Consider the following 72089-nt stretch of genomic DNA (forward strand, 5'->3'; position numbering starts at 1 on the left):
ATAGGTTGCTTACAGCCTTGCTAAGTTGCTGAGGCTAGCTTTGAACCTGTGATCCTCCTGTCTCAGCCTCCTGTGCCTCTGGAATTATAATTGTGTGCCATCATGCACAGATGGTCTTGATTATTTCAACTTCTGTGTCCATAATTATTAAATCGAGGTTGTACTTGCTCTTTATGAGGAAATGAGATGATGAAAACACTTTGTAAACTGGAAAGGACTAGGCAATTGTAATGTGTTTAAAGATACCTTTATCATCAGTGTATGTGTGTGGTTTTCACATTCATCTTTAAAAGTGAGCCTACACCACATTATGATATATATATATCATAATGTGGTGTAGGCTCACTTTTAAAGATATAAACACACACACACACACACACAAATCTGTGTCAAGATATATATACACACACACACACACACACACACACACACACATCTATATATAAATATTTTCTGCAGTAGTCAGAATAAATGCCTGAAGTGATGTTTGGGATCCAAAGGGAAGGAAGAACAAACCGAGAAGCAGGCATGAATGGGAGAGACAGAGGGGCCAACAGATCTTTAGGAATGGGGAAGAAAATAGGCTTTATCAAAGGAATCAAAGGAGGAGAAAATTGGATAGTACAGTGTGGCAAAAATCAAGACTGAGAGAATTTTTAGAAGATGAAAACTCTTGGTGTCAAATGCTATAAACAGTTTGAGTAACAAGAACAACTTTTTTTTTTTTTTTTTAAATAAAATAAAAGACCTTATTGAGACAGGGTCTCACTGTGTTGCCTGGAATGACCTTGAACTCCTGGGCTCAAGTCATGCTCTTTCAGGGCTGGGGATGTGGCTCAAGTGGTAGCGCGCTTGCCTGGCATGCGTGCTGCCTGGGTTCGATCCTCAGCACCACATACAAACAACAACAACAAGAAGTCATCCTCTTGCCTCAGCCTCCAAAGTAGCTGGGACTACAGGTGTGTCCCACCATGCACGGCGATGACTAAAACTTCATGGGAGGCTGGGGGTATGGCTCATGGGTAGAACACTTTCCTAGCATGTGTAAGGCTCAGGATTTGGTCCCCAGCACCACAAAAACAACAACAAAAACAACTTTATTGAATTTGGCTTGAAGGACATTTTGGTAAATTTGAGTAAATGGTTTCAGTGCAGGGTTGAGAGAGCACTCAAGAGTTTGTATATTTTGGAGGGGTGACTGGGACTGTGTCAAGATACCTGGAAAGAGGAGTGGCTATGGGGCTGGGGATGTGGTTTAAGTGGTAGCGCGCTCGCCTGGCATGTGTGTGGCCCGGTTCGATCCTCAGCACCACATACCAACAAAGATGTTGTGTCCGCCGAGAACTAAAAAATAAATATTAAAAAAAAATTCTCTCTCTCTCTCTCTCTCTCTCTCTCTCTCTCTCTCTCTCTCTCTCCTCTCTCACTCTCTCTTTAAAAAAAAAAAAAAAAAAAGAGGAGTGGCTACAGGTATCACCACAGCTGTTAAGTACTTAACAGCAAGAGGACAATAGCGTGGTAATTTTTTTTTCTAATTCCCAAAAGGATTTGAGTCAGCAAATGGGGTGGGGAAGGGAGTGCAGGAGGAAGTTGAATGGGGACAGAAGATTGGCTGAGAGTGTTTGGAGGGTGTAGAAAGTGGAGGTGGAGGGAGGGGAGACTTTTTAGGATTTGTAACAGAAGGTGATATCTACTGTCTAAGGGAGGGAGTAGCCTTATAGATTAGAGATATCTCCAGAGGCTAGAAGGAAATGCAAGATGCTAAGTATAGGATCCTGATATTTGTGAATGAGGGAAGGCTCATAAAGACTCTTTGGAGGATCTCAGAGTATTGGTCCAGGAGAAGAGAGGCAGAACAGGAGGGTTTGAGAAGCTCTGAAACTGTTGTGGAACAAAGTGCTAGATATTTAACAATTGTTTCTTCTGGTATAAAAAACATACAAAAATTGGTAAATACTAGTGTTTGTTTTACCCAAATAAGAACTATTTGCTTCACCCAAATGCAAAAAATATATAGCAACTAGGTACTTAATAAATGCTGCTTGAATTAAGTTATATTTATTAGATGTGAGTTAGGCATTGACTTAATTTATGAATACAGCTATGTAGCTCTGTAGGAGTGTGTTTCTTTTAAAGGTATGATAGTTTGCATTCTGTTTTTTCTACACACAAACCCAGAACTAATTGTGCCACTAGCTTTTACCCAAGGCTCCACTTTTCAGAGGCCAGAGCATTGGGCTAACATGCTTTCCTATGCCCTTTTCCTCTCTGGGAAGAAGGCTGGAGGTTGGGTGGTCTGCATAGACTTAGGTTGCTTCCAAAATCTGCATCACTCAATCATTCAGGGCTGAACTTTGCTCAGGCACAGATTACTTCTTATTAACATGTATTTGAAAGACAAACTGAGAAACTTGAGTGAAGGTCCTGGCTTTCTTACTGGCCTGCAATCAGTGGTTGCCTCAGCCCTGGACAACAAAAATTAGGCTTTCATACAGGTGTGCCACATACCTGAACTTGGAATATGGCATCCTTTTCTCTCCCAACTCATTCATTCTTCTACTTACCTTCAATGCTCAGTTCAAGCACTATTTCCCAGAAATCTTTTACAATCCCAACCTGATACTCTCTAGGCTATTCAGACAACAAAAATACCCTTTACTGTAGCTGGTTAATTTGTCTCTCTTCCCTAGTAGACTGAGTACTTAATGAAGGCAGATCTCAGTCTATCTGCCTTGTTATTCCTAACATTTAGTTCATAAACAGCACCTGATATTTCTAAGTGAATAAAGCGTTATCAATCATGAAAGTTTTAAAGTTTAAGCAGTTGGCTATTGAACCTAGAAACTCTCAACGTTTAAACAGCAATCCATTTATTGTGTCAGTTTGCATGCTAACTAACAGTGCATGGCATTCCTGATGGAGAATGGAACGTTCCCAGTCCATTTGCCAGTAAGAAAATCAGGACATTTAAGAATGTATCTCTAGGAGATATAACCACACACATATTGATCTCAAACTGCCTATCAATTGCAGAACCCACTAGATCAGCGTGCTTTTCTTGATCTTGACCAACATACACTGTCTGTCCCAATAGCCGCTAAAGAGGTGGTCAGAAAAATTTTTATGACGAACTGTTGTTTTTAGGTTAAGCAGTGTATGGGTATGTTGGCCTACGTGAGTGTGTCTTCATGCCCGTGCATGGGTGGAGGAAGTAGGAGGAGGTGATCTATGCATCACTTCTAGAGAGACGTCTTTCCAGACCTCCTTGACATTGATCTCTTATTCTCTCTCTGATCTCCTTATTCTCCTCCTTTGCACAGATCACTGCTTTGCTTTCATTCCTGTGAATGCCTGTTTTCTTTGCTAGAACTAGATTGTAAATTGCACAAGGTAAGGAACTGAATGCATTTCCATTCAGCCCTGTAATCCTTCTGTCCAGAAAGATGTCTGAGGTATAACAAGTATTCCACAAATTCTTTTCTCTCATAAGCGCTTCTGGGAGGGTCTATAGGGACCGACCACCAGAGGGCTGGCCTCCACTAGCTCCCGCAGCCGGATTCAAGGCCAGGGCAGGCCCATGCCTAGGAGGGGCGGGACGCGGGGCGTAGCGCTGCGCGTTGCGTGTACCGGGTGCGGTCGCGTAGACCATTCTTCTGCTCGCGGGGGCGCGGTCTGGGGGGAGACTGGTGGGCGAGGGAGCGAAGGTAGCAACCCGGCCAATGGGCGCCAGCCGGGCGGGGCTCGCAGCGACTGCTCGGGCGCGCGCAGGGCTGGGCGTGCCATGGGTGACGCGCAGGGCCGGACAGGCCAATGGGCTCCGGGTGGCTAGCGGGCGGGCCTGGAGGCCTGGGTTTTAGGACGCTGGCAAGCAGCCGGCGGGACAGACTGACGTGTGGTTGCATCGCAGGAGGCGCATGGCGGGGATGGCGCTGGCACGGGCCTGGAAGCAGATGTCCTGGTTCTACTACCAGTACCTGCTAGTCACGGCGCTTTACATGCTGGAGCCCTGGGAGCGGACTGTGTTCAGTATCCTGCCGGGGCTGCTGGAGCGGGTGCCGGGGTGGGGCGCGGGCCTCATCCTCCCGGGCCCAGGGCTTGGAGTTGGGGGCGGAGAGGCTGGATCCGCTGGGGACTCGTTTCCTCGCCGCGGGCTCGGGGTGGTGGTGGCTTGGAGTTCGGGGACGGTGCTCGTGCGGGTAAGGAAGGCCAGAACTCTTGAGATCCGGGGTCTCTCATGAAGTCATTAGACTCTAGGTAGAATCGTCTTTATTTCTGGAGGAAATCCCCGAGGGCCATGTCTAATCCGGTATGTCCTCGCCTCTACTTCAGCCGCGCCTGCCTTGATTCAGTCCCCAGTTCTTGTGGGAGGCAGAGACTTGTAAGTGGAGCTTGTCGCGCCCGGCTTGGACGCATTTGACCTTTAACTGTCCCTGATTTAGCTGGCTTTGGACCCATTAACAATTCTAATTAGTTTACCACTTTTTAACCAGGTTGTGAAATGGTGCCTTTGGCACTCCAATACAATTTTTGGAAAGAGTTTTAAAGTTATTGTACCTTTATGGTCTTCAAGATGGCAGTTTTAAAAGTGTTGTATTTATTACTTCTCTGCACCTTAGGTAGAAGTCGTGCCCGAAAAGGAATTTGTTTAGAAAAGGATTTTGTAGTTTGAAACTGTTTTGGTGGATAGGAAATAAATTCTTATTAAGGACTATTAAGCGAAGCAACTGTGCTAAGTAAGCACTTTGGATGTCTTACCTCATCTAATTTTCACAACCCTGGTGAGTAACTCAAGGTTGTGAAGGTAGGTTCTTTGAAGTCTGTGCTGTTTTTGTCTCCAGTTGTAAATGCTGACATCCCTTGGTGATATTATTCTTGCAAAGTAAATACTAATAATGAGATCTGATTTTTTTTTCTCAACTCAGGGGCTAGTATGAATTAAATATTTTAAGTTACAGGTTTATTTCATTCAGGCTCTTTCCTTTCCATTGTGTTTTAGTTGGAGTAGCATACTTCAGAACAACTTTGAAAATACATTCTTTCATTCCAATGATTAGCTGAGGCAATTTAATTCCAAGTCCTGTAAAATGTTTTGGTATTGAAATAGTATACCATTGTAGTCAAATTTGTCTTTTGTTTCAGCACTTTTGAAGAATTTTAGCTGCTTACAGGACGGTTTGTTTACTTATTACTGTTGGCATTTCTTTCTAAACCTGGAACTTCATAAACAGGATGCATATTTTGAGTTTAGACTTTGAATATAAAATCTCCTCTGATTTCTAGCACCATTTATTTCTAGCTGCAGTTTGATCTCTATCTTTAGGTTTGATCTCTCTCTTTAGGTTTGATCTCTATCTGTAGGTCAGGGCTTATGAGATCATGCTTGTAAAGTGTATGTTTATTCAAATGCACATTTAATTGAAATATCTCAGTAGAAGCAGGTATCTTGACTCACTTAAAATCATCTTACAGTTTAAAATTTAAGCCATGTTGGGATAAATCAAAATTCTTTAAATTCGAGGTAGAATGTAGAATCAAGTTATAGAGTCTCGTATAGATTTTATATGTAAAATCTTTTGTTGGCATACAGATAAATGCTACAGTATCAATGGTGTTGTTTTTTTCTGATTATGTTCTAGTAGTAATAGTGTCCCTATTACTTACCTGTGCTGTTTTGGAGATGCAGAAATAAATTATGAAGGGACATGTAGTGCTTCTGTAGATTTTTGCCTTTGATGTTTTTGACTTCTCGTTGATTTATGGGGTCAAATGATTAATTTTTAAAAGAGTAGAACTGTAGTCAGCTGGCATCTAGTACTGTAAAATGTTAGGATTTTAAAGCTCAGGTTCAAAACATTTATTTCAAAGATCATATTATTGAAGTTAACTTAGCCTAGAAATGCAATCCTTTGATATAAGCCAATCTTAAATTACTGTCAGCTGTTGTATTTATTGTATTCCATGTCAACTTCTAGAGTTATTTTAGTGGGGTATTTCATTGTTTTGTAGCTTGGAACAGCAATTTGAGATTGAATCCTCATTCTAGCTCAGAGGAAGGAACTGAATGAGAAAGCTGGATTGTTTCCCCACTTTCCAAAGACTTAACTGTGAAGTGGTTTGAATTTCATAAGTTCACTAATAATTAATAAGAACTATTTTGGGGCCAGTTACATGGTTTTGGAAAAAGGGATACTTTCTATAACTTTAAAAAAATTATTTTGGGGACTGGGGTGTAGATCAGTAACAGAGTCTATGCTTAGCATGTGTGAGGCCTTGGGTTTAATTCCCAGCACCAAAAACAAAACAAAAAATTATATGGAACATGATCATGACTACTGTAAACCTAAAATTTAATGTAGGAGAAATTTGATTCTGTCTCAGAAGGTTTTGGTCTGTGAGTTAGAAGTCCTGGACAATGGAAACTAATTTCTTAAAGAAGTTAAATGTATTTGTTTACATTTTAACTCTATAAATCCTTTAATAATTTGAAGTTGCTATTTTAGGTAAAACTGATAGTCTACTATAATTATTTCTGCGTACTTTCTAGAGGCATCATGGAACATCTGCTTGGATGTTTAGAAATTATTTATATCTCTGTTTTTTCCTAAATCAAAGAGTTAGAAGTTAGTTAAAAGCTGTTATAAGTTGAAAGTCAACCCCAATCAAATGTGTTTGAATTTATTTATAAAATTGTGATAAAAAAGAAGTTTAGGGGCTGGAGTTGTAGCTCAGAGGTAGAGCGCTCACTAAGCACGTTGAGGTGCTGGGTTCGATCCTCAGCACTACATAAAAATAAATAAATAAAATAAAGCTATTCTGTCCAACTTACTAAAAAAATATTTTTAAAAAAGTTTAAATGTTAAAAAAAAAGAAAAAACAAAAACTTCAAAATGTAATATTTATTTATTGTGTAGCTGAGGCTCAAATCCCGGACCTCACATATATTAGGCAAGCCCTCTACTATTGTGTTGTACCCCCAGCCCTAAAAATAGGTTTTTAGAAATGTATCTATTGTATCAAGTCAGACACACTGTAAGTAGTTCTTAAAACAGTAAGATTTGTAAGTGAATTTTAAAAATCCTTCCATGATAGGGACTGTAACCTAAAGTTTTATTTTCTGTCTTCTGATACTACATTTAAAATGAAAAGTTAATAAACTTTTGGCTTGTCAAAAATATTTTAACTTTTTAATGTGCAATAGTTTTTTATTTTATGAAGAAGCGGGCCCTCCTGCATTAAGACAGAAGATACCAATAAAAAAAATCTCAGTGCCTCTAATAGGGAGGTTGAGGCAAGTTCAAGGTTGGCTGAGGCAACTTAGCTAGACCTTGTTTCAAAATTTAAAAAAGAAAAAGAAATAAAGAAAGAAAAGATCTGGGAACTTGGCTTGGTGGTAAAGCTCTCCTGGCTTCAATCAAAAACACACAGCCACTTTTACATATAGCAGTGACTAGTGTAGGAGTCCTACCATAGTTCCAGAGCTACTGATCTTTCAGGAGGGAAAATTTTTAACTTTGAAACTATTAAATGTTTCAAGCCTCCCTTCCTTCCTGGCAGCCAAAGACAGGAAAGGAAAAGACCAGGTTTTGTAACAAAGACAAGTTTTTCTAACTGGTAAGAATAGAAGCCTCCTCCACATACCCCCATGTAGAGCCTCATGGAAAGAATAACATTGTAACCATGCCTGTTGAGAGAGAGGTGGACAAATTAAAAATAGCTTGTCAATATAATTTCAATCTTAAGTATGTTATTTTAACCTTGTTAAAAAATAAAGTCACATTAATCTGTAATTTATTACTGGGTTCTATTTGTCATTTCTCTGCTACTGTTTGTTTTCATGGCTTGTTTTTTCTTTTCTTTCTTTTTGTGGTGCTGGTGATTAAACTCAGGGCTTGTTTATGCAATGCAAGTGCACCACTGAGCTACAGTCCCTGCCCTTCTGTGATATTTTGTATTTCTATTTATTTTAAGCAAAACATGGTCAGCTTCTTTTTGGTTTATTGTTGGGAACTAGATTTCCCCTGAAAGACAGTCCTTGTTTCTTCAAAAGATTAAAAAAAGGGGCTGGGGATGTGGCTCAAGCGGTAGCGCGCTCGCCTGGCATGCGTGCGACCCGGGTTCGATCCTCAGCACCACATACCAACAAGGATGTTGTGTCTGCCGAGAAGTAAAAAATAAATATTAAAAATTCTCTCTCTCTCTCACTCGCTCTTTAAAAAAAAAAAAAAAAAAAAAAAAAAAAAAAAAAAAGTCAGGTAATGGCCTCCTTGCTGGCTTGTTAAAAAAAAAAAAAAAAAAAAAGATTAAAAAAAATCACAATGTTGAGTATTTACTTGAAAATCATTTGTTATTTATTTTGTGCTAGGAATTGAACCCAGGGCCTCATGCATGCTAGGTATTTTATTAGTTAGCTTTTTTGGAGCTGTTACTAAAAAGACTTGACAAGAAAATTTAAAAGAGGAAATGTTTATTTTGGGGATCACAGTTTCAGAGGTCTGATTTCATAGATAACTAGCTCTATTCATCTGGGCTCGAGGTAAGCAGAACATTATAGCAGAAGGGTGTGGTGGAAACGCAAGTTTGGACATGGCCACCCAGAAGCAGAGAGAGCTCTCTTTATCAACACCAAGTAAACCCTAAAGGTATGCCCCCAGGGACCCACCTCCTCCAGCCACACCCTCGCCTTCTATTACCACTCAGTTGATTCCTATCTGGGGATTAATTCACTGATTATGTTAAGGCTCTCGTAACCCAATCATATGACCTCCAAACCTTATATTGTCTCACTCAAGAACTTTTTGGGGACAGCTGATTTCTAAACCATACACTAGATAAGTGCTTTACCACTGAGCTTTTATTTTTAGTTGTAGTTGGACACAATACTTTTATTTTATTTATTTATTTTTATGTGGTGCTGAGGATCGGACCCAGCGCCTTGTACATGCTAGATGATTGCTCTGCTGTTGAGCCACAATCCCAGCCCCCCATCCCCATTCCTTTTTAAACTTTTATTTTGAGACAGGGTCTCACTAAAATGTCTGGAGTGATCTTGAACTTTTAGTTCTCCTGGCTGAGCCTCCTGAGTAACTGGGATTGCAGATCTGAGCCACTGCACTTGTCTGAAAAACATTTGTTTATATTATTGGTTTGTCATTTTAAAGTAATCGCAAAAGTATCTGGGAGTGAGGAAGAGACCTGATCCCCTCCCCACCCCTATCCCCCAGTCCTGAGGATTGAACCCAGAACATTGAGTATGCAACCACCAAGAGACCTGATTTTGAACCACTTTTAGAGTATCTTTGGAACTTGGCTGATTAACAGAATTCGGTTCTCAGAATTCAAATTTTAAAAAACCTAGAAACTACCATGGATTGGAAAAACTTCTTTGATGTATCAAAGCTGTTAACAAAATTTGCATTGCTCTGTTTCTCATTAATAAAATAGGTATGTTTGCTGGACTCTGTATTCTACAAGTATTATGTGCCTTCTCTTTGCCAGATGCTATTCTCAATCCTAGAACTGTGAATAAAACATATTTTCTTCTACTGCTTCTAAAAAAGTAAATAAGTCTGTTAGTTGTTGTAATTATTATGGATAAAAATAAACCAGAAAGTGATGGGAAGTAAGGAAAAGGGAGTGTTTTTTAATTTTAGCTAGAATGGTTAGGAGGGGACATTTGGAAATATTTAATCAGGGAGAGAAATTCAGAGGAATGCTGAAGCATTCCAGGTAGAGGGCACAGTTAGTGCAAATGCCCCAAGGCATGAACAAGTCTGGCCTGTTTCAGGAATAGCAAGAATAATGTGGCTGGAGCCTGGTGAAGAGCTGTGTGTGTGTGTGTGTGTGTGTGTGTGTGTGAGAGAGAGAGAGAGAGAGAATATAACTGAACAAGGTCCTGTTAGCTGCCACCTAATAGAGTCAAGGAATCAAGTGTGAGGAAGAAGGAAAGAACTTTATCAGCAATAATCCAGCATTTTGAAAGATAGTTGGCTCTTGCCTTCCAATGATCCTTTACCCCTTAGGGAGATTCTCCTTAGGGAGAATCTTTTTTTATAATTTTTCAAGGGAAGATATGCGGGTACCAGACAGGTGGGTACCTCAGTTGTTCAGCGTTTCAAAAGTAGCTTCTTCTGGAGGGTAGGCTGTGTACTTCTTATCTTGTTCACTATATCGATGGGAGTTGCAGTACAGTAGATCCAAAGAAGGAATCAGTGATCAGACTTTCTGTGTTTTTGATTAAAGTGGCCTTTGTCTGGTTTTGTTGTTGCCATTTGTGGACATTTGCCCTTCCCAGGTGTGACCTGTAACTTGGGACTAGGGAGTGTTTGGGGAGGGAGGACTTTATGCATTTCTAATTGGCTTTAGTGTGCAGTTAATCGGTAAGAGATCGGGCAAGAAGAAGACAAGAGAAACTTCTGAGAATTGGGTCTTGATGAGGTGGAAGACTAATGTATGCATTCAGGTACTTAATCTGGAGAAGATTTAAAGTATGCTGGAGAATGTGTCTAGATTATATGCATATAGTGTGCCATTTTGTATAAGGAATTTGAACATTCTCAGACTTTGGTATCTGAGGAGGTCCTGGAACCAGTTCCCTACACATAGGGAGGGATGACTGTAATTTTTTTTCTATGAGACTCAAAGCTGTTTTCATCTTAAGTGGGGAAAAAAATACAACCAATAGATAGTTTTTCCTCCTTCATTTTTTGGTTTACTATCCAGAGTTCTGTGGTATGTTTCCAGGAAGATACATGTTCTTAGATATGCGTTCTTAGAGTGACCCTTCTGTATTGTTGGCTAAGGGACCTAGGCAGCAGGTGCTTTGTGATGCAGGGCAGGAAGAGCATGATGCACTGGGAGTGCACAGAGAACTTGCAGTGAGGTGTGTGTGTGTGTGTGTGTGTGTGTGTGTGTGTGTTTTGCAGATAGGGAAGAAAGTGCAGACTGGCTGTAGAGGTGCTTTGGGATAGCAAGAACTTCAGTCTGCATAGCTGGAGCACACATTCTTTAAGGCAGAATAGATAGGAAATAAGGTTGAAAAAGTAATTTGGGCCATTCATCAATTTAACAAATACAGTTGGCCCTTTGTATCTATGGGTCCTATAACCATGGATTCAGCCAACTGCAGATTGAAGAGGTAGCTGGTGACAGTCTTCTTTCTGCCTCAGTCTGAGCCACCCTGGGTTGGCTAATGACACCAGCTTTTTGTGCATCTCTCCTGAGTCACTTTGTGAATACATGGAAAATATATATTTATTTTTGGTACCAGGAATTGAACCCAGGAGCACTTAACCACTGAGCCATATCCCAACCTTTTTATATTTTATTTAAGACAGGGTCTCACTAGATTGCTTAGGGCCTGGCTAAGTTGCTGAGACTGGCTTTGAATTCATGTTCCTCCTGCCTCAGCCTCCCAAGCTACTGGGATTACAGGCTTGTGTGCCCAGCTGTAAAATATATACTTAATAGATGTTTTGGTGTATATGGTTTGGTGAAATCAGTTTTTATAAGCCAAAAAAGAGATGTTTGAAGAATACATTTTGCTGTGCTATCATTGGAAGTACTGATAATGATTGGCATAATTTCCTACAATTAAATTAGTATCTCTGCCTATTTTCTGTTTATATGCTATTTGTAAATAGACTCAGCAAACGAAACTGATGAAGAAAACCCCACATTTGGCTGGTGGGCACTTTTCAGTCACAATATGATGTTTCTGTCTGTGTCAAAGCTTCCCTTGAGCTAGTCAATAACGGGAATTATTAAAACCTCAATTCACCAGAGACTTTTGCTAGAACTTCTCTCTTATTGAACTCCTATTTTGAAGAAAACATATATATATATATGGAATTATCTGAGACTTTAATAGAGTTCCAGTAAAAATCAGTGTGTGATAATTAGGCTGAATTCTCAGTATCATAGAAAGTTCCTTCTAGAAAAAAATATTCTTGGGGCTGGGGATGTGGCTCAAGCGGTAGCGCGCTCGCCTGGCATGCGTGCGACCCGGGTTCGATCCTCAGCACCACATACCAACAAAGATGTTGTGTCCGCCGAGAAGTAAAAAATAAATATTAAAAATTCTCTCTCTCTCTCTCCTCTCTCACTCTCTCTTAAAAAAAAATAAAAAATAAAGTTCATCTGGCAAATAAAAAAAAAAAAAAAAAAAGAAAAAAATATTCTTAGTAAACTTAATGCCTTTTAGACTTTTATCAAGATATTTTTAATCAAAATGTGATTTCAGAATAACCTTAAAATAATCTGAACATTTTGTATTACCTTCAAACTTGAATAGAAAAAGATCACCCCCCCACCCACCCCAGAGATCTTTACTCTTCCATTTTTTTCTGCCTGTGCCTTTGGACCTTCCCTTTGTAGAAACAAATGCAGCTTTCTGTGGACTGAGTGGGGGAAGCAGAGGCAGGAATAATTGTAACTGATAAATTAATGTTCTCAATCTTCCAGCCCCAGTGGTCTTCAGGCTTTTTTTTTTTTTTTTTTTAAACCTCCTCAAAGAACAAAAAAGCGTGGACTGTGCATTGCCTTGGGTGTTTAAGTTGACAAGTGAATCTTGGCTTGAACTTTCTCTGATAGAAATTAAGGTTGTGTTTGCCTATTTGACTTCACAACAAAGACTGGCTTTGCCAATTGGTTACATGCTGAATATATATTTTTTTATGACCTGTATGAGGAAAAAAATGGCTTCAAGTTTTAACAAAATGTACATTTTTAAAATACATTTATGAATGCCACATGTCTCACAAATTTCTAGATGGATATGTAGACAAGACTTGGTGTTGAAATAGATGAGGCTTGGTGCTATGCCAGAAACTTGTTATCTGAATGAAACAAAGTGCAATCCAAGTTAGTTATTATCCCTCTGTGTGGTGTCCCAGAGGTTATTTTATACCCCAGGAAAATGTTCCATTGTGAGATTCAGGAAATAAAGTGGGAAAAGTACAATTATAAGGGGGGTTGGGTAGGAGAACTAGCAGTGCCACAGCAGTTCTCAGATCTGCTTTAGGAGAGGATAGTGGGAGCACTGAGTAGATTCTCAAACTACCATAACATCTCGTGTTGTCAACTCCATGACTCTAGAGCTTTAATTTAAAGACACCTGCTCTAACTCATTTCATAGTGCTTTTATATTTGGCTGGACAAGTGAAAAGGTTAGACTATCCCTTAACTGTATTCCGTAGAATATTATAACTTTTTCTTTAGTAATTATCAGCAAAGGTGAGAAATAATGAAAACCATGCTTAGCAAGGTCCATACCAGGACAAGCAGGGAAGGTCCTGGTGATTAATGGTGGTAGGGACTGAACACACATCCATATTCTACCTCTACTACTTCACTTTAGAAATCCTATGTAATCTTTTAAAATATTTATAGACTCTAGACTTTGAGTGTTGTAACATTATGGCACCTAGGAGATAGATAAGACAGATTCTTTTGAAAAAAAAAAAATATATATATATATATTTTTTTTTTAAAGAACACACTCAGAATTCTTAAATTTAATAATTAAAACTCTGTTCCAGAAGATCTACTTGGTAGAGTGTATACATTCACATATAGGAATGCTTAAACATGGTTATAGAATGATAGAAAGATAAAATTTATGATCAGTTGTTATGAGAAATAGAAGTTTTACTGAAACAAGAATTTTGGTCATCATGAATGAGTTATATGTGTTTCTGGAAAATTCCAAAATAATAGGGCTTATGGGAAAACAGTATTGAGGCAGACCACTGAAAATCTGTGCAACTTGGTAACCAAGCAATAACAGAAACAATAATTGGCATCTTGGGGGAAACATAGATAACCCAGGCAGGCAACTCAGTGTGGCTGGAAGCTGCCCTAGGGGACATTAAAAATGCATTGGACCAAGTTGATTGGAAATGTTGATGGTAGATGCTGATGTAATGCATAGTGTGGGCTGCCACTGAGACTACCTACACAGGAGGCAGTGCCACCAGCCATTAACAGAGCTGTGCTGGCCTGGAGGTATGTACCTCTCTGGAGAGGGGCCCAGGTGAAATGCTAATTTCTAATTTTCTAAAACAGAATTGAAAAGACTTCTGCCTGGACAGCAACTGAGCTGAGAGGTGTTTCCTGTTGAATGTTATAAATCTTTTCCCATTAATCTGGCTTCCCTAGCTGATGCAAAATTCCATGTGAAACAGTACAGTTCCTATACCATACCAGTTATAAGTGAGCTAATGATGTTCCAGAATCAGATACTGCAGCAGAACAGATTGTATTTCATTGCAGACTGGGATTTTTTTCCCCCCTTGACACTGGGACTTGAAGTCTTCATGAAGGTGGTAGAAATAATCAATAAAATTATACATCCATTGTAACCTTAGTGTCACTGGAATTGGAGCTATAAACTATTTCCGGGATTTCAATTCAGAATGAAAATTTCAGTTCGTGATCATTGCTCATTTCAGCAGCATGCTTTTTTTGTTTGCGTAGTTTTTTTTTTTAAAGTTTGTCATCAAGTTGTGATTACTAAAAATAATATCCTTACTTAGGCTTGTACAGTCAACACACTACAGAAAGTCCACAGAATGGGCTTGCTAAAGTGACATCCTTTAATATGATTTAAGAATAGCAGATTGGTTAACATTCACAGGACTATAACAGTGTCAGTGTATTCCATTTGCTTTAATATAAGGCAAATAGAAAAGTCAAGAGATAGGCAATATATTTGGGAAAAATAAACTTTGTTAACGTTTATGTTGGGGGGTGATCTCAATTTTTTTTTTTTAAGTCAAGGAAAAGAATTATAGTAATAAAGATTTCCTGTTTGGAGCTTCATTCAGTAGCCAGCAATAGCTTTCACTTTTTTGTTGTTTTTTGAAGTACTGGGAATTGAACCAAGGAGTTTTCTACTAATGAGAAACTACATCCCCAATTCTTTTTATTTTTATTTTGAGCAGGGTCTCCCTAAAGTTCCCAGACTGGCCCTGACTTTCCATCTTCCTTCCTCCTGAGTTGCTAGGATTACAAGTGTGTGTCACTGGCCCAGCTAGGGCATTATTTGCTTTAGAGTAAACTGCCTGTGATAATACTTTGTTAACTGCTGTTCTTTTTTTTTTTTTTTCCCCCATTAAATTGGTTCCTTGTGAGGTATGGTGGTACACACCTCTAAGTCCAGAGACCTAGGAGGCTGAGCTAGAGGATCACAAATTGGAGTCTAGCCTGGCCAACTTAGCCAAACCTTGAAAATAAAAAGGACTTCGAAGGTAGCTCCGAGGTAAAGTGCCCCTGGAGTTCAATCCCAGTTCTGCTCCCCTGCTACAAAAAAGAAGTGGTTCTTTAAGATAAATCATATTTATAAAAATTGTTGAGTATTTCTAAGGATAAATAGCATCTTAGACTTGATTTTACAAAAGGAAGTTGACTAATACCAAATTGCTTTTAATGTCATTTTTGCTTTTCTAGGTGACCAATTCAGAGACTTAAAGCATTGAATTTTTTTTTTTTTTTTTTTTTTTTTTTACTTTAGTGAAGAAGTATAACTTCTACCATTGGAACAGCCCCTAGCCTTTTCCCGATGAGAAACTACTTTAAATTTTCCAAAATCTTATGAAATACTAAAATCAAGTTTGGAGTTACTTTTTAGGACAGGAAATATTAGTTTCTGTGGTCTTACTTCTGTTGTACTAAGCTTAACTTTTTAAAACATTTCCTTTCTTTGTTACAGGAATTTTTTTTTTTTTCCCTCTCATTTGAAGTTGCTGGGACAAGAGCCGAGGACAGCTCTTTTACGGGCAAAACAACAACAAAGCCTTTATTTTTTCTTATCCAGCTGGATAACTTATTAGCTTATTAGTAGTTGGGGATCTCTTTTAAAGAAATGGCAAACAACATGCAATTATATGGTTTCATATCTATTTGTTTCTATAACCAGTCACCTCATAAAATATTTATGTTATGTTCAGGTTGTAAATAACCTCTGATTGTTCATTCAGCCCTTGAACAAACATTTATCTTCAGTGCCTGCACATACCCTGGCACATTATCTGTTTAGTTGTGAAGTGATTTATGAAGCATCTACTTTATCAAACAATGCAGCACAGCTGGAAGCTCAGGCTCTCTCTTGCTCTCAAACACTTACAATTCAGCACTGGAGACGGGTCATAACCACACTAGAACAGTCCGTTTTTTTTTTTTTTTGTTGTTGTTATATGGTAGATTGTACTGTTATTCTCTATTGCTTGAATCTTAGAGCCCCCTCCTGAAAATAAATCTGACTAAATTATATGTAGCTACTGTAATTTATATAAAGAACAGTAAGCATTTGGTAAATAAATTATTTCTTTGTGTATTACATTTTACTGTGTGTGTCTTATATAACACTGTTTGATTTTTACATTTTGTCTTTGTGAATGTCTAGAATGAATAGGAAGATTCCTTTAGGGATGATTGAGAGGTGCTACCCAAATGTCCTCTCTAGACACATGAGATTCTGAAATGTCTGTAAAGGAAGGGACTTCATTATATGAAGACACTTAGGCCCTGAGAAAATTTGACATCCCACGATTAAATTATAAACCAATAACAAATTAGTAACAGTGTAACCTTGGGCAATTCCCCAGCAGAGGTCTGAGTCATGATGGTAATGCTGAAACCCTGGGAGAGCAGTTTTAGGAAGGGTTATATTGTCTTCTTTTGCAGAATAGATCCAATTCCAAATTCTCACACCAACCCTGAGAGATAGGAGACTGATGACCCAGAGTTTTTGGTATATGCATGGATGAACAGATCATGATTCAAATCTAGGTGTCCTCCAGTGCCATGTTGTTCTTGGTATTCATTTCTTGTACTTCACAGAGTGTTGAGAATACTTAAAACTTTGAGAGGGAGGTTATAGAATGAGATGGACCGAGAAATCCACTTAAGTTCCAGGGAGCAAATTATAACCAGTGAACTATAAATGGTGTATCTTTATCTCTGTAAGAATGCTTCTAAGGAGATGAAGGTCACATGTTCCCCAATCTTACAAATGTCACAATAAAACCATTGTCTAAGAGTGTCAATAGAAACTTCCACTTTAAATGGCGCCAAGCATAAGCCTAGGGAATATTCAACTTAGTGTATTGGAGCTGTTTCAACTACATGACTAAGATTGCTTAAATTGATTTGTAGTAAGTTACTTATCTCTGGGCTGGGGCTGGGGCTCAGTGGTGGAGCGCTTGCCTAGTATGTATGGGGCACTGAGTTTGATCCTCGGCACCACATATAAATAAATAAATAAAATAAAGGTATTGTGTCCATGTACAACTAACAAAAATATTTAAAAAAAAAGAAAGTTACTTATCTGAAGTGCCTTCTTTTTCATTTTTTTGCAAGGAGATTTTTAAGGCTTGTAGAAATTCCTTACTGTTCCCTTCCTTGTCTACTTGTTTACCTGGTGTGTGTTGCTATATATAGTTGAGTCAATTTTAAGTATTCTGTTATGGAGGAGAGTTTTAGGATAATTCTTTAGAATAATTTTGAAGTTTAACTTGTAGAAAACTTCCTTTTGTAGACTTAGGTTATTATGATTCTGGAATAATCAAGATAAATAGGATCAGAGTATAAAAAATTTTTTTGGGGGGGTACTGAGAATTATGTCTGAACTGAACTACATTTCCAACTCTCTGTGCTCCTCTCTCTCTCTCTCTCTCTCTCTCTCTCCATGTATGTGTATATATATATATATATATATATATTTTTTAATTTATTGTTTTGGCACTTAGGATTGAACCTACAGGTGCTTTGCCACATCCCCAGCCTTTGTTTTTTGGAGACAGGTTCTCACTAATTTGCTTAGGGTCTTGCTAAGTTCCTGAGGCTGGCCTCAAACTTTTGATTCTCCTGTCTCAACTTCCAGAGTCAGTGAGATTATAGACATGTGCTGCTGCATCCAGCTTATAGAAATACTCTTGAGGAGACACAGATGAGCATTCATTTCTCTGGATAAAGGTTTAGGTTAAGTTTTTGTTTTATTTATTTATTTATTTACTTATTTTAGCAGGATATGAGTTGGTATTTGGATTCAGATTCAGGTGACTTTCAATAACTTCTCTTTGCCTTATCCAAAATTGATAGTTCTCTGTTCTGTTCCCAAGAGTGAAGACTTTCTGTTTATTTTGCAGTAATAAACTAGGTCCAAATGTATCTACCCTAAATTTTGTAAAGGAAGAGGATAATTCACACACAACAGTTTTCAGACTAGTACCACGTGCTTTTTCATTTTTCCTTTATAGTTCTTATTAAGGAAACTAGGCATACCAAAACAAAAACAACAAAACAAACAAAAAAACTGATAAACATAATATAATGAATGTGTACTAACTAGCTAAAGAAAAACATATATTACTATATATTTGAAGTCGCCTGTATCTCCCTTTTCAGTTGCTTCTCTGTCTCCCTGTTCACCTCACCAAGTAACCACTCTCCTCAATTTACCATTTATTTCTTATAACTTTTACTCCATATGCATGCTTCACAACATAATGCCATATACAATCTTGAACTCTAGTATCTTAGCTAAAAATCTTTTCAAGTTCTGATAAGTTCTTGTTTTGCTTAGAAAAAAACATGATGTTTATATGCATATAAAAAATTTAAAATCCTGATAATTTAGTGTTCACAAAATTGAGTTTAAATTTCAGATTCTTATGTTATAGTGGAGTAATCTCTATTTAGCTAATTTATACATGTTCTTTAGTGGATATATTCTCCAAACTAAATTAAAGAATGGTAGTGCCAAAAAAGTTATGTAGTTTAACTATTTAAGTGACTGTCTTATAGTAATCAGTCCATCATTCTTTTGAATTCGAGCCTATGACCTGAGGCTTATTACTACATTACTTTCATTTGCTCAGTGTTTATATTTAAAGACTTACATAAAAGTCTTTGAAAAGCTAAAAAGTATATTTTTAAAAACTTCTTTTCTGTAGTTGTAGATGGACAGCATGCCTTTATTTTATTTGTTTATTTTTTTATGTGGTGCTAAGGATTGAACCCAGTGTCTTACACATGCTAGGTAAGTGCTGTGCCACTGAGCCACAGCCCTAGCCCCCCAAAGTATTCTTTTTTTTTATAATTTATTTTTATTATTATTATTTTTTTTTGGCGGACACAACGTCTTTGTATGTGGTGCTGAGGATCGAACCCGGGTTGCTCGCATGCCAGGCGAGTGCGCTACCGCTTGAGCCACATCCCCAGCCCCCCAAACTATTCTTAAATACAATATTGCCTAGACACTGATTTGTTTTCTTTTTTGTAGTCATTATCAAGTTTGCCAGCCACAAAAATATATGGATTATGGGCTGGGCATGGTGGTGCATGCCTAAAATCCCAGTGGCTTGGAAGACTGAGGCAGGAGGATTGTGAGTTCAAAGCCAGCCTCAACAACTGCAAGACACTAAGCCATTCATTGAGACCCTGTCTCTGAATAAAATACAAAATAGGGCTGGGGATGTGGCTCAGTGGTCGAGGGTCCCTGAGTTCAATCCCTAGTACCTGCCCCCCAAAAAATGTATGGATTATGTAGAACGTATAATCCATATAATTCATAATAGTGAATATAGGATCAAGTGAATATTCCTTGAGAAATTTCTTATTCATAAAATATTTATTAAGCAATTGTTACTTTAGATGCTAAAGATACAAAAATAATATGTTTCTGTGTTCAAGGAACTGCTAATTTAGGTGAGATAAATATACTTGCAAATAGGTCATGAGGGGTGATAAGTGCTGTTTTTCATGAATAAAGAGCTATGTAAACATAAGGAAGTAATTAGTTCTGCCAGGAGTTTGGGGTAAGGATGGAAAAATTTTGAGTGTTTGGGAAGGGCTCACAACAGGAGTTAGCTGAGTTCTAAGAATTACTGGGTTTACCTAAGGGAATTAGGACTTTTCAGAAGTAGGAAGATAGTATAGTTTAGTTGTTAAGAGCACAGATATTTGGAATCTAACTGATTTTTTTTGGAACTGGCTTCATTACTTACTTTGACATTGAGGATGTTAACTTGTATTGAATGAAGTGCTTAACACACGTTAGACATTCATGGAATGAAAGCTATTGCTACTACTGTTATTCATTATGATTAGATTGTAAGCAAAGTCAGAGGAGTATGAAAATATATTGAGGCCAGATGTGGTGGTACATGCCTTTGATCCCAGTGGCTTGGGACACTGTGGAAGGAGGATTGCAAATTTGAGATAAACTTTAGCAACTTAGTGAGCCCTAAGAAACTTAGCAAGACCTTGTCTCAAAATCAAAAAAAAAGTTGTAGCTCAGTGGTAAAGCACCCCTGGGTTCACTCCCTAGCACCAAAACAAAAAAGAAAATGCATTGAGATTCATATAACTTGGCTATGAGTAGGATGTGTATCTCAAAATTAAAAAAAAAACAAACAAAAAGGACTGGGAATGGCTCAGTGATTCAACCCGTGGTTCCAAAAGAAAAAAAAAAAGAAAAGCAGCATGGTAGATGTGATTGGCCTGATCCCCCTTTACCAGCTGATGTACCTATCCCCCAGCTCCTGTGAGTGTTGTCTGCTCATGCCTTATAGCTGACTCTTTTCAAGCATTGTCTTCTGCTAAGTCAGCTTTCTTGCTCAAGTGGATTTTCCTTACCCCATTCTGTGGTTAATGATTCATAGAAAAGGGATCCAAAAGTTCAGGCCCCTCACAAGGCCATGCCAACTTAGTAGCACAGTGCATGCTCTTGAGTGCCCTGCAGAAACTAAGACCCCATCCCAGCTTAGTTTATTCCCCTTGATCTACTTGCTTCTCTTCTTCTGAGATCAGTTCCTCAGTCTCTTCTATTGCTGTGAACTTCCACATAAGATAAATACCTGGGTCTAGACTGTAAAGGTTCTTGAATGCTTGCTTTAGAATTCTAGGTGCCATCCTTTAGGCAGTAGAAAGCCTCATGAATTTCACAAAATTCACTTTAGTAAAGAGGGGCAAGAAGCCAAAAATGGGAGAATTTTTTTTTTTGTTCTGGGGATTGAGATTTGGAAGCACCAGTCCTTTTTATTCTTTGAGAGAAGGTCTCCCTAAGTTGCTAGGGCTTCACTAAGTTGCTAATGCTGGCCTTGAACTTGTGATCCTCCTGCCTCAGCCTCCATGTACCACCACTCCTGGTGGGAACTTTTACGTGATCTAAGTAAGGAATGATAAATGTCTCAATCAGTTGTCATTGATTGGGGGAGGGGAGATAAGATATGAGAGTTACTCATGGGGTTACAGAAGAAATGAGGTCTTAGACAATTTAAATATGAGGAGAAGAAATCAAAGATGCCTCTGAGCAAATGAGTAGGTAAATAGTTATATGAACTGAAAAAATAGAACTCAAAGGAACTGGTAGTTTTGGAGTTAATGAGTTTAGTTTTGGCTGTCTTGAATTTAAGGTATCCTGTGGAATGTCATATGGTAGAAATGTTCAGTAAGTTAAGTAGGAAATGTCTGTCAGTTGTGTGGAACATGGGGTCAGGTCAACAACACTAAGGTGGTGGTTTTAGTTGTAAGGGAGTACAGGGCTCAAGGCAAAACCCTGGGAGCCCCATTTTTATCATTTAGAATGCTTTCAGCTCTATGTAACAAAGAAAAATCTAATGTTCTGAGTCTTCTTTCCTCATGCAGTAAAGGTGATTCCATTGATTCCAGGATTCCATTTGCAAACTGCATATTCTAGAGGGGGAGAGAGCAGTTGGTTCCTGAATTCCTGGCAGAAGTCCTAAGCTTTGAGCTAATCAGTTTTGAGGAAGCTATTGCTGTCAAGAGAAGGGGATATTCTAATTGGTTAAGATCAATCAGCGGGCTGGGGTTGTGGCTCAGGAATAGAGCACTTGCCTTGCACATGTGAGGCACTGAGTTCGATCCTCAGGGAGGGAGGGAGGGAGGGAAGGAAGGAAGGAAGGAAGGAAGGAAGGAAGGAAATTGTGTCCATCTATAACTAAAAAAAAATTAAAAAAAATAAAAAGATCAATCAGGGCTTATCCCCAAAGATGCAATAGGGTTAGGCATGATTAGCTGCATGCCTATGATCCAGTTACTTGGGTAGCTGAGACAGGAGGATCTCAAGTTTGAGGCCAGCCTTGGCACCTTGGTGAGACTCTATCTCTCTCTTTTTTTTTTTTTTATATAATATTTTATTGTTGGTTGTTCAAAACATTACATAGTTCTTAATATACCATATTTCACAGATTGATTCAAGTGGGTTATGAACTCCCATTTTTACCCCGTATACAGATTGCTGTGTCACATCAGTTACATTTCCATTGATTTATAAATTGCCTTTCTAGTGACTGATGTATTCTGCTGTCTATCCCATTCTCCACTGTCCCCTCCCCTCCCCTCCCCTCTCTTTTTTTTTTTTTTTTTAAGAGAGAGAGAGAGAGGAGAGAGAACCCCCTGATATTTATTTATTTATTTTTTTTAGTTTTTGGCGGACACAACATCCCTCTTTGTATGTGGTGCTGAGGATCAAACCCGGCGGGCCGCATGCATGCCAGGCGAGCGCGCTACCGCTTGAGCCACATCCCCAGCCCGAGACTCTATCTCAAAACAAAAAATTAAAAGGGCTGGAGATATAGTTCAGTGGCAGAGGGCCACGGGGTTCATTTCTTGGTACCATGAGCAAACCCCTGCCCCACCCCCAAACAAAAACAAAAACAAAAGCATGATGTGTTCAAGGAGGGTGCAGTGTATGGAAGAAAGGTACAAACTTCACCCCAGTCTTATACGCAAGGGACAGTCAGGAGAAAAGAGCCAGTGACACAGGAAAAACAGTGATAGAGAGGGGAAGAGAGACCTAGAGAAGTGCCTAGTGTTAATTCAGAAAGCCACTGGATTTGACAGTAGGTCACTGGTGATCGTAGAGCGATGTCCACAGCCTGGAAGGGCAGAACTCAAATGGTTGTCCAGCTAAATATGTGATAATGGTAGGGAAGCAGCAAGTGTATAATTTTTTGTATGTTTGTTTTAAGGTGGTAAATAGAAGGAGTAGTTAATGAAGAACTGGATTAGGACAAATTAAAGTATAAATTTTGATTATGGACTTGGCATGTTTTCTGAATGAGGTGAAGAATTTAGGGTTTGAACCTTGGTTTGACCTCTAAACACACTTTTCTGCATGCCCTGAGATAAGTCACTGTTTTCTCAACCTCTGGTGAGTAATAACCATAATAAACATTTCATAGGAAAGCCATAGAGTTAAGCACGATAATGTTATGTGAAGAATATTTGTCAATGAAACTGTTATACAAATATTAGCTGGTAGTAAGCACATTGTTTATTTAAACCCTATCTTCTTATAAGAATGTAAGTTATTATAGAATACTAGTATGTAGGACTGAAAGGCTTATGAGGGAGGGAGGGAGGGAGGAAGGGAAAAAAGGAGAGAGAATAAATGAGTATGAATGAGTGAATTAATGAAACATGGCCATAGTTCAGAAGCAGTTATTTCTTTTAGCATTCCTTCTTAACTTTGAAAAGTCAAAAGCCCTTAGGTTTTACATGATTTGTTTTTACACAGTATCTTATTTATTTATTATAATTTTTTTTTTTTTTTAGTTGTAGATGAACACACAGTATCTTTATTTATTTTTATGTGATGCTGAGGATCGAACCCAGGGCCTCACGCGTGCAAAGCAAGCACTTTACCACTGTAGGTACAACCCCAGCCCAGATTTTACATGATTTTTGTTAGCAATATTTTGTGTGGCTCTGGAGAGGGGACCCTTGTTGACTTGCTACTTTTTAGTTCCTTCCGAAATGAGCAGAAACAAAGTGAATAATGGTTATTGTATAGGTTACCAAGATGACTTTAAATTTTTTTTTTTTTTTTTTGGTGATTGTAGATGAACAGCATGCTTTTATTTTATTTTATTTTTATGTGGTGCTAAGGATCAAATCCAGTACCTCACACGTGCCAGGCAATCTCCCCAGCCTCCAATGTGATTTTTTTTTTTTTTGTTTGAAGCTGTTGCAGAGAGTAGCAATAGTAATAACAATGTTTAATAGTGATAATAATAAGTGATTGATGGTAACTGGTGCTATCACTTTGTTATGTCACTAAGTATATAATTGACTTGTAGCTTTTTCTAACTCCATTGTCAGTACTTTCAGTAATGTTATCTGTCTTCTTCTTTCTTCCTCCTTCTTTCCTTCCCTTCTCTCTTCTTTTCTCTTCCTCTGTCTTGGCATTGAACCCAAGGACACTTTACTACCAGGTGGGGTCTCACTAAGTTGCTGAGGCTGGCATAGAAATGAGAAGTACTAAGCGAATGATTACTTCAACATGAAATGGTTATTGAAGAAGTTGTGTGATTTTGTTTTAAATAAACTAAGAAAAATAATAAGTTTCCTTAACTAAAACTCAGATTCCATGCTGGTTTCCGTTGTGGGGATGGCACTGTACACTGGATACGTCTTCATGCCCCAGCACATCATGGCGATTTTACACTACTTTGAGATTGTTCAATGACCACGATGTAACCAGGATCTAGAGGTTCCTTGGGGAAGATCCACCCTATGAAGTTGGAATGAGACTTCATCAGATGTCATAAGAAACTCTACCAGATGTCAACATAACCAACCTTATAAATACAGAGACTAAGATCCATGAGTAGAACAGGAAAATCATCCTGACTCATGTGTTGTGTTCTTTATTTTTAATTTTAAAAGAGGCTCTTGTATAGTAGTTTTTGTCTATTTTAACATTGTAGTCATTTGTACTTTGATATCAGTATTTTCTTAACCTTTGTGACTGTTTCAATATTATCCTGTGAAAGCTTTTCTTAATGTAACTTTGAGTACATTTTAATTGCCTTCTATTTTTAAAACCCAAAGTCATTAGTTGGGCTCTACTGTTCTTGCTATTGTATGGCATATACATCTGCCTGGATATATTTTTACTCTTGACCAAAGTTTTGTAAGAAACAATACACGATTTGGGGCCAGGGGCGTGGGAGGGAGGATATTTTATTGAAGAACTACTTACAAAAGACTTCTGTAAGCTTGAACTCAGGAGTACAGTTTAGCTATCTAGATTGTTAACAGCTTTTGCTTTAAAACTATTCAAGTGTTTCTTAGCAATGAAAAGTAAAAGATCTTGCTAAAATTAAAATAAGGAACACTTTACCTTTTAGATATTTATTCATTATGTAGACTTATTTCTAGAAAACTTTGGTGATGATTCTTGACAACAGATGGTTAAGTAGCATTATTATGTAATGCTTGTATATACTGTAGAGTTTTTAATAGAAGGTAAATCAGTTTCCTCCAAGGGCCACAATTAACAGTATATGTATTTCCTTGAATTTAGTTTTCATGATTGTAATGGGTGCTGCAAATGCATTTGCACTTTGCAATAAGATGTGATGAGATGAATTGTTAAAAACTATAGCAGCAAAAAGAAGTGTAAATTTGGTTAAAATTCTTTCACTCTTTGTATTTTTTTTTAAGATTTTTATTCCTTAAATGTAAAATGATACCTAATTTTTTGATGTAAGCTCATTAAATTCAAAGAGAAGAAAAATCAGCTAATGTAGTGGCATGTCTTTTTTCCATGGTTTAATATTGATCTAGTAGTTGTATTTCTTTTTTTTTTTCTTTTTTTTTTAAATATTTTTTTATTTTTTAGTTCTCGGCGGACACAACATCTTTGTTGGTATGTGGTGCTGAGGATCGAACCCGGGCCGCACGCATGCCAGGCGAGCGCGCTACCGCTTGAGCCACATCCCCAGCCCTAGTAGTTGTATTTCTGAGTTGATTGCTGTGGAGGATCAGAGAAGCAAGTGAGTATAAGTTAGATTATATATTTTAAGATAGCATAAGTTTTGCTAATTTTAAAGACTGCAGGTATTGTTGGCCCTAGATTTTAAAGGCTAGAATTTTGAAGTGCTTTCCAATTCAGAGGCCTCAAATAATATGCAACACTTGAGTTTTTTTTTTTTTAAGAGCTCATCTGTATCATCCCAATTAGATTGGATAATATAATATAAACCCAATATGGATTATATGTTACTATTTAGTTTTGAAGTAGTTAAAATTGGTTAAGGTTTTATGAGCTGTATTCATACTCTTTCAGGTCAAATAATGAATTTGAAGATTTAACTTGGGATTTGTTGAATTAATGTTCAAATTTGCCATTCCTCTATTGTCCCCCCAAAAGAACTACTGATAGGGCTAGGGTTGTAGCTCAGTTGGGGAGCAATTGCCTGGCATGTGTGAGGCACTGGGTTCAATTCTCAGCATCACATATAAATAAATAAATAAAGGTTAATCAAAAACTTATTTAAAAAAAAAGAACTACTGATAAGTGGATACCTAATATTCCTTGGTGTGTCGAAGACAGGATAAAGTGAGAATCACTAGTTTAGGTGGGTACTGGATTCTCTACCTGGTCCTCAGAACTTTTTAATTTGTCCTCACTCTGCTGAAATCAATTAAATTTCTGTTGCATAGCTGATGATTGAGTTTTTTTTTTTTTTTTTGCCTGTGAGATATGTGGAAGATCAGTTTAGTCTTACATGAAATCCTGAGAAAGTTTAGACCGAAATAGAAGAGTGTCCATTGAAAGGTGATCAGGGAAGTATATTCTCAAATGGCTAGTTTGTTGGTTGGTAAATAAAAAAATGGGGAGATAATTTCCACTTTCTTTGTTTAAAATATTTATAATTCTCTTCATGGCCTGCTTGTCTTTCTGAATATCTTGTGAGAAGAGGTACTGACTACCTTAATTCAGGTGTTTTTTCAAGGATCAAGATGAAGAAGATGGATATAGACGGTGTCTCCCTCCAGAGCAAAGGGCAGGTTTGCTTAGATCCTTGTAAGATAGAGGATTTCTCTTCCTGGAGAAAAGGACATTTAAAAAGATTTACGTTCCCTGTACTCAGAATTCTTTTCCTGTAATGCAACCTTCTGCTTATGCAGGTTATATTGCCCCTTGGGAATTGGGGCTTGGGAACCAAAAATAACACTTTAATACTTTGGCTATTGCTCTGATTAATAAAGTCCTTTGTCTTTGACCTTGGAATCTCACATTTTCTGCCAGCATATACAAAACTTGTCAGGCTAACTTGTTAGCTTGTGAGTAGAGTAAAATTTCTGACCCTCCACAATTATCAGTTTTGGTGGTGAGGATGGGATATCGAAAGATAATGGTCATCTGGAAGAGGAAGAATAACAAATGAGATTTGGAGAGGAGACAACTCTTAGGATTCAGTGCTAAATGCTTTTGTCCAAGTATTGGGTGGGTTAGGAGAAAAAGGATCCCCCAATAGTCTGCTTGTTGTAGTGAGAAGGAAGGAAACAAGCTTCCTAAATGGTGCCTTGGTGGCTGCTCATTCTTTGCTGGTAGAAGGGATCTTATCACAGTGGGACAATAGGCTCTACTGCCTTTAACTAAGGGAAGTGTGTCTATGGCTGCTCAGCCAAAGAATCCTGAAAGTTGAAGTAAATAGTGTCTGCAGGGAGGACCATACTATTCAGCAAAGACCTTGGGTGTTCTGAAAACCTTGGAAGCTAATTCAGGTAAGCCATGAATGAGTGGCAATTTGAAACGGAAATTGAACTTGAAACTTAAGTTTCATTAAAGAGAGCTGCTCTTTTTCTCTGTCCTCCCAATCTCTCCCTTGCCTTCTATCCTAACCTGAGCTTCATGAAGGAGACAGATGGTTACAAATGAGACCCAATGCATACCTGCTCAAGTGTGTTGGAGAATTTTTGCAAAGGGGAGAAATTAAAACTTATGGCTGTATTGGATATAGCTATACAAGGCACTAGCTTTCCCTGTGGGATGATGGGGCATCTTCGTTCAATTGATTGGATTTGAGCAACAGTTGCAGTGGCAAAGGGAAATTAGTGTGACCTTGTTGCTTGAGGCCTTAGTATACTATAGCTTTTACATGAATGTATAATTGGTATTTGTTTTACATGCTTATACTTTGAATGATTCTAAGTGCCAGAGATGATCCTTATAATTCTCTATGTACATAGAGAAATGTTTGTACCTTTGGGTCCCAACAACTAGAACAACTCCTTTGAACTACAAGTTTTTGACTATGACTTTACCATTTTGCTGGTAAAAAAGAAGCATCCTTTATCTGGAGGCACCCTTTGAAGATTTTGACTCCTTGTCCCTCTTATATGTCTTTGAAATATCCCCCTTTTGAAAAGCATCTATTAGCATGCCTCCGGGCTCTTCTCCAAACTGATACATGGAGGTTTTGTCACTCTGGCATGATAGTCCCATTTTTTAGGTGAGTCAACTGGACTCAAGACAAGGTGAGCAAGGGCCAAAGAAAGTCATTGTCAAATGGAAATGTCATATTCAAGAATATAGCTGATCTGGTTCTAGCAACTTCTCAGTTTTACATGAAAAAGTAGCCACTGTTCTGCTGGGGATATTTCATTGCTTATTCTGCTGCCTGAGGCAAAATTGCTGGTTCAATGGGGACTTCAATTCATAAAGTTTACCATAAATGCCTGGGACTAGTTTACTGTTAGTTCAGAAGCTCAACCCTGATATTGTCCACTGAGCTGTAGCCACTGCTCAGCCTTAGAGCTATGTCAGCAGAATCAAATGTGGGCATTATTCTGTTCACTATGCAGAACTTGAAACTGTTCTCACAGTCCTGGCCTATATACCTTTTTGCAAAAGTTTGTTATATTTTTACTGACTACTGGGCTATAGCCAATAGCCTAGGACTTTGGTTTCAGACTGGTAGGTTAAAGACTCCCTTCTTTTGGGTCCCAAAATGAGATAAGAATATTACATAATACATTAATTAAACTGTTTGTTACTCATGTAAGTGCCCCCCATAGTAAGGATCAATTCTCTGGTACTAGCTGCTGATAAGCTGTACTAGCCATCATTACTGCCTAGATCCATCATCCTACTGGACACGGCAACCTGTCCACCATTGTAGGTATGGCACAAAGGACCTAGTTTGTGATTCAGAGGCTACCTGTGCACCAGACCTGTGAAAGTGTTGCTATGTGTGTGGGGTGTGTAGGAGGATGGCGGTGGTTGTGTGTGTCACATAGAGAGCCATCACCTCCATTTCCCTACACTGTGCTCTCTGAGACATCAGTCCTTTGACCTCTCAGTAGCATTCCTTGTGCATCACTGCTGTTGACACTTTTTCAGGTGACCCCTTTTTCAGGTTACAATATTGCTGTTCCAGACTGCAGTGGATCCTAGCCATACTATTGTAGTCCTTAAGTGGCCCAATTCCGCCGCGTGACCAGCACGCTGGCTTCATACAAGAGGTTCGTAGCATAGAAGTTAACTAGTGAGATCAAAATAAACACACAAACTCAATTTACCTTTTTCTTTGACCAGGTCTGAGATGGCCCTCCCTCTGGCTCCTGCCTCAAGCCACCCGGTGGGGCAGCGAGGCTTACTCAGGATTAGCAGGAGAGAGAGAGAACATGCCAGGGAGTGGCCTTTTTTTTTTTTTTTGGATCTTTTTTTTTTTGGGGGGGGGGAGTGACCTTTTATTGGGGAACAAGAAATTCAGGGGAAAATTCCATCCAGTGAAGGTCAAGGGGGACAGTCTTCCAAGGTCAGGGTCAGTGATTGGTCTCAGGGTCAATGGTCAGTCACACCCCCACGCGGAAGGGCTCTCACACCTGGAGAGGGTGGGGATTAGTTCCGACACAGTTTAGCCAGAACGCCTCACACCCAATCAGGGAGGTGCCCAATCACGAGTGAGAATGGCTTCCCACAGCCCTAGAACTGAAAAATAAAAATTTCCCTTCTTTCTTTTCCTGGGAATTGAACCCAGGGCACTCTGCCACTGAGCTACATCCCTAGCCCTTTTTATATTTTATTTTGAAGTAGATTCTTGTTAACATTTTCTAGGCTGGGCTGGAACTTGGCAACCCTCCTGCCTCAGCCTCCTGAGTTGTTGGGATTATATGTGTGTGCTACCACTCCTGAAATCAAATAGATTTCTGATTGTGGATCCCTCATCTGATTATGGAATGTGGTTGTGCTTAGCCATTTCATGGTTAATGATCAGGATGATCTATTGCTATTTTAAAATTTGGGATTTCTTCCTGACCATTCCTGGGTATGATGCTTTTCAATTCACTAAGGGCATCCTCAGACCAGTGGATTGGAAATCTAGTCAAAAGAGACCTAGGAATTTCACACTCAAATTCTGGTTCAACCATTTGGAATCTTGTTGGATTTGTATGACCCAATATCATGAGGCCAGTCACTACTTGGTAAGTACACTGCTTTGTGAACTGCCGAGTTGTTCATGCAGGCCAAAGTGGGTAGCATAATGAATCTCTTAAGTTTTATAAAAATGGTTTATCCCTTTTACATTGGACTCTGGGATTAAAGGTCTAGGTGTGAACAGAGATGATTAGGAAAAGGTGATTTATAGTTACTGAAATGAGGCAAACTGGTTTCGTGGGATAGAAAGCAAACCCAGCATCTGGGGTGAGAACACCTGAGACACCAGGAGTTGGGAGGAAGGATCTCTAACAATCTTTTGTCTTTCAGTGTGACACCTGGATTTTTCTTCAGGAAGGAATATGCCTGAGTATTCTCCTAAAATGTTGCAAATACCTTAAATGGTGAAACTGCTGAATCTGCCTTTCTTTCTGAATGGTTCCATCCATGATCTTTTTTTTTTTTTCCTTTTAGAGAGAGAGAGAGAGAGAGAGAGAGAGAAATTTATTTTTTAGTTATTGGCGGACACAACATCTTTGTTTGTATGTGGTGCTGAGGATCGAACCCGGGCCACACGCATGCCAGGCGAGCGCGCTACCACTTGAGCCATATCTCCAGCCCTCCATCCATGATTTTGATTGTCATTTCTCTTCACTTTAGCAAGACTCTACCATAAAAAGCAATGAATAACCCAGCTTCCATATCTTCCATTCAAAACACAGGTTAATACTACCAGATGTCTTCCACATCTCCATTCCCATAGCTATTGCTTAGTCATTCTATGGGGTGATCAGTACCCCCTACCTGATGGCAAAGACAAATAGAATAGTTTGGACAGACAACCCTGAGGCAATCCTTTCAAAAACAGGGATTAGATTTCAATTTTTCAAACTGAACTAGGGGTTCTAAGGCTCATCAGCTTGCCTAGAGTCCACGTTGAAGGAACTGTCACCTCTGCTCTCTGAATGAGTATGTCCTACTTGGGAAGGCTGAGCATTGTAAACAATGTTTTCTTTCTAGGGGCACCTTGTGTGTCCTTAGGACTTTATTTCCTGGGTGGAAGCCAAGAGTTAATCTGTCTCTCCTGACAATACCCTTAAGAGCAAACATAAGATCTTTAAATCTTTAAGGAAATAGATCATGTGACCTTCAGATAACCCTAGAGATTTTTTTTTTTAAATAAACTCAATGAGTTTTTCCCTTTTTTTTTTTAAGAGAGAGAACTTTAATATTTATTTATTTATTTTTGTTTTCGGCGGACACAACATCTTTGTTTGTATGTGGTGCTGAGGATCGAACCTGAGCCGCATGCATGCCAGGTGAGTGCGCTACTGCTTGAGCCACATCCCCAGCCCCCCCCCCCCCCCCCGTTTTTTTTTAAGTGAGGCAATTCTTAGTTGCTGGAGGGATCTCCCTAGAATGATAATGGATGCATTATTTATGTACACTTTCAGGGCAGTTATTCTTATAACAGAAGTTATCCAATTAGGAAGAGTAGTAAAATTTAGCTGTAGTTATAAGTTACACTACCTTGGCCTTGGAAGGAATTAAGGTCAGCTTCAGCTTACTAAACAGGGTTGTTATGGATGAAAGAATTGCCTTAGACTTCCTCCTCAGGTGACATCTGTGCAGTATCTGATATATCTTGCTGTGCCTGGATTAATGACTCAGGCCAAATGAAAAGGTCAATATAGAACTTTAAAGGGAAAGCTACTTGGCCTTCTAAGTAGACCCCAATGGTGTGTGGGTTTGTTAAACTGGTTGGGTCCAGGACTTTGCAGTTTGGCCTTATCTTGCTATACAGAGTTCTATTGGTGGTAACCTTAATTAAATGTTGTGTGAGACAAATTGATTTGGTCCTACCCTCTGTTGGTCAGATTAATTAGAGTGGCTGATGGGAGTGGCATATCATGGGAAAAATTTTCCAAAAGTAAAGACTGTAGAAACTATAAAGTAGTGGAAATCACACAATTTTGTGGATCTTGTTGGGAGATTGTCCATGGTGTTCTCTGTAGCCCTCTCATATTCCACATATTTCTTGTGAGCAATGGGCACTGATTGTCTATGTTCCAGACTGTTTCTTTAAGGATGTTTGCTAGGGAACATCAATGGCAGAAAGAGATAGTGTTTCCTTCCAGGGCAAGGAAGGAATGTGTTTGGAATCTTGGAAGATGTAGTGTCTACTTTTGGAACAAAGTGTAGGCATGCTTACTGTCCCATGATAGTTAGGTTTTCTAAGCTTGGTGGGGGGTCTTTCTTATAATGTAACTCATTGTATGCGTAGATGTCATCTAGGTCCTCTTTGTGCAACCCTGTGGGAGTTAGAGATTGAAGGACTACAACAAAAAAATGTTAGTATTTTATTCCAGTTACTGCTGTTGCTGAAGGCAATAACAACTTTTATCTCTGACCCTAGACTCTTTTGCCAGCATCCAGCAACAGTCAGTAGGCTGTTACTTTGTAAACAGGATAAAAATCTCAGATTCTTCCCAGTTCTTTATTGCATTTACCTTGAATAAAATAGTACCAAGGTTTAATTAAAGCATTATTATTATTATTTTTGCCTTCTTACTTTGATAGTTTTCAAAATCTTTGGGTGTATAAAAATGACTTGATCCTGTGTTTTCCTCTAGTTTAGTGGGAAATTCGATAGCTTCTACAATTCTTAAAAATTCAGTGGGGGCTTCAAGAGTACATCAGATGTTCTTACACATAAAACATTTTATAGTACAAAATTGAGCATGTTGATCAAGCTATTCATGGGGGTCATATTTTGCTTCTGCTTCAGGCTAGTTTAGCAGTCCAGATGAGAAAAGATTGTGACTGGGACCAAGTGGTGGTACTGAGGGTAGGATATGATGACTAATTAGATAAAGAGGAGGAAGGGAAGGGGAGAGTCCAGGTTTCTGGGCTTAAACAAATTGGTAAATGGTAACATTCAGTAATCCAGGTACTGGGGCAAAAGGATCAATAATAGGGGAGATCATGTAACAAGTAGGTTGTAGATTATAAAGGATTTTGTAGGCCACATTAAGGAGTATAGACTTCATCCTAAGAGTAATAGGGACTCTTTGAAGAGTTTTAAGTGAGGGAGTGATACTGGATTTGCATTTTATTTTATTTTTTTTATTACTGGGAATTGCATTCAAGTATGCTCTACCACTGAGTTACATCTCCAACCTTTTGAAAAAAAATTATATTTTGAGACAGGGACTTGCTAAATTGTTCAGTCTGGCCTTGAACTTGCAGTCTTTCTGTTTCAGCCTCTGCAGTAGTTGGAATTACAGGTGTATGTCACCATACCTGCCTCAGATTTGCATTTTAGAAAGATCTCCCTGGTTGCAATGTGAAAGATGGATTGGAGGGAATAAAGGCTCTCTTAGGAAAACTGTTTAGGAAGCGGTTAGAATAATTTAGGCAATGAATGATAGGTGTATTAGTCAAGATCCTTTAGAGAAATAGCCAAAAGGAGATATGTATACACACACACACACACACACACACACACACACACACATATATGCATGTACATGTATATACACACATATACATAAAGAGATTTACTATGTGAAATTAACTCATATGACTCTGGAGGAAGGCAATTCTAAAATCTGCAGAGCCAATGTCCCATTTCGAGTCTAAAGGCTAGAAATCTTTATAGAATTTGGAAAAGTCAATGTATCAGTTTGAAAGTCATCAGACAAGAAGGACTGATGTTTACATTCAAGTTTAAAGGCCATCAGTAGGAGAATTCTCTCTTATTTGGGGAGTGTCACTCTTTTGTTCACTTCTGTTGATTTCAGGTGAGGCCCAACCACGTTAGAGAGGGCAATCTGCTTTTACTCAGTCTATCAATTTAAATATTAGTTTCACCCAGAAGCACCTAGAATAATGTTTGACACAATATCTGGACAGCCTGTGGCCCAGTCTTGTTGACATAAAATTAGCCATCACAAGGGCTTAAACTAAGTTTGTTGCCATGGAAATGAGAAATGGATAAAATTAAGAGCAAGGATATAGGAGAGATTAAAGTCATGATTGCTGACCAGATTCTTAGTTGAGTGGCTAGTGATTCCAATCAATAAGAATTAGTATAAATAGGTGAATAGGTTTGACATAAGAGAAAATGATTTCAGTTTTTGATGTGTTGATGGTACGTGCTAAACATTCCCAGTGAGGCTCAGGGCAGCATGCAGTTAATCAAATACATTTTTAGTTTATATATTTATTCAAATATATGAATGTTCATTCTAAATGGGGTAAATACAATTTAAAATGGCTTCACATCAGTTCAGGAAAGGTTTTGCTGACAACTGACTTCAAGTCAAGATTGGTTATGCTATCAAAAGGGCTACAGATAAGTCACAAAAGAAGAGATAGAAAATATCCAGTAAACATATTGAAAGCCAAATATATATTTAGTTTCACTGGTAACCACAGAATGCCACGTTTGAAAAAGCTGAAGGCCAAATGTTCTCTCTAATATTCAGATTCACAATAAGAGGAGGAAGGAAGAATAGAAGTTCATTGAATTAGACAAAGGGGACTGAGGGAAGGGAGGGGGAATGGGAATAGAAAAGACACTAGAATGAATTGGATATAACTTTCCTATGCTCATATATGAATATACGCAACCAGTGTAACTCCACATCATGTACAACCACACGAATGGGATCCTAATTAGAATAAGTTATACTCCATGTATTTATAATATGTCAAAATATACTGTCATGTATACCTAAAAAGAACAAAAATTAAAATTATAATAACTAGGTTGTTGAAAACTATTATATGCAAGTGCTTTACACGCAGAAAGTAGCCTCATTTGATAGGTGTCATCTCTGTTTTACAGATAAAGGATCCTCACAGAGACTTTTCAAGTTCACATATTAATACAATATGGTTGGGTGGGTTGGGGTTGCATATTTATGCTTAGGGCTATTAATCTGGAAATAGTGGTTCCTGACAAGGATGATCATCCTTGATGTTCTGATCAGGAGATCCACTATGAGGGAATTCCTCACTAGTTAATCACACTGAGGGGTATGTAGTTCTACAGTACCAGTTTCCTCCCTTCCTCCCTCCCCCTATTTTTTTCTGTAAAGGTTTTATTATGTACAGAGGAAAAAGGGGTCTTAGTCCTCCTTGGCAGTTAGGACATTATTCAGTTCCTTTCTCTTCTTGTTGGCATGGATGTGTGTCCCACTCTTCTCTTTCTTGGTACTGGGGATTGAACCTAGATTTACTTTGCCACTGAGCTACATCCCCAGTCCGTTTTACTTTTTATTTTGAGACAGGTCTTGCTAAGTTACTGAGGCTGGCCACAAACTTGCAGTCTTCTTGATTTAGCCTGCCTCTGCCAAGTCACTGGGATTATAGGTGTGCGCTATTGCGCCCGGCTCCCACTTTTTTTAAATTAATTTTTTAATTTACATATGACACTGGAATACATTACAATTTATATTACATAAATAGAGCACAATTTTTCACATCTCTGTTTGTGTACAAAGTATGTTGACACCAATTCGTGTCTTCATACATGTACTTTGGATAATGATGTCCATCACATTCCACCATCCTTGCTAACCCCCTGTCTCCTCCCTTTACCTCCCACCCTTCTGCCCTATCTGGAGTTTGTCTATTCTTCTCATGCTCCCCCTCCCTACCCCACTATGAATCATCAGCCTCCTTATATCAGAAAACATTTGGCATTTGGGTTTTTAGGATTGGCTAACTTCACTTAGCATTATCTTATCTAACTCCCTCCATTTACCTGCAAATACCATGATTTTATTCTTTTATTGCTGAGTAATATTCCATTGTGTATATATGCCAATTTTTTTTTATCCATTCATCTATTGAAGGGCATCTAGGTTGGTTCCACAGTTTATCTATTGTGAATTGTGCTGCTATAAACATTGATGTGGCTATGTCACTGTAGTATGCTGTTTTTAAGACTGAGGAGAGGAATAGCTGGGTCAAATGGTGGTTCCATTCCCAATTTTCCAAGAAATTTCCATACTGCTTTCTATATTGGCTGCACCAATTTGCAGTCCCACCAGCAGTGATTGAGGGTACCTTTCCCCCGACATCCTTGCCAAAACTTATTGTTGTTTGGATGCATAATAGCTGCCATTCTGACTGGAGTGAGATGAAATCTTAGAGTAGTTTTGAATTGCATTTCTCTGATTGCTAGTGATGATGAACATTTTTTCATTTATTTGTTGATTGATTGTATATCATCTTCTGAGAAGTGTCTCTTCAGGTCCTTGGCCCATTTATTGACTGGGTTATTTGTTTTTTGGTGTTTAGCTTTTTGAGTTCTTTATATACCCTAGAGATTAGTGCTCTTTCTGATGTGTGAGGGGTAAAGATTTGCTCCCAAGATGTAGGCTCTCTATTCACCTCACAGATTGTTTCTTTTGCTGAGAGGAAACTTTTTAGTTTGAATCCATCCCATTTATTGATTCTTGATTTTAATTCTTACTCTATAGAAGTCTTATTAAGGAAGTTGGGGCCTAATCCCATACAATGGAGATTAGGGCCTACTTTTTCTTCTGTTAGACACAGGGTCTCTGGTTTTATTCCTAGGTCCTTGATCCATTTTGAATTGAGTTTTGTGCATGGTGAGAGATAGGGGTTTAATTTCATTTTGTTGCATATGGATTTCCAGTTTTCTCAGCATCATTTGTTGAATCCCACTTTTCTTGATGAACTTACAGAACTGTTTAATCTTTGGAGAACTTGAGCAGCTCCACAGTTTACTATTCATACAGAACAAAGCCACACACCTCTTGGGTCATGTCCTATGTGAATATGGTGTGCTCGGTAAGGTGCCTGTGGTTGAAGCTGTGCCTTGATTTACTCATGCTCTTCGTCACCTTCTTGTCCTTGTTGAGGCCCATGGCCATAGAGGGGCCACACAACCATGGCTGTTGTACTTCCGCAGATCTGCTTGCTAATGCTCTGGGTAAGTCTTTTTACAGTTAAGGTCTCAACATGTCTCTGGAGTCCCTTGCTGTCTACCTTTTGATGGTCCTGGGGCATCTTGGTTGTGGAGACTCTGGATACTCAAGCTATGGGTTCAAACTGAAGAGAAAGGAGGGAAGTCAGAACTAAGCAAAGAAACATTAGGAAATAAAAGAGGGAAGGAAGGAAGGAGAGAAGGAGAAGAAGAGGAGAGAAGGAAAGGGAAAGAATCTGGTAAATGAAGGAATATTTTGTGATGATAGAGTAATACAACCTTTTTTTCTTGTGTGACTAAAAATCCATCTCTGAAGACAGTTTAATTAGGGTAGCACCAAACATAAATTTTAAACATGTAAAATTTTCTGATAACAGGAAACTGGACTATGACATATTTGGGGAGAAAGACTGGACTACAAAAATTTACATTCTGAGGAATCAGGATCCTCTTTGGCTTTGAGATCTTTGCATTCGGCCACTACTCAAGTCAAAGTCTAACAGTGAGGATAGCCCTGAGGTGAAGGATCACAGGCTAAACTGTTCAGTCAGGATGAGGGTTGATGTTTGCATGTTCAAAGGAAAGATATTCACATACTATCTAGCTTTTAGGTGAAGTTGTGGTGCAGAGCAATGGGAGCCTAAGAATGCAGGTGCCCCATCTATTTCAGAGGCATGGGAAGGATCAACCATTCACCTGATCATTAATGTCTCCAAAGCTAGAGGAGAATTTGTAATGGAAGGAATATTTTATAATTTCTTCAAGTAGTCATTGAATGAACCTAACTCTCCAAATATCTTCTTATACATAACTATCAAAAATATCTAAAACTGGCTGGGCATGGTGGCCTGTAATCCCAGTGGCTCACGAGGCTGAGACAGGAGGATGGTGAGTTCAAAGCCAGCCTCAGCTAAGCAACTCAGTGAGACCCTGTCTCTAAATAAAATACAAAATAAGGGATGTGTGTCAGTGGTTGAGTGTCCCTGGGTTCAATACCTGCTACCAAAAAAAAGTAAAATAAAATAAAATTTTAAAAAAACCCTAAAAAAAAAAAACCCTGATAAAAATCCCAGTGTTTGTACAAATGCAAAAAAAAAAAAAAAAAAAAGAAGAAAAAGAAAAAAAAGGAAGAATTTTCATTCATTGTTGTTGGTAGAAGTGAGAATTAGTACAAGCACTTGGTAGTTAATAAGGTCCTATTAAATGTTTATTTGTTTTAATGTTTGACCTAGCAGTTAAACTTTGCACAAGTTTATAATGACAAATGTATGAGAATATACATTTGGTAAATTTTTAACCTTTTGTGAACAAAACACATTTAAATAAGTTCATAAAATTTAAATGTATGGTTTAATGAATAAATAGGAAGCAAATCATCATATAACCAAAACTCATGCCAAGAGAGATATCAGTTCTAGTTTCCCAGAAGTCTGCATGTTATCTTTTCCAATTATAATTCTATTTCTCTCCTCTAGAGGTAACTTCTTCTTTTAAATTAATGCATTAATTATAAAGAATGATGAGTTTCATTGTGGCATATTTGTACATGTATACAACAAATTTTGATCATTTCTGTCCCCTATCATCCTCCTCTTACTCTCTCATCCCTCCCCTCTGATCCTCTTCTAGAGGTAAGCTCTTTTTTCATTTTCACATGTGGCTATTGAGCACTTCTAGTGTGGTTAGTCTGCATTAAGATATCTGTAAAGTCTGGGCACGATGGCGCGCACCTGTAATCCCAGTGGCTCAGGAGGAGGAGGCAGGAGGATCACAAGTTCAAAGCCAGCCTCAGCAATTTAGAGAGGTGCTAAGCAACTCGGTGAGACCCTGTCTCTAATAAAATACAAAATAGGGCTAGGGATATGGCTTAGTGGTCGAGTGCCCCTGAGTTCAATCCCTTGTACCAAAATAAATAAATAAATAAATTTAAAAAATTTAAAAAAAGATGTGTTGTAAGTGTAAAATTCACACTGGATTTTGGAGACAGTGTAAAAAACCTTAAAGCATCTCAGCAATACATTTTTATATTGCTTACACATTGAAATTTTTGAGTATATTAGGCTAAATAAAATAGATTATTGATTTCACCTGTTTATTTTTGTTTCATTTAATGTGACTACTAACTTTTAATTTAAAATTAATTTAATTTTAAATTACACATACAGCTTACTTTTGTGGCTCACATTATACTTATATGGGGCAGCACAGCTCTGCAGGTATCACCATCTTGACTTTTTTCTTTTCTTTTTTTCTTTTGGAATAATGCTCATGCTGGTCTTAAATTTGTGGGCTCAAGAGGATCCTCCTATCTTGGCTTTGTGAGTCACTGGGATTACAGGCATGCACCAAGCACCTGACTTGAGTTTTTGATAATGATGTTCTTCCTTTAGATTTTTTACCACTTGTGCATGTATCCATAAATTAGCATTGTTTAATTTTCTTATTTTTAAAATTTATATGAATGGAAAGTGCTTTATGTATTCTTTTTCATCTTTCCTTTATTGCTTATGTTTGTATAGTTAACCCTGCTTTTATATATAGGTATAATTCATTCATTTCCATTGCTGTGTTTCATATTCCATTTTGTGAATATGCACAGCAATTTATTTATTCATTCTACTGTGTTAATTTATACTCCTATCACAATGTATGAGTTACAGCCTTGCCTTTAATAGTGAAAAATGGAAAACTTCCCAAGCCCACCAGTAGGAATTGGCAAGTAAATTATAGTACATCTATGCGATGAAATGCCATATAAGTGTTTAAAAACACAAGCTAATAACTTGAAAATAACTTGAAAAGATGTCTAAAATATATTGCAAGATTTAAACAATTTCTTGGCATTTCATTGTTTATAATAGTTGTTTATGATCCTTCATATTTCTGTGGTATCATTTGTAATACTTCCTTTTTCATTTCTGATTTTATTTTTCTTCTTTTTTATTATTCTAGCTATGAGTTTATCATTTTATCATTAAAAAAACCCCTGAATTTTCTTGATCTTTTCTATTGTCTTTCTGGTTTCTATTTCATTTTTTTCTGTTCTGATCTTTATCATTTCCTTCCTTGTGCTGACTTTGGGCTTAGTTTGTTCTTTTTATAGTTCCTTGAAGTGTAAAATTAGGTTGTTTATTTGCAGTCTCTCTTTTTTCTTTACATAAGCATTTATCACTATAAAGCTCTCTCAGAACTGCTTTTTCTGTGTCCCATAAGTTTTGCTATGTTGTGTTTCCGTGTTCACTTGTTTTGATGTTTATTTTATTTTGATTTTTTTCTTTGACCTTTGGTTGTTCAGGAGTGTATTACTTAATTGCCATTCATTTGTGAATTTTCTTCCTGCTATTGATTTCTAGTTTCTTACCATTATGGTAAAAAGAGAGACCGGAAATGTGATTTCAGTCTTCTTAAATTTTTAAAACTTATTTTGTGGACTAATATATAATCCATCCTGGAAAATGTTCCATGTCCCCTCAAGAAGAATGTGAGATCTTATGCTGTTGGATAGAATGTTCTATGAGAATATGATTGATATATGGCTCATTTAGTCTGTAGTGTTTAACTCCACTGTTTATCTATAGATTTTCTGTTTAGATAATCTGCCCATTGTTGAAAGTAGAATATTGAAATCCCCTCCTAAAGTATTGCTGACTATTTTTCTCTTCAGTTCTGTTAATATTTGTTTTGTATATTTAGGTGTTACAGTGTTGAGTGTATCATATTTATAATTATGTCCTCTTGATGAATTGACCCTTTTATCATTATATAATGACCTTCTTAGTTTCTTTTTACATTTTAACTTAAAGCCTATTTTGCGTAAGAATAGCCACCCCCCATCCCCTGTGTGTGTGTGGTGGGTGTGCACAGGAGTGCCCTGGGGATTGAACTCAGGGCCTCACACATGCTAGGCAAACACTCTACCAATGAGCTACACCCACCGGCCTGATTATTATTTTCATAGAATATCTTTTTCAATTCCTTTAAGCCTGTGTGTGTCTTTAAAGCTAAACTGAGTCAGTTTATAGATGGATTTTGTTTTTAAAATCCATTCAGCCAATCTGTATCTTGATTAGAGAACATAATCCACCTACCTTGAAAGTAATTATTGATAGGTAAGGGCTTACCATTGCCATTTTTATAATTATTTTCTGACTCTTTGGTATTTCTTCTTCTCTTGCTGTCTTCCTTTGTGATTGGTATTTTTTTTTTTTTTTTTGTAGTGGTATGCTTTGATTTATTTTCTTTCTCTTTTGTGTATCTACTACAGGTTCCACAGGATTTTTTCTTTGTGGTTATCATGCTTACATAAAGCGTCTTAGAGTTATAGTAGTTTAAGTTGATAAAAACTTAACTTTGCATAAAAATCTCTACCTTAACAGATTTTACAATTTATGTCTTTTTTAAGTTACATGTTCTTTATAACAAATTGTAGTTATTTTTTATACTATTGTCTTTTAACTTTTATTTTGTGATTCTGGGGATTGAGCCTGGGGTGCTCTGTCACTGAGCTACATCCCAGCCCTTTTTTTATTTTTCATTTTTTTGAGATAGGTTCTTGCTAAATTGCTGAATCTTGAACTTGATATCTTCCTGCCTTTGCTTCTCAAGTCTATAGGATTATAGGTGTGTATCACCACATCTGGCTGTCTTTTAACTTTTATACTAGAGTTAAAAGTGATTTACACATCACCAGTGCAGTATGGTGAATTTGATTATGTTTTTACCTTAACAGTGAATTTTATACTTCATATGTTTTTGTGTTGTTAGTTAGCATCTTTTTAATTCAATTTGAAAAACTTTTTTTGGCATTTTTTTTAAGTCAGGTATAGTGGTGATGAACTCCTTCCACTTTTGTTTGTCTGGGAAAGTCTATTTCTCCTTCATTTATGAAGGGAAACTTTGCTGGGTGTAGAATTCTTGGTTCTCAGTGTTTTTCTTTCAGAACTTTGAATACATCATCCTACCTTTTCCTGGCCTATAAGATTTTTCCTAAGAAATCCAATAGTCTTATGGAGATTTCCTTGTATATGACTAGTTGCTTCTCTCTGGCTGTTTTCCAAATTCTCTTTGTCTTTGACTTTCGAGACTTTAATTGTAAATACACATAGATGAAGATCTCTTTATACTTAATCCACTCAGGGATCCCTGGGATTCATGAATCTGGATTTTCTTTTTCTCTGCATTTGGGAAGATTTGTTATTATTTTTTTAAATAGATTTTTTATTGCTTTCTGTCTCTCTACTTTACCATAATGTATATTGTGGCTCACTTGATGGTGTCCTATAAATTCTTTAGGCTTTCGTCACTTTTTTAAAAATTCTTTTTGCATTTTGTTCTTCCGATTGGGTGTTATATTTTGGATTTAGACTGTGTTCCAAAGTTTCATGTGTTGAAATCTTGGTCCTCAATGTAGCTGTGTTCAGAGGATAATGATACTGGTTATCATTATTATAATTATCCTTTTGGATAATGATTGAATCATGAGAATGATAACCTCATCAATCCATTGATGATCATGTTTATAAGTTGTATGTGTTGGTCACTGGGAAATTTTGAAGGATATGTTTTTCCCTGGACCTTTTCTCTTACTCTGCTTCCCAGCCACCATGAGGGAAACAGCTCTAGTTAGATTGTAAGAGATTCTGGGCTACTGAAGTTTGTGGGTAGACTTGCTGCTGGAATCCTTGAGTAAGCTGGCGAGATGCCTGTATCAATGGGCGGATGGATCTGGTGTTGGGTTTTACAGAGCCTGTGCTGGTGATTGCAACCATGGAGGTGGGCTTGGAGCCTGAGTCTGTGGGGCTGAGCATAAAGCCTACTTTGCAGGGGTTCGTCTGATGCTTATGTGAGCCTGAGTTCTGGGTCCACAAGGGCTAGCCTGAAGCAACTGGAGGTGGCCTGTTAAGGAAGTTGTCCTGGAACCTAAATTCACAAATACCAAGCCTGGACCTTTGCTTGATGGGTGCCAGTCCAATACCTAGAGTCATGAGGGCCAGCCTGATATGGAACTGGCCTGGAATCTAGGCCTACAGGGGCTAGCCTTGAGTCTGGGCCCACATGGGCTGGTCTGGAACCAGGGTTCACTGGGATAGGCCTAGTGCTGAATCCACAGTGAAGCCAGGTGCTCACTTTACTCTCTTTCCCCACATGGAGGCTATCTCTGTCCACATTTCTCTATTCAGATTTAGGGTAGTGATGAAGTAAATAATATGAAACTGTCCTTCCTACCCTCTGCAATGCATCTTATTTCTATGATCTATACATGTGCAGTAATGTCTCATTTGAATTCCATAGCTCCTGGGAAGGAATTTCCATTTGTGGATGGTTGTTCAAATTGATATTTCTGTGAGGAGATGAGCATTAGAAACTTCTTTCATTTTGCTGATACTGCTTGTGGAAATCAAGATAGTAAATTTTATGGTATCTATATTTTGTCACACAAAAATTGAAAAAAAATTGATGGTTTAAAAAAGAAATGTAAGAGAAAAATAGATAAAAATGCTATAGGGTCTTGATTTAACATCTGAGCAGCCACCTTAAATGTTAACCCGCCATCTTAGGAGATAAGTTTTGCTTTCTTGTACTTCCTCTTACCAACCTCTTCCTGTGAGGATGGCCTTAGGCCTTAGCCTAAGCAACTCCATTTTAAAAACTCAGTTTGAAACCTGCAGTCTCACCAGGCATGCCTAATGGAGCCCTCTAGTATGGCCCTCAAGTCACTTTCCCCCACCCTAATAAACTCAAGAGTGAAGCCTCTGGCAGGCTGTTCTTGCCTGATAAGAGGGGACCATGGGGGCCAATTCCACCATGCGGCCAGCGCAATGGTTTCATTAATGAGGTTCTTGGCATAAAAGTTAGTTAGCAAGATGGAAATAAAACACACAGACTCAGTTACCTTATTTCTATTGCCAGGTCTGAGATGGCTCCCCTCTCTGGTTCCCACCTCTAACCGCCCGCAGGGAAGCAAGGATTACTCAGGGCTAGCAGGAGAGAGAGAGAGGGAGCACACCAGGGAGTAGCCTTTTATTGGGGAACAAGAAATTCAGGGGAGAATTCCATCCAATGAAGGTTGAGGGGGGGCCGCACTCCAAGGTCAGGGTCAGTGATTGGGCCCCCGGGGTCAGTGGTCGGTCACACCCCCACACGGACGGGTTCTCTCATCAGGAGAGGGCCGGGAAAGTTCTGACACAGCCAGAACGCCTCAGACCCAAACCGGGAGTTGCCCAGTCACGTGTAAGAATGGCTCCCCACATATGATCAGATGTTTTAACCCGAGGGTAAATGATGTCACTGAGAAATCCAATGGTAGCTGATAAGGATTGAAAGGGGAGTCAAAAGCCCCAAAATTTAGTATAAATAATAGAGCAAATAAACAGACATCCAACCAGCCCATATTGATGCATATAAGCCTGAGAGCCTGATGAGGACCTGAACTGACATCCCAACTCTTCTCATCTGCCTGAACCTCTGTGTTGTTCTCACGGCTTTCAAACTCTACAGCCACATCTTGACCCTGGTGAGAGCCACAATTCCTCCCTAGAATCACCTCCTCAGCCTGCTGTCAGCTCCACCCCAGGAGAAGCCTGCCTTGGTTCCTGATCTCATCACCGCAGCATCTGCTGCATTTAAAGCCTAAGGCTTGAGACTTTTGATCTGACACTTGAACTTAGCATGCAGAGGGAATGTCTGTCATGATTAAGTGTGTTTGCAGTGCTTAGAATTAATCTAGAATTGTTTATTTGTCTATTGCAGTGCCCAGCATTAAGGATTGTCATTTTCTTGATTAAGAACCTATAGAATGAAATTGTACTGAGTGATTTGAGTGAATAAAGCATTGAAAAGGGCAGAAGCGTGTGGACATTCTTTATTTCTCCCTCTCAACTACATAAATCGAAACTTTTGGCCATGGGGGCAGCCCGCCACCCCCATTAGTGACCTACCCCATGGTACCATAAGCCTAAGCCAGTCTCAGAAGGATAGACCCCTTTGCTCTGGAAAGCCCCATGGTGCCATCTACCTAAGCCAATCCCATGCTATTCCCACCCGCCTAGCTCTGATGCAAGTACCCCTGAGCCTATCCCATAGCGCCACAACTACAAGTCCAAACCCCTACCCCACAAAAGCTGAACACCTGAACGTCTAGGGTGCTTCTCTCTCCTATAGAGAGATGGCCTTTATTTGTCAGCTCTGACAAATAAACTCTCACGTGTATCTCCACCTAGTCTGTCTTTCATTTCTCGATCACTTGTCTCTCATTCTTTGCTTTCCCTTCAAGTGCTAATTTAAAGAAAGCATTTACACAGATAATTTAATTTCTCACTCTTCATTTCTTCCTGCAGTACTAGATTTCCATTACATTTTATTTCTCTTCAGCCTGAAGATTCAGCCTGAAGAACCACCTTCCACATTTCATAGTAAAAGACAAATTTTCTCAGATTTTATCTTTATAAGAATATCTTGAGTTTTTCTTCATTTTGAAATATATTTTCACTGAATATACAATTCTAGTTTGGCATTTTTTTTCCTAGAAACCTCCCCTCCCCCAACTCCTGGGCCCTGATAATCATCATTTTATGATTTCATTATGTTGACAATAGAGGATAACAATATTTTTAACATAAAATTGTGGTAAAAAATTATACAACAACAGAAAGGATACTGGAACAGACATAAATTGGTATTTTTCATTGTCTTCTGACTTTATGGATATCTGAGAAGTCATCCTTCTTTTCTATGTACATGATTTGTTTACGAGACCCCTCCTTTGGCTGTACTATTTTTTACTTTTGCTTTTCAAAAGTTTAATTTTGTGGCTGGGGATGTGGCTCAAGTGGTAGCGTGCTTGCCTGGCATGCGTGTGGCCCAGGTTCCATCCTCAGCACCATATACCAACAAAGATGTTGTGTCTGCCGAGAACTAAAAAAAAAATAAATATTAAAAATTCTCTCTCTCTCTCTCTCTCTCTCTCTCTCTCTCTCTCTCTCTCTCTCCTCTCTCCACTCTCTCTTTAAAAAAAAGAAGTTTAATTTTGATGTGTTAAAATGAGTTCTTTGTATGTATCCTGCTTAGAATTCACCAAGATTCTTTATTCTTTGGGTATTATTATTCCTTTAATCAATTTTAAAAAGTTTGGGCTAGGGATGTGGCTTAAGCGGTAACGCACTTGCCTGGCATGCGCGGGGTGCTGGGTTCAATCCTCAGCACCACATAAAAAAAATAAAATAAAACAAAGATGTTGTGTCCGCCAAAAAACTGAAAATAAATAAATAAATATTAAAAAAATTCTCTCTTTAAAAAAAGTTTCTTGCAAATATTTTTTCAAATAATTCTTCTTTTAAGGACTTTTTTTCACAATATCTTTATTCTCTTTATTTATTTTTATATGGTGCTGAGGATCAAACCCAGGGCCTCACACATGCTAGGCAAATGCTCTACCTCTGAGCTACAGCCCCAGGCCTCAAATATTTCTTATACCACATTTTCTCTCTACTTCTAATATTCTCCAGTTACATGTATTATAGGCCATTAGATATTATCTCACAGATTTGTTGTTGTTTTCCCCTTCACACTTACTTTTATGTTTGAGTACATGTTTTCTGGCTCCATGATCCTATCCTCTGCTTTGTTTAATATGTTGTTACACACCTCTAATGAAATCTTTGCTTCTGCTACCATATTTTTCATTGCTAGCATCTTTGATTTTTAAAAATAATTTCAATGTCTCCGTTGAAATTTTCCATCTCTTTAAATATATTGTCCAGGGCTGGGGATGTGGTTCAAGTGGTAGCGCGCTCGCCCGGCATGCGTGCGACCCGGGTTCGATCCTCAGCACCACATACAAACAAAGATGTTGTGTCCGCTGAAAACTAAAAAATAAAATATTAAAAAAATTCTCTCTCTCTTAAAAAAAAAAAATAAATAAATATATTGTCCATCTTTCTCACTAGATCCTTTGACATTTTAATCACAGTTCTCTTAACTCAGTCTGAAAATTTCAACATCTGAGACATATCTGTGTCTGTTTCTATTGACTATTTCTTTTTATGACAATGTTTCACATTTTCTTGATATTACATATTTCTTGTGATTTTTAAACTGGGCTCTTTTTATAAAGGAATAGTATGGAATGAAGCAAACAATATTGGCTTTCAGAAAGGAGCACACCATTTTTGTGTATAAGCCTACTAGAAAGGGATAGAATCAATTTGATCTCTTATTGAACTAGAAGGGCAGTATTTTTGCAATTTGATTTGGTTCACCACTGGCCTTAGATCTTTTGAAGGTGGGATCTAACTTTCTCTTTAGCAGGCCCTATATCTTGATACTGTTGATTTTTCTAGGAATCTTCTTTGGCTTCACAGCTCATTATCACTATTGGATATCTCTCTGTGCATTATGAACTGGCTGCTCACTTTCTGAGTTTTGGGGGATTTTTCTTCTTTTCTCCATTTCTGCTATCTCTTATCCTAATTTTTGAAAAAGAGGCTTCTATGAAACAACCCTTTATTTAGGAGCCTAGAAAGTAAAAATCCACTATTATTATTTACTATAAAACGTTGACTATAAAATTGCTAGCAGAGGAAACTATATTTCCTGGACAATTTTTTTCCCTTTAACTTCTTTATTTTTACTATTATTCTTCAGTATAAGTAATGTGAAAAAAGTAAGCAAGTCTAGAATATTTTTATACCTTACCAAAATATTCTAAAAGTTTTTATGATTAACAGTGAAACTAGGATTTTTTCTTTTACTTGATAAATAAAAATTGTGTGAATCTATTGTGTGTTACCTGGTGTTGTGAAATATGTATACAGTGTGCTCAATGGAACTAATTGGTATATGCATTACCTCATATTCTTATTATTTTTTTGTGTTAAAAATCCACTTTTATACTGGGCACAGTGGTGCATGCCTGTAACCTCAGCAGCACTGAAGACTGAGGCAAGAGGATAGTGAGTTCAAAGCCAGCCTCAACAAAAGAGAAAAACTAAGCAACTCAGTGAGACCCCTGTCTCTAAATAAAATACAAAAAATCAGGCTGGGGATGTGGTTCAGTGGTTGAGTGCTCCTGAGTTCAATCTCTGGTACACTCCCCCCCATCTACTTTTTTTTTTTTTTTTTTTTTTTTTTAGTTGAAGAGGGACAGTGTGCCTTTATTTTATTTGTTTATTTTTATGTGATGTTGAGTTTATTTTTATGTGATTGAACCCAGTGCCTCACACATGCTAGGCAAGCGCTCTGCCACTGAGCTACAGCCCCAGCCCACCCCCATCTACTTTTATAGTGTTTTTCAAAATACATTATTATTAACTATAGTTACAATATTATACAATGTTTCTCTTGAACTTTTCCTCCTATTTAACAGAAATTTTGAATCCTTTGACCAATATCTCCTCACCCCCCTACCTACTACTCCCAGCCCCTGGTAATCATCATTCTATAAATTCATGTGAGTGATAGAGAATAGCATTTTAAATACAAAATGCTGACCAAAAATTATACTTATAACTGAAAGAATACTGGAGCAGACATAAATTGTTAGTGAGTAATTAGAAATATTTGTAGGCTAGTGAGACTTTGGGTATAGTAAAAAATAATAAGTCTAGCATTTCCAATGGATTACTTTAGAAGATAATAGTGGGGGAAAGCAGAGGGAGATTGCAAAGTAGGATATTTTGAACATGTAAAAGTTTTCACACCCACTTGTTTCTGAAGCTTCCCGATTTTTATATTTATAGAAAAATTCAGTTTTGATTTCAGAAAAATTTGATGTAGGAATAAGTGTTGTTTAACAAGTAGAGATCAATCCAGAGACAACTTTAGATTTACATTTAGTATTGTTTCTTTTCTGGGTCTAAAGAATTTACCAGTTCATTCCCATTGCCCATTGATTTTACTTCCAAATTATTTTCAATGTGGTTAAATGTATGTAACATAAAGTTTACCATTAGCTATTTTTAAATATACAGTTCAATAGTATTAAGTGCATTCATAATGTCATGCATTCATCACCACCATCCATCTCCATGACTCTTTTATTCTTGTAAAACAGAGACTCCCTTTCCTCCAACTCCTGGAAACTGCCATTCTACAGTCTTTATGGTTTTGACATTCTGAGTATTTCATATATGTGGAATTATACAGTAGTTGTTTTTTTTTTTTTGTGACTGGTTTATTTTACTTAGCATTGTGTCACCAAGGTTCATCCATCTTATTGTGTATGTCAGAATTTTCTCCTTCCTTAAGGTTGAGTAATGTTGCATATCTACGCCGCATTTTGCTTATACTTTCATCTGTGAATGAACAGTTGTGCTGCTTATACAATTTAGTTATTGTGAATAATGCTGTGAATAAGTAAGTACAAATATTTCTTTGAGACTTTGTGTTGAGTTTTTTGGGTATATATTTAGAAGTGGAGTTGCTGAGCCATTTGGTAATTCTACTTTTAATTTTTTGAGGAACTCCAATAACAGCTCCAATTTCAGCATATCCTCACCAACACTTGGTATTTCTGTTTGATTGTGGATATTTTATTGGGTGTGAGGTGGTGTCATTATAGTTTTGACTTGTATTTCCCTAGTAATTAGTGTTGTTGAACATCTTTTTACATATTGCCCACTGACTTTTTTTAAATATCTTCACTTTTATTTATTTATTTTTATGTGGTGCTGAGGATTGAACCCAGGGCCTCACGCATGTGAGGCAAGCGCTCTACCTCTGAGCCACAACCCCAGCCCCCCCATTGACTTTTTAAAAACGTATAATTTCCATTTTATTTGTTTCCAGAGGATATATACATATTTTTTAATCTTTAAGAGTCCAGCTTCACACCTGGCTTTGGCAGCAGTTGTGGGGTTCAACTCAAGGTGGGTCTTCTTAGTCCTTTCAACCTTCATGTGAATGATCCCCTGACTACTTTCCTGTGAATGGTAAACCCCTGCAGTAATGTAGTTTCAAATACAGCTTGGAGGTACATTGGCATCAAAATCACTCAGTTGAGAAATGCCCTTGATGCCCCTATGGCTGCCTGTGTATTTTGAATGATGAACTTAATGGCCTTGTCCTTGGACACTCATGGGGCATGATTCTTGTAGTGAATGGGTGGCATATGGCCATTTTTGACAGGACTGCTTATTGCTCCTTCTTTTCTTTGTTATCTCAGAAGTGAGGACCTGAGAGAAATTGCCCACTGACTTTTATAAATAATCTTTAACTTCTGACATATCTAAACAAAATTCATTTTAGAAATATTTATCATTTTTCACAGACTTAATAAAACTCTGCTTTTTCAGTTGTGTATTGTTTGAAAGATGACTCCTTTTAAAAAATTTTTATTGGTGCATTATAATTTTCCATGATAGTAGGCTTCATTATGGCATAGTTGTGCATACACATTCTGTTTTTTCATATTTTTACTGTAATATAGTTATATATAATAGTGGGGTTCATTTTGACATATTCATAAATGCATATAACATAAATTCCCAGCGCTGTCTCCTTCCCTCTCTCCTCCTCCCTCCCCTTTCTCAACTCCATTGACCATTCTTCTATTTATTTATTTATTTATTTATTTCTTAGTTAATGCATTGTAGTTATATATAAAATTGGAATTCATTGTGATACATTCATAATTGACTCCTATTTCCTTACTTGATTAAACTATGTTAAAAACAAATCATCAGTGATAACATTAAGTTTTGTCTTTTTGTCTTAACTTTTTCAAAGTTTTTAAAAATTGCTAAATGAGAACAGGTAGGATCATTTAATGAATATTTGTTGTGACCAATATAAAAATTCTGACTTACAGATATTTCTGGTTGGGACAATATTAGGTAGAAAAACTTGAGTCTACACAAAAATAGAAACCATTGATTGTGCCAGTAAAAATGCAAGTAACTATTCTATACGAGAAACAAAAATACAAGGAGTACACAGAATTATTTATGAATTAAACCACAGCTACTTTTACTGTATTACTAATTATAATAAGATTTCTTCCCACTTTTAAAATTAGAATATTTTCAGACATTCAGCATAGTTGAAAAAATGGTCCAACTTAGCCTTAATCTAGATTTATTAATTGTTTTTTTAAAAATTTTTTTAAGAGAGTGAGAGAGAGAGATAGAGAATTTTTTTAATATTTATTTTTTAGTTTTCGGCGGACACAACATCTTTGTTTTTTTGTATGTGGTGCTGAGGATCGAACCCTCCCGCACCCATGCCAGGCGACTGCGCTACCGCTTGAGCCACATCCCCAGCCCTATTAATTGTTAATATTTTCTGATAGTTCTGAACAATTATGACACATTTTTATTTGGGAAGCTGAGGATTTTATTTTGTATGTTTATTTCTTTTCTTTCTTTTTTTTTTTTTTTTGGTAGTTTTCTTTTTGGCAATTAGGTAGAGACAAAAAAAAAAAAAAAACCAAACCTGTGACAGAATTAATCAATATAAACCTCATGGTATCTACTACTTTTGACCCTTTCTTTATTCATTTAGGACATAGGGTTAGTTGAATCAGAGCAAGAGAAGAAGAGGAAAAGAAATAAGAAAATCTTTCTTCTATGAAGTATCTTTTCATCATTTTTTGATGAGTAGTTGCTGCTCTGAAGAATTAACCATGTGCATCAAGGCAGGGTGAATTCCTTTTTCTTCTTATCAAGTGAAGAAAATTCAATCTTTTCTAGGTTATTCTATTTTATCCATCAGAAAATTCACTATGATTTTGGATTCTGATATATTTCCCACAAGCCTGTCTTTAGGGTTGATAGTTTACAGCACTCTTGCTCAAATAAAAAGGATTGGTACTGGAGGCTTTATGATATCTAACCTAATTTTCCATCACCATACCTTGACCTTGGCCTTATGAGTTGTTGCCCATACAAAGCAATTGATTGCTACCCTTTAGAGGCAAATGACCCTCTTTAACTCTAGGGCAATAGCTAATAAGGTCTTGATAATTGTGATTTACCCACTGTCAGCTGTGAGCATGCACCTCTCTCAAGCTGCCTTGGATTGACGGATGCAACTTGTATGATAGGAAGCCAGTTCCAGTGGCTTTCTTCTTTTATTCTTAGCCTCACCAGGGCTCCTAGAATGGGATTGATGAAGTCATTTTTCTTTCATTGTGGTCTTCTATAATGAAATACGGTCAAAATTCATCTTCTCTTGAGCGTGCCATTTTTTTCTTGTCAGATCTGCAGTCTTCCCTTGACCGAACCAATTTGTTATCTACAAAAGCAGTGGCCTTGTACTTCCCTTTTGACTCAAGGAGCTCTGGATTGGCCAAAAAGCATTTTCATCTGTAAATTTAGTAGGGGCTCAGCTCTTCCCTCAACCAAGACATTTGGTCTCCCTTTTAATGAATTTGAGAGAAAACTAAATGTTTGTTATTGGCAACCCTTTGGAATACTTCAGACTATCTCATTCTTCCAGCATAGTTGATCAGACTTCTATGCAAAGCTAATTTTTCTAGGATTTATGGATGCCTTAGTTATTAGTAGACAGGAGAATAGGACAGTTTGGATTCCCCTCATTTAAATGAATCATCACTTAGGAATTTGTGGAACTCTCAGAGTCTCTCAGTGTTTCTGGCTTATCTAAAGCAAGAGCCTATGAGCATTGTGCTATAAAATATTGGATCATGAATAATGCTGGATTTCATATTAATGTGAAAGTAGCTAAAGTGGGAAGAAAAGATATTATTTTCTGATGTCTGGCTGTACTACTTGTTGCACATTTTTATATATTTTTCTCATTAACTTTTGCTTGGGAGTACTTGAAATATTGCAATCTGAATCAATACTTGCTTTTGTGTTTGTATGGATTTATTGCCTAAATAAAACTGTACTAAATGTATCTTGGACACAGGAAAATGAAGACTTCTTTATATTCCAACAAAGAAGCATGTTTTGGTTGTCATATTAAATGTAGGACCTCTTATTGAAAAGATGATGTTGATGGCAACATGATGATAATTGGTTCTTAGGCAATATCTCCCAAGATAACTTACTGTTAGTACAAATGGAATCATATCAATCATAATGACTTGAGTAGCTCTTTCCCACCCACTCCAGCAGGTCTTCACCCTGTAAAGTATTTCTGGGAGTCTTCAGGAGGCATCTGCTGAGTGCTCATAAATTAACACTCTCCGGCCTGACACTACTATTGCTTTGCCACCTCCACACAGTACTATTTGGGTCCTAGTACCATGTGTCTGAGTCCTGCATCCTGTTATTGCCTCTGGTGCCCAAAATTTTCATAGAGCCACAGCTGTGAGGCGTTTGTGGGGAAGAATGCTCGATCACCCGAGAGCTTGGTGTTGCACTCAGCTAGAAAGATCACAACCCACTAACTCCCTAAGCTTCCCATCTGTGCTTTTTACTTTTATGGCACCTGCTCTTCACAGAACTCAGGTAGGGATCCTTGGAGCCTGGGGAGCACCATCATTACTATGGTTTATCAACAATCATTGAGCTTTTACTATATGCTTAAAAGTGTGATAAGCCCTTTAACAATTCTTCTTTAAGGTTTATGTTATAGGCCCTTAAGCAGAATCCTTTACATTTTTTACAAAGTACTTCCTATTACTAGGTTCATTTTATAGAGGAAACTGAGGTTTCGCAAGTTAATTTACTCAATGTTACTCAGGATTTATGGATGCTTTAGTTTTTAGTAGACAGGAGAATACTAACACATGCAGTCCTCTCTCAAAGCCTGGTGTTTTTTTAAATATTTATATTTTAGTTTTAGGTGGACACAATATCTTTATTTTATTTTTATGTGGTGCTGAGGATCGAACTCAGTGCCTCATGCATGGTAGATGAGCGTTCTGCCTCTGAGCCACAACCCCAGTCCTCAAAGCCTGGTATTTTAATCCCAGAATTCAAAGGGGCTGACATTGTTCTTCCCCTCCATTACTCCCCCCACCCCTCCAATAATCAAAGCTTCTTTTGTGCATTTGTTCATGGTCTCTTCTCCCTTTTTTTAGGGGAAGTTTTCTTGCAAGTGGATCTTCAGTCTTTCAGAAAATAAGTTTCAGTTTGGTTATTCCACACATTGTTCAGAAAGATACAAATTTATGTGAATTTGGCAATAAACACAGCATAATTTTCCCCCAGAAGGCACTTTGGTCTTTTTATTTTTAATAAATTGACTTATCCTTACCTACATTTCTGCCAATTCCCAAATTAGATTTAAAGTGAGTCACTGACCGCTCACTGCCTTCATTGTGCACACGGGTTTATGATTCGTGTCATTATTTCAAAAGAAGGCACTGCTTATAACTCAATTTTCTAGACCAAATTAGAAATGTGTTTTCAACTATCCATAGTATGGTTTTACTTAGATCACCCTCTTTTACCTCATGTAATATGTATAAGATGAGTCTTATTCCACAATCTTATTTTTGTGGGTCAAACTTTCATTCTACCTTTTCCTAAGAATGAAAATTCTGAGAAGTCTTTGACTCTTCCCTTACTTTTATTGCTTATGTATGGTTAACCACCCAGCCCTCTGTAAGGTCAGGCAACAGTGGCAACCAAAAGGAGGCAGATTTAAAAAGGCTGCTGAAGGAGGCTTTACTGAGATTCCACTCCTGGTCAGAACTCTATCAGACCCACAGAGCAGATAGGAAGAGGGTCTGAGGAGAAACCACGTGGGGGCTCAACTGGACTGGAACTTTATGGGGCTTAGGGCAGGAAGGGAGGGCTTGGGACAGGAAAAGGGGTTTTAGAGTCCCTTGTCCTGCTGGAGTTGGTTGGGGGAACTGGCTAAGATCCAGGATTGGCCAGGAGACCCCGCTGATTGACAGGTGGTTCTGTTGGTGCCTGATGAATGTTTCTTTTGCGGGCGCCGGCTGCTTGGTGCTTTGTTCCTAAGTCACCTTCATTGACTTGACACCTCCACACAAGTTTTCTGTCCCTTATAATACATAATACTATTAAAGTGAAGTTCAAGGTCCATTTAAACAATCACTTAACATTCTAGCTTGGAAAATCTTTGATTCAGTCCCAGGTTTCATAAGTTTATGTTTACTACTCTAGTCACTCACTCTATGCCACATCTGGACCTTGTCATGTGAAAATGCTCTATCTTAGAAATCTTAAGCTCTGAGACATGTTTTTTGTCCTTTTTTTCCCTTACACCTTAATTTTATTTACTTATTTTTATGTAGTGCTGAAAATCAAACCCAGTGCCTCACACATGCTAGGTGAGCGCTGTACCATTGAGCCACAATCCCAACCTCTCTTTTTTTTATTTCTTTAAGCTTCCTCGGGCCCTCTCACCTCTATATCCTGTGTTCTACATGAATCACTTCCCATGCTTAGGATGCTAGTTTCCTTCAATATCCATTTTCTCCTTTTTGTGCAAAGATAGGATTTCTAGTTTTTAGCTCAGCATATGGCTGTCCCTAGAATAAAGGATTTATTTCCCTTTGCAGACAGTTGTGACCATGTGACTATATTCTGACCTGTGTGATCTGAGGCAGAGCAATTTCCAGATTGTGACTTTAAAAGAAGAGGGTGAGTTCCTTCTTCATTTCTTCTACTGTATTGATTGGAGTGTGAACATGACAATCGTCTTAGACTTTGTAGACAATGGCAACCATCTAGGGATGGTGGTGTGACAAGATAGGAAAAGCCTTGTCTCTTAGCAATCTCATGGAATAGGGAGCCTTGCCAGCTCTCAGATTATGGATGGACTGTTTTATGAGAAACTTCTTATTTAACTCACTTCCCTGTCTCTATGCCACTGAACCTGTAACCTAATTAGAAACCTATTGTCTGTCTTCCCCAGTGGACTGACACTCTGTCAGAGTAGGTACTATGTCTTAGTCACCTTTTACTTATGTTAGTCTAATTCAGAGCTAATTTGTTAGTTCTGGAGGTGGAACTGGAAACAGATTAGTTTTCTTCCTCCAAATTAAAGAAACTCAACAAGATACAAATATACACAGTATGGTAAAACATAAACTCTAATGCTGCCCCTGTTTCCTAGAACTCAATAGGGAAGGAAGGTGAAGGCCCCTGGGCAGAAGGCCAAGGGCGTACAGGGCAAGGTTCCACCCACACTGACAGCAGAGAAGGAAGAGGTGGTAACATCACAACAAACCACAGGTACTTGACAGAACTCAAGTTATTTCTTATCCTGACAGTGGAAGGAGAGAACCCTGTCAGCAGGGTTCTGGAAGCTGGCACAATAGCCAGATTCAGGTCCCGTTGCCTTAGGCTATTCTGTTGGGTGGGGTCCAGATGCTGAAAAGAACTCATGCCTGTGGTCTCAGCATCCTCATTACATCAAGAGCAGTTAGGTATTTAAGGATTGAACTCCACAATCACATTAAATGTGGGCAAACATTTAGGAGTTGGGCTCCCCAGACAAAAATTACTCAATTCTATGAAATATAAGGATAAAAACCAATAACATACTTACATTAAAAAAAATTTTGTAGGGCTGGGGATGTGGCTCAAGCGGTAGAGTGCTCGCCTGGCACGTACGCAGCGCTGGGTTCGATCCTCAGCACCACATACAAATAAAGATGTTGTACCCGCCGAAAACTAAAAAATAAATATTAAAAAAAATTCTCTCTCTCTCTCTTAAAAAAAAAATTTGTACTGGCATTGCCCAACCAGAAGATAGAAACCAAACCAGTTATTTGAACAAAGAGAATTTTGTAGAATTATTAACTAGGCATAAAGTTGTTAACTAGGCAACTGAAAAGGCAGAAAAAGAACACCAGGATATTACAGAGATGGCAACTGCAGGAAGCAGCCACCACCCACAGAACCTGGGAACAAAGGTTGGGATCATTAAAACTTAGAAATGTGGGGAGGGGCCTGTGAGAAGGAGCTGTTGGTGCTTTCCTGCGGCTGTTGATTTTGAACTTCCAGAATGGGATCTATAGCTTTGGGAACCAGACCTCTAGGAAGGAGGCACCATATGAATAAAAACAGTACTACATGTGATCTGCCTCTGATTTTGGTTCACTTGAGTGTAATGCAGACACCTGGTGGCTTCATTTTTTTTGTGTGCTGGAATGAACATGTGATGACTCCTTTGGATATTGATTCTGTGTGCTTTTTTTTCTAGGTCTTGCTCCTTTGTTCCTGCCGCCTTCTTTTCTTTTGTTTGAAGGATTGAGTAAGCCACATCCCCAGCCCTTTTTATATTTTTATTTAAATATAAAATAAATAAGGGTCTCTCTGAATTGATTTAGAACCTTGCTAAGTTGCTGAAGCTGACTTTGAACTCTTGATCCTCCTGCCTCAGCCTCCTGAGCCACTGGGGTTATAGGCATGCGCCACTGCATCCGCTCTTTCCTTCCTTATTTATTTTTATTTTTAGTGGTAATTGGGATTGAATCCAGGACTTCATGCATGCTGAAAAAACAAAACAAAACAAAATAAATAAATCCTGAGAACTAGATTTGAATATTTCTTGGCAAAGCCTAACAGGGAGACTGTTGACCAAGCAGACGTTTGGTTTGTAGAGTCCCACCCAGCTCCAGCACTGCAGGGTAGACCATTGAAAGATGGGGCTGAAGCTAAGAGATTATAGGTTTGTAATCTGTATACACTTCAGTGGTATTTAAATTCAGACTATTTCATTTGGGTCAGTCAGCATTTTAGGCAAGGCCTACATACCTCAACTACTTAAGCGATAATATGGTGACTAGAGGAAGAACATCTTTTTAATAAGATGGCATTTGGATTGTTCCAGGAGTTGAGGCAGACCAGAGATCATAGGATTGGTGACAAAAAGTATCTTGTAGGATGAGAAGGAGTTTGTTAGGTAAACAGGGAAGAACAGTATTCCAGTCAGAAAGAATAATAGATGCAAAGGCCAGAAACTGAACCCAAGCTTCAATGGGCTGAGTTTCTCAGGGTAAAGCCTCTGATACTCTAGTCTGTGAGCTTTCCAAGGACAAAGCAGGACTTGGAGCACAGGGGCCTAGAGAGAGCAGAGGCTTCCCAGGATAGTGTTCTTACTCATTATAATGATTAGGACCTTATCTGTCCTTTCTGTTTAAGGATAATGTTTTATGCTGGGAAAACTTAGACTAAGTTAGTTAAACCTCTGAGAAGAGAATATTATTCTCATTTGACAAATAAGGAGAATGAGGCTTTAATAAGGTAAGTAACACTCCCACGATCACAGAGTCATCCCAATGCCCTAATTTCCAACTGGACATCTCTACCTGGGGATTCTTATGGATTCTCCAACTAAGCCTGTTCCAATAAGACCTTTCTGGAACTCTGAAATCAATTGGTAATCTCTGGAATCCCTGGATTCCTTCTGTTCTGCTGCCATATCACTACCTCACCCCATATAATCAGTCACAAATCTTGTAAATTTGACCTGCTGAATATTCATCTTTCTACTCTCTATCATTGTTGGTTTGTCTTAATTCAAATCTTACTTGATTGCTGTGAAAATTCCCCTCTAGTCTCTCTGCTTCCAAGGCCCTGTCCTCTTCCAATCTGGGCATCATTCTGAGGCCAGAGAAATGTTTCAAAACTGCAAATCTGACCACTTCATTCGCCTTCTTAAGACTTTCTGATCACTCTCATGGACTATTGGATAAAACCCAAGCTTCTTAATTCATAGTAAGACCACTGTAATGTGGTCCCTACCAATTTCTCCAGCTTCACTGACCATTGTCTATCTTAGCATGGGGCAGGAGGATAATCCTGGCCAGGAAAACGAGATCAGAGTTCAAGTTCCTCCCTCTACTGACTAAGCTATGGACAGGAAGTTGCAATGATGCCATACTGTCTTCTGCCTTTGGGCAGGTGATCTGCCTCTAATTTAGTGGTTGCACCACTTTGGTTCACTTGAGTGCAGCTGTAATGCAGACACCTGGTGGCTTCATTTTTTGTGCCAGAATAAACAGGTGATGACTCCTTTAGATATTGTTTCTGTGTTCTTTTTTCTAGGTCCTGCTCCCTTTTTCCTTCCTTCTTATTTATTTTTTTATTTTTAGTGGTGATTAGTATTGAACCTAGGACTTCATGCATGCTAGGCAAGAACTCTACCACTGAGCTACATCCCCAGTTCCTCCTTCTCCTTCTTCCATGTGTTTATTTGACAGGAATCTTTTAATGCAAAGGGTAAAGATCCATTCCAAACTGACTTAAGCTCACAAGAGGAATTTATTGACTTATTTAACTGGGAAATCTAAGTGGAGCTGGATCCAGGGATACAAATACCTGCCCCCCACTCCTTTTTCTGTTTTGCTGCTTTCTCTGTGTGTCAGATATACTCTTTCCTATTTCAAGATGTGCTTCCTGTGGGCAGGGGTAAAGTGTGGCATGTCTGCAAGAGTTCTAAACCCATGTCATCCCAGCCCAGGCAGCCCAGAGGAATAGCCCAGAGTGTTTCTTAACATCTTTTTATAAAATCCTGAGGGAAGACTGGTTCTTCTTTCCTCACAGTGCCCCCCAGCACTCCCCTCCCCTAATCCCTGGAACCAGGAGGAAGGGAAGCAATAATTACACAGCCTGGATCAGAAGCCTATTTCTGTGGTCAAGGTGTGGGGACACTGGGAGTGGGTAGTTACCCAAATAAAAGGTGGGTACTATTAGAATTTAAAGGAAATGAATGCTGAACAGCACCCCCACCCCCAGGCCCCGCAAAAGGAAGAAAGCAACAGAGATAAACAAGGAACTAATTAGGTACAGGGCAGTTCCTTTATGTACATAGCCTCTTTCAGAAAACTACATATGACACTGGCTGCTATAGTTTGGATCTGGGATGTTCCCACAAGGCTCTTGTGTTACAGGCTTTTTCCTCAGTGGGACACCATGGATAAGTGGTGGAAAGTTTAAGAAGTGGGGCCTAGTAGCTGGGTGGTCTAAGGTCATTTAGGGTGTATCCTTGAAGGGAATAGTGAGGCCTAATCTCCTCCTCTGTCTCTTTTCACTACCCAGACTTTAGGTGAACAAGCTTCTCCCACCATACTCTCCCACCTCATGTGCTGCCTCACCACAGGCCCAAGAGCAATGAGGCCAACTGAGTGTGGACTGAAACCCCTAAAGCTGTAAGCCAAAATAAAACTTTTCTATTTTTAAGATAATTAGTCTAGGTATTTTGTAACAATAATGGAAAGTTGACAAACACTCACCGTTTTATAGAAGAGGAAACAAAGCCTTAAAAAATTTAAATTGCTTAAAGTCACCAAGCTAGTCAGTCTGACTCCAGGCCCGTGCATTTTACATTATGCTACGCTTTATGCTTCACCAACCTTTTCCTCATTGGGGAATCTTCTGTCTTGGTGTTATTCACAAATGACCCTAGTAAGGAGGATTTGGAAGAGTGCATGACTTTTCAAATTGACCTTCAGTCACATTGGCTGACTTATGTTTTTCCAACATTGAAGGTATACTTTTATGAGCTTATATGTAGAATGAGGTTAATGAACCAGTACTTTCCACACATGGAGCTTAATATGATTGCTGAGGTGAAAATGAAGGAGGCTGAACCGTTTTATAGAAACAGGGCTGACAAGTATACACTAAGAAGACCAAAGCACACCAATTTGTGTTTTTAATCAGTGTTGCATATATTCGTTTTAAAAAAGCAAAAGCCTATAAATATTTTTGCATTTATTCTTTTACTTTTTATTGTTTAAGTTAAAAATCGTTGACTTTGGCTTGTTACTAGTTGTTAAAAATTTTAAGCATATGAGTAAATAACAGTCAAAAATTCTGAAATATAATTTAGCCTTGACATATGAGCTACATACTGTGCTAAGGAAAGAGGTCAATGTGTCTGCTATATATAGTTAAAACTGACTCACCTATTCAGTGAAGAAAAACTGAGAAAAGGAATTAATATGGATGCTAGTCTCATTTTGGTCACAGAATACTTCGGTAGGCTGGGGGTGACTCTTAAGACACTTGAAAAACCTGAATTTATCTTAAGTTTCCAAGCTACAAATGGTTAGATTCCTCCAGGGTTATAAGCCCAGTTAGAAAGCTTTCAGAGTTTCAGAGGGGTATAGGGACTGGTTCCTGTTTCATTTGGGGTTTATTATTATTCTGTGGGCTGGCTGCCACAAAGGGGCCAGAGAGACTACCATGTTATAGGCTGGTCAATTTGGTGCTCTTCCCTTAGAATCATCTGCTAGAGGTGGGAGAGTCACAATTGATTCCACTCTCTGGTCAGAGGTGCACCTCCATTCCAAAATTAGGCTGTAAGTTGGTCAATGGCTTATAAGATGTTTTAATGCCAAGAATTTGCCCAAATTATTATGTTAGTGAGCACACTGGAATAAGCCATTTCTTTGTCTTAAGACAACCAAGATACATAGCGAGTTGGTTGTGGGAGCAGGTGATGAAAAGTCATACAGATAGAGCGCAGTTTGCAGATGTCATGAGCCTCAAAGCCACAAGCAAGCTCATGTCAAGAGGAAGAAAAAAGGCATTTATACTGCTCCTAGCAGTGTAGCCTCAGCTGTGTCTGGCCAGTGGTTAACACTTGTTCCTTAAATGGGGTTTCCTAGGCAAGCACATTTGGGAAATACCACATCTGTGTTCCCCTTCTGGAGAGTTCCACAATGCTTTGGCACAATAAAGAATACTAATCTTACAGAAAGACACTAGACAGACATTGGGTCTGTTTTACACTCTTAATATTAACTCAGTATTTTCTAGACCTATTGGATGACTCTTACCTGTTAACATATTTTATGACACTTGTGTTCCATGGAATAGAGCAGGAGTAGGCCTATATGGATGGAAGCAAAAGGAGGGGTGGTACAGAAACAGAGAGGTTGCTCTGTCCCTATGTCAGGGGAGTCCCAGAAGTCCTTTGCTAAGGGGGGTGATGAGCATGTCTGGTCATTGGATCTGTTTTACACTCTGAGCTGCCAAATAGTCATTGCGAGGTCTAGGGTGGTTGCCCTTGGGCTGCCATCGTATTTTAGTGTTTCTTATCTCTGGGGGTATCCTTATCTCCAACCTCCACTAATTAAGATGAATTGAGTGAGTCTTTTCCCTTGTAACTTAGAGTCTGAGTAGTTTGTAACAGGATTTTAAATGTGACTTTCTAGCTGTCTCCTCAGAATACTAGGACAGGTGACAAATGTCCCTACTTCCTCAGGAGATGCTGAAACAAGTGTGGCATTTGTTAAGAGATTATGGAACCGGTATTGCCAGCATTAGCTCCTGATGTGCACCAGGTGAGGTGAAGAGGGTAGAGAATTCATCCTGGGTGTGGACAATGAGAATTCTTTGGAGAGAGGGTTGCCAGTGTACCTTCCTGAGGGCAGGGAGATTGCTCCCCTAGGGTTGTAAGCCAAGTGAGGGAGCCTTTGGGGTTTCAGGGCTGTTGTGACTTGTACCTGATTTGTTCTGAGTAGAGTTGGCAGAGTGAGATGAGGAGGTAGGGTAGAGAAACCGTGCTCCTACTGGTGGAGGGTTAAAGTGTGAACAGGTGAGGACCTAGGGCAAGAAGTGAGACTTGGGTTATCTTAACAAAGAGGACCTTCTGGAGGGCAAGACAGACCCAGCATCAAGTAGCTAGAGGAAAACAGTAGGAAACTACAGCTGAGGGGAAAGTACTGGGGAATTAGGGGAGGTCCCACCCATACTGGTGATTATAGTAGGGTCCTCGTGAGGAGGAGGGTACCTTAATGAGGGCGGAAGAACTAGTAATTTAGTATTTGCTGCACAGAAGCCTGCTTTCAACTAACAACTCCTCTGGCACAGGAAGACTTCAATGTCCCTGCCTTTCCCTCTCCACCACTCCCTCAACCTGGGGGGAAGCCAGGGGCAGCAGAGAGCATGGGAGAGGAGCATAGAAGGTATTGATGGTGCTGTACTTATCCCTGTTTACATAGCAGATTTCCCAGCTCAGGTGGGTCCCAACTAGGGGCATGGAGATATTTTAATTGGCAAGAGTTGGAGGTTGAGCTGTAGGGCCGGATTAGATGTTTTGCTTAAAAAATTAGGCAAGTGGCTGGAGAATCAATGAGACTGAGGCTGGGAAGTAGAAGGTCCACATGCAAATTCTGCAGGACTGGTCATGCTTTGGCTTATTTAATTCTGTATTCCACACTATGGGAATAGGGCAAAGCTAAAAATCAATTTGAAGAGTTTATACTGTGTCCTAAGTAATTAATCCACATGTACTAACTCTAACATAGAACATCATGGACATGTAATATAATTAACACCAATTAATATGTATTCCATTAATGAACATTTATGAAGCACCTTGGCTGGGTCCTGGAGCTACAGGATGACTAAGAGCTGCTTCCTGTCTTTAAAAATACACAGTCTACTTGTGAAAGTCTACGTCTTGCCTGAGGGTGCTGGGGATTGAACACAGGGCCACATGCCCTAGGCAAGAGCTCTACCAATGAGGTGCACCCCACAGCCCTAGGTGGGTTTTTTACTTCAGGTTGCCAAAGAATAAGACATGTGAGTTTTGACACTGATTTAAATGCATTTTTACCTCAAAGTCCGATTCAGTAGGTCTAAGGTAGGACCCAGGAATTTGTATTTTTGTCAGTATCTTGTTCTACAGGATGGAAATAATAATGTAGCTCTCTAAACAGCACCACACACCAAAGCAGCTCCTACTGTATTAGGTCTAGTGTTATTGATCAACACAGAATTTGCCTCAGAATCCAGGACAGTATTAGTCAATCATGTGGAGAAAGCAAAGTTTCTGCCTGTTCTTTATTAAATCAAATGAAAACAACTAGACAGATTCTCACAGATTCTCAGAGCATGTTTGTGTTTGTCTGACGTAAAATAAGGGACAAAGGAAATTTATTTTAGGAGTATCTGAGGAGTGTCCTTCAAAGACATACAGCCATATTGAGAGCTGTGCCCAGTGCTGATTTCTAAAGACACTGTTACTTCTCTCATGTGCAAACTAGGCTCAGGGTGGAAGCAGCAGAGGTTTATTGATTTGATGATGATTAATGATTGATATGAGCAGCCTAGGGGAGACCAGGTACCTGATAACAGAATCTTCACAAAAACACATGCAGGAGAAAATGGACTCTACATGTATGAACAGAAAATTTTAATCCCTCCTCTTCTATTTGTCAGAGATGTTTGGACAGGATCTTGCCTTCTGTTTTTTTTTTTTTTAAATTTAATTTTTGTTTTATAGTTATAGACAGAATTCCCCTTTATTTTATTTGTTTATTTTATGTGGTGCTAAGGATCGAATCCAGTGCCTCACATTTGGTAGGCAAGTGCTTTGCCACTGAGCTATAGGCTCAGCCCCCTGTTTACTTACCTAATTTTATAATTAGGATTGCGTGGACTTCTTTTTCATAAGGTTGTTGTAAGGAATAGTGACTGAAAGCTTCTGTTAATCACCTGGAAACTTTATAAAGATGAGTTTAGTTGTATGTTAAAAATGTAGAATAAGCCAGGTGCGTTGGCATATGCCTGTAATCCCAGCGGCTCTGGACGTTGAGGCAGAAGCATTGTGAGTTCAAAGCCAGCCTCAGAAATTTAGCGAGGCCCTAAGTAACTTAGTGAGACCTTGTCTCTAAATAAAATAAATAAAAAAGGTCTGAGATTGTGGCTCAGTGGTTAAATGCCCCTTCACAAAAGAAAAAAAAAAAAAGGTAGAATAACTGGGGTAAGCTAAATTCTACTGCATGATTTCAGACTTGGTTTAATCTGTCATTTCCATACAGAGTATTGTTTCATCTTGTTTTCTTCACTGCTTATTTAGATGATCCAGTGTACAAGTGTGATGTGATTTTAAAATCACATGCAATTAGATATTAAAAATCTAATATAGGAAATAAGGGCAATTGGAAAACAGGTTGGGCATGTTTTTAGAAAACAGAATAGATTTTTAGAGCTAAAACAAGTGGGGAGATGTATGCTAACCAACAGACTGTGGACTTAAAAACACAGAAGTCTATATTCTTTTGGTTATTAATTTGCTACAGGCCCTTGAACCAAGAATACAGATGGAAATCTATGAAAAATTGACACGTGTACTCAAATTGAGGCAATACATCACCATAGCCAAGATATGGTGCAGTAGCATAGTCTTAAATATTTAACATAAAGCTATGCCATATAATTACATGTGTGGCATTATCTTTAATAGAAGCTGATTAATGAGGGTAACAATAAAGCAAGGATGAATATTAGCTCTTCAGACACTGATGTTCAGATAGCCCCTGAAAAGTCATTTTTCTCAAAGCCCCATTCCTTAAGGATTGTGGAAATGTCAATTGTTTTTGCAGTTTCCAGTTCAAGAAGCAGTTATTCAAAATCCCCAGAGAGATCTTCTCTAACAGACTACAATAAAACTTAGAATTAATGGTGGTGACATTTTAGACCTAAATTACTGCCTTCATGCTTTAAATAATTATCTTACTATCCCTATGCAAGGGACTTGCAAATTTTTCACTTTATTTCAGCCTTATCTGTCATCTTCACTGCTTGACTAATCTTTTGTCCCTTACAAATGAATACAGGAAGCTGAATTTCTAATTTTTCCCCCTCAAAAATTCTGCTTTTAAACATTACTTTCATGGTAATTTATCTAATGTAGATTTTCAACACTCTTCTCAAAGGCCTTCTCAAAGTTGACTGGATATTCTGAATTATCCTTAGGGTAGTTCCCCAACACTGTGTACCCCTTTGTTCTTGCTGCCCTTCTCACTCTACTCTAGGTCCTGGGGTTCTGCCTCTCTGATTATGTCCTTTAAAGATCACTAAGGAGGTTCTCTTCAGGAACTTCTCTTTTTTTGCATGGTTCTGGGATCAAACCCAGAACCTAGATAAGCATTCTACCACGGAGCTACACCACCAGCAGTTACTTATTCTTGATAAAGTAAGGATAGAGTTCTGGGAAAGGAAAATCTTTTTTTAAAAAAAGTATATTTTTTCAGTTGTATATGGACACAATATCTTTATTATATTTATTTTTATGAAGTGCTGTGGATTGAACCCGATACCTCACATAGGATAGTCAAGTGCTCTATCACTGATCCACAACCCTAGTCCCAGGGACTAGGGTTGTGGATCAGGGTCTTAAGCAAGACCTTGAAAACCTTGACCAGACACTGGGAAGTCTGTTTCTCTGAGCCTGTCAGCTCCTGAGGACTCCTGTCCTCCACTGCTGTGCATAAGTGGCAGTGAGGAGAGGCAGCTGCAGTCACTCAAGGAACACCCCAACTTTGCCAGCCAGGTGAGAACACCAAGAATGAAAGGTGAGCATTCTTCTGGTGTGCATGGGAAGTGTCTTTCACAGAATTTCTCAGTGGCCCCTGGAATCAAGCTCCCAGTGTTCTCCAGATCAGGCTCTTCTTTGAGGCTTCCTAAGCACCAGCCACAATGGAATTGACTTTGAATAATCCCACTGCCATGTTTTTAATTTTGCTTTTTTCTTGTCCTCAAAGTTTACTCCACGTTGTAAAAACAACTTTAGGAAGTTAAAAATATAAATGTGTTCTAAGGAAATGGGCTTTTGCTATGAGGTGGTTGGGATCTAGGTTCTCTGAGAGCAATTGGTGGTGTGCTAAATGTGGAGAATCCCTCTTTGGGGCTAAATTCCTCAGTGTAAATAATGTTCCATGTACAAGGATCCTTTTGTTTGCAAACTCTGGAATGTTTTTCAGAGAATGAGCAGGCAATCAGCCTCCTTTCTCTTGGTTACTACCCCGTGTGCACACAGAATATCATATTTTTAGAAATATAAAGTTAGAATAATGGGTAAATTTTTACTAAATCCAATAAAATCCACTTGACATCAGAATGAGCTTGTTTTTATCCTTTGCATTTCAACTCCCTAATTGACCCACTTCCATTTCCCCAACTTTCTTTCAAGTCTAGGGCTTAACTCAGTGGAGAAAAAAGGGTTGAAGACTATTTTCAAATAATTCATTCCCTGCAGTTACTTCCCAGTCTCTTTTCTTGTTCCTAGTTTTAGTTGGTCATAGCTTTTTTATAATTTAGAAATTAAAGTTCAAGACAAAGAGACTATTTTACTGATATGACTGTCAAATTTTAAATGAATAGTTGTTGAAGTGCCTATTATAAACAAGAATGGACTGGGCACTTAAAAAAAAGCAAGGTCCCCTGTCATTAAGAATCTCACAATCTGTTGGAAAGCCAGTTGCACAAACAAATCACTTAATTCATTAAAATAAGTTGCTTTAATGAGGTTGCATATCAGGATTGCTGGGACAGTAGGAGATTGGAGCTTATAAATAGAGCCAGGGAATGCAGGGAAGTGTTTCCAGACAACATAGCTTCTCTGGTAGGAGTATGATGGTATGCAGCATGGGGAGATGCTGGGACAGAGGTGGCTGGTGCTTGTAAGCAGAGAGAATGGCATGTGCAGAGGCCCCACAGCTCTGGATGACAGAGTACACAGTACTCTAGTATGTTTGAAGAACTGGCTGTGGCACAAAGGTCATGAAAGGCCTTATAAACCATGGGGAGCCACTGAAGAATTTTGATCAGAGTAGTGATGTGACAAGATTTTTGAGGAAGGGTGGGAGATAGATAGGAGGACAGCAAGACTGAAGGCAAGAAAGACCAATGAGGATGCTTTTATAGTATTTAGTTTGGGAGAGAGACAACCAGAGGGCATTGGGGAGGATTTAGAGAAGAGAAGTTTATGAGGCACCCAGGAACTGGTGACTGATTAGATAAGGGGCAAGGAAGAGAGAGGTTTCTGGCTTGGTCAACTTGACAAGATAGAGAAGAGAGAGAGACAGATTTTATTATTTTTAAAGGGGAGGGTTGGGGAAGAGGAAAGATGAGTTTGGCTTTGAATGGAGTAAGTTTGAGGTGCTGCTGTTGATGTGGGACTATTGAGGAGAAAGATGACTTCACAATAATCTGAATAAATAGTTGCAATGTCAATTTACATTAAACTATACTTTAATGACTCAGAACATGCATCATTTTGTAGAAACAACTTGGAAGTTGGAGGAGAGTTCTGAGCTAGAGATATTGGTTTGGGAGTTATACTCATGGGAGACAGTATTAAGTATGTGTGAGTAGAGGGGGTAAGGATGAAAAGAGGGGTAATGGAAGAGTACTATGCTGCAGACATGATGACAGTTCAACCAGAAATACTTAAGCTTGCATCTCCTAAGAATAAGGACATTCTCCTTGATGATCGTGACAACATTTTTGCACCAAAGAAAATCTGAATTACTTCAAAATCATTGTTTGAATCTTCTCCATAATCAAATTCCCAAATCTGCTCCTATAGATGGTTTTTAAAAAATCAAGCTCCAAAGTTCACGCGTTGTATTTGACCATCGACTTTCTGTATTATCACTCTCAAACTCACTTCCCCCTCAGTTCTCCATGACCTTGAGTCCTTACATACTGTACTATAGGGCAGCCTATATTCTGGATCATAGTTAGATTTAGGCCAGCTACTTCCAGTAGTTCATTAATATGTGATGTTTGTACCTTTCACTATGTCACATAGGAGAGATTTTAACATCAGGGGACAGATTCTTTTATAGTTAGATTTTTGACTAGTATATTATTAGTGCCTACAAATCATATGTATATAAAAATATATTATATATATATATTTTTTTCATTTATTTATTTTATGGCCCTAGTTCTTTCTAAAAAATTATGCATGCTCTGAGTCATTAAAGTATAGTTTAATGTAAGTTGACATTGCAGCTAGTTATTCAGATTATTTTTTCTTGGTTTCATGTTCCCATAGAAACCTGTATTGCAAATAATTTGTTCTGAGTGAGGCCTGTTCTGGTTCAGTTAAATCCAAAGGCTTCAATCAATCTGACTCACTGACATGACTACCAACCATTTCTTTTCAATCATTATCCCCTATAATTCTGTTAGATAAAACAGTGTGTAAGGGGTGAACAAAGGGAGAGTTTCCCACTGAGAAGCCTTAGAAACAGTAGCCAGAGAGAGGTGAATCATAAAGGATGATTTATATCAGTTGGAACTCCTAGTGGCAAATGACAGAAGCTAAATGCAAACTGAAGGAAAACAGGGTGTGTATTATAAAAAGGGATAGGCAGCTATGTAGACATAAGCACACAACTAGTATTTGTCAGTAGAACATTTTGAGAAAGGCAGGAAATTCGTTTTCTTCTCAATTCCAGAATTCTAGGGTGTCTGGTTGGTTTTGCAGGATGAGGCTCATCTCTGGGCAAGTAAACAGGGTGGGGAGATGGAGCCTTGTTGAGTATACAAACATGGTGGCTGGAAGCCCAACCAGATGCTAGGGACATTTCCTGGAGAAGGAGAAATTGTTGACCAGATTCCAAGAAGGTTTTATCACAATGGTGTCAGGATATAGGGACGGTTCATTGTGAGGTACATCAGGAAGTCAAATGGGTAGGGGATACTCACTGGGTTTGGCATTTAGGATGTCAGTGGAAACTTTAGCAGGTTTAGTTTTAGTGGAGTGAGGACAGTGGATTGATAAGGGGAAAGGAAACAATGAGCACACAAGTCTGTATTCTAGAAGGTTGCTTTGAAAGGAAAGAGATCTATTAAGGTTTGAGGTGGAAGAGGCTTTTGCTAAAGCAAGGATTCCTTACCTGGGCTCCATTCATTGTCAAAATCTATAGACCCCTTGGAAATGGCATGCAAAATTTACCTGTTTCTCAAAGAGATTTGTGGTCCACAAATATTAAGAATCATTGTGCTAAGGGAAAGATGCCAATAGAAAGGGAGAAGTGAAAGAAATAAGAAAAGATGGATAGCTGGAGCATGCCTGTGGGGAGGGGGCCAGTGTAGGAGCCAGATCTTAAGGAGTAGGATTACCTTGTTGGAAAGAGAATGGCTTATTTATTTAGTTTTTTCTTCTGAGACTAGGGGAAATGATGTGAAATTCAGGACAGCTACAGTCTGTTTATGCATAGGGTGGTAGAGACTGTGAGATTCATTCCTGATAGTTTCTCTTTTTTTTTTTTTTTTTTTTTTTTTTTAAAGAGAGAGAGAGGCAGAGAGAGAGGGAGAGAGAAACTTTAACATTTATTTTTTAGTTATTGGCGGACACAACATCTTTGTTGGTATGTGGTGCTGAGGATCGAACCCGGACCGCACGCATGCCAGGCGAGCGCGCTACCGCTTGAGCCACATCCCCAGCCCCTGATAGTTTCTCTTAATATTTATTTATTTATTTATTTATTTAGGTGTAGATGGACACAACACAATGCCTATATTTTTATGTGGTGCTGAGGATCGAACCTGGGACCTGCCCATGCTAAGCGAGTGCTCTTCCACTGAGCCACAATCCCAGCCCCTCTTACTATATTTTTTGTCCTTGATCCATCTTAGCCTTGGCATCAGGCACTCTTTCTACAGATGGCAGGACAGGATATGGTCCTAATCTGTTCTTTCTTGGATTTGCCATTGGGTCTTCTGCCTCCATGATTGTTCCTGACTGATGTGCCTTGTCATTTATTTGTGCTTGACGTCCACCATGAGTTGGAAGCAGAGCTGTACTGTGCTGTCCTCTTGTCCTCATCTCTAAGACCTTCTAATAGCTACTCTTTATATCTTGTAGGTGAAACTGATAGCATGAACAGTTAATTGCCCCCTTACCATTCTCTAAAGGTAAACTGAAGTCAGAGCTGTTCCCTGGTTTGGGGGTTAATGTGTTGGAGTCACCTGGGTATAGAGTGAGTCAGTAGATAGACATGAAAGTAGGTATGTATGTGGGTGGACATTTGTTAGAGTTAATTAATAAACAGCTAGTGAATCTTTGTCTCTTAAATGATCTTGAGCCAAAAGGCAGGAAAATAGTGGTCTTTAGGCCAGGGACTCTAGATATGGAATCTGAACTTCTCTTTCATGGAATGTTCTAAGCCCAGTTTTTCATGCCTTGACTTTACCATCTGCAAGAACAAATATTTTCCACTTATGGGGGACAGTGTCTGTTGACCTTTTTGAGAAGTAACATGAGAACACACTGTTTACTGTATTATTGTTAAAGGAACACCAGGCACCTTATAAACTACCCCTGAGATCTGAATGTTCTTCAAGCTACAATTGTGGAAGAACCGGTTTCTGAAGAAAAGCCTACTGATATTCTTTAGAAAATCTTATTCATAAACAATACTCATACCCATGAGAGTATATTGATTTTTTTATTAGTGCTTTATAGTTATACATTGTAGTTGGGTTCATCCTGACAGAGAATATATTGATTTTTGATTTAAAGGCATTTGTAGGATAAGGGCATATATTTTTCTGCTTTTAATTTTCATAAACTCTTGAAGTTGGTAACCTTTCTATAGTACAAAGATTCCCTTAAATCATCATCACCGGTAATTGTTAAGTTCCCTGTGATTTATCTGAACTTCTTTACAAATATTGCATTCAATTAAAAAAAAATTCTTAAAAATTTTTTTTTAGTTGCAGATGGACACAATACCTTTATTTTATTTATTTTTATGTGGTGCTGAGGATTGAACCCAGTGCCTCACACATGTGAGATGAGTGCTTTACCACTGAGCCACAGCCTTAGCCCTTCTTCTTTTAATTTAAAAAAAATTAAGGCAAAAAAAAAAAATAAAAGAAGAAAAAAAATTATGGCAAAATATATGTAACAAAAAGCTTACTGCCTTACCCATTTTAAAGTGTAGAGCTCAGTGGCATTAAGTACATTTACACTGTTGTGCAACCACCACCCAACTCCAGGATTAGCTGTACTTCTTTAACCGTGAAAGTAAAGATCTGTTGCCTTCAATGACTTTCTTGGGAATCTCTGATAAAGTGGGTAGGCCCAGTAACTGCTTGTTCCTTGGAAGCTTCTTTTTTTCTGAAGAATAAGTGAAATTTTGAAGTGAAATTAAAAATTAGGAAGACAATCTTATCAGGATTCACAATAGTTTAGGGTTCCTATTACAGCTCAGCTTGAAGATACTGACACTTATTGTTGACTGACATGGTGAAGTAGGTTTGATGTGTAGGGTAGAAGAGAGTT

At 38.4% G+C, this 72089-nt stretch overlaps 1 protein-coding gene across 1 annotated transcript; it reads left to right on the forward strand.

Moving 5' to 3' along the window:
- The first annotated feature begins 3822 nt into the window (after positions 1–3822).
- SPTSSA (serine palmitoyltransferase small subunit A) lies at positions 3823–25543 on the forward strand. Its single transcript, XM_081291315.1, has 2 exons — positions 3823–4026; positions 24387–25543. Exons 1-2 carry the CDS (start codon positions 3915–3917, stop codon positions 24488–24490), a joined length of 216 nt encoding a protein of 71 aa, XP_081147441.1. The 5' UTR covers positions 3823–3914; the 3' UTR covers positions 24491–25543.
- Positions 25544–72089: the final 46546 nt, after the last annotated feature.

Source organism: Spermophilus citellus (genome assembly GCF_964194105.1).
Source record: "Spermophilus citellus genome assembly, chromosome: 4".
Taxonomy (NCBI): Eukaryota; Metazoa; Chordata; class Mammalia; order Rodentia; family Sciuridae; genus Spermophilus; species Spermophilus citellus.

Excerpts from the sequence above, each read along its gene's own strand:
- SPTSSA (XM_081291315.1), top strand. The coding sequence starts at position 3,915 with ATGGCGGGGATGGCGCTGGCACGGGCCTGGAAGCAGATGTCCTGGTTC. Across the intron at positions 4,027-24,386 it reads CTGGGAGCGGACTGTGTTCA|ATTCCATGCTGGTTTCCGTT; the intron begins GTATCCTGCCGG and ends ACTAAAACTCAG.